At 37.5% G+C, this 54,565-nt stretch overlaps 1 protein-coding gene across 1 annotated transcript; it reads right to left on the reverse strand.

The window, feature by feature from the left end:
• Positions 1–17,079: 17,079 nt before the first annotated feature.
• Positions 17,080–42,405, reverse strand: nrtn (neurturin). Its single transcript, XM_036586676.1, has 3 exons — positions 41,309–42,405; positions 24,909–25,200; positions 17,080–17,510 (listed from the first exon to the last, which is right to left on the reverse strand). Exons 2-3 carry the CDS (start codon positions 25,171–25,173, stop codon positions 17,080–17,082), a joined length of 696 nt encoding a protein of 231 aa, XP_036442569.1. The 5' UTR covers positions 25,174–25,200; positions 41,309–42,405.
• Positions 42,406–54,565: the final 12,160 nt, after the last annotated feature.

A 54,565-nucleotide genomic window follows, 5' to 3' on the forward strand; every position in this document is an offset into this window, starting at 1 on the left:
AAAGGGAAAACTTGCATAAATGTGCTATAGACGTTTCTATATAGAACCTTTTTGAAAAGGATTCATAGCACACAAAGGGGTTCTGTTATTGTTACAAGCTTGACATCGTAACAATAGAAGAACTCTTTTGGGTGCTATATATAACCATTTTCAAAAAGGTTCTATATAGATTATCTAAAGCACATTCTCCATTATTCTGAAGTTCTTGGAGTGTTCATAGTGTTCATAGTCCTATATAGAACCATTTTCTTTACTGAAGAACCATCTTTTGTAAGAGTGTAGAGCAAAGATTTTTCCTTTTTATCTACTTCCTTTTTTCAGGAATCACTACTTGACAGCTGCACATCCTTTCAGACTCAGTGTTGAGTTGTCTTACAGTGGAAGGACGGACAGAAACACCAGTGGATTTTTCAGATTTAAAGCAAGAGTGGAGCTTCATCTATCAAAGATAAAAGCTTTAAGGGCTGTTTATCTGAGGGGGACAGTTTTGGTGGTCTACCTGGTTTTGCATTGTTGTTAGAAGCCCCATTTTCTCTATAACTTTTAATCACTTTTTGAAATTTCTGTCTTATTTTCCTTTAAATATTTCCTTCTTTATACAAGTGAATTATCTTATATCTAATGTTCTCAGAAATATCTCCTTTAGATGAGGAAGAAATTTGTGAGGCAGGGTAGTTGCGAATGTTAGTGTCTTTGGAGGGGAACATAATGCCAGTGACTCTTTTGGAAACAGCTTTTGATGGAAGGACAGAGCTGTAACAGTGATTGGAAGGATGGAAGAGTTAAAGTGGCAGTTTGGTAAACTTAAAGTGACAAAAGTAAAGAGTGGACAAAGTAAATACTGATAGATTTGACATTATATTTAGTTGTCAAAGGATTCTGTATAATTTTCTGTTAAATATATGTTCCTTGCTTTCTGACACTAAAAATGAATAACCTGAAAACTAAATACATGAAAGCATGGTCTCTGTAATAATAATAGTAATTATTATTATTGTAGTAGTAGTAATAATAATAATAATAATAATAATAATAATAATAATAATACCTTTTATTTTCAGTAGCATTCAACAGTTTGTAATCGCTGTTTAAAAGTTTGTAATCAATGTTTTCAATAATATAATCCAGTTTGGTTGCTGAAACAATGCAGCCTTGTTAGTCATCCAATCAATGCAATGTTAATCATATTCAAGTTTTAAATGATCGCCAGGACACTCGGAAGCTGTAAATAAAAACGTAACACCTTATTTTGAGTGATCCTTTTTCATACGAAACAAACACTCAACAGACTCTCAGTAACATGTCAAAGACATGAGGGTTGGGATTAGGTTTTGGTTTGAGGTTATGGTTAGGGTTAGGATTAGGGGCAGGGTTAGGGTCAGGTTTTGGGTAAGGTTGGGTAAGGTTAGGTTTTGCGTAATGGAAGTAACATATTAACAATACATCTACTTAATGTATTAACAGAACATCTTCAAGATATTTACTTCATGCTTCACTACTGCTGCTTCACTGATATGTTGTTGATGTGTTACTGATAAACTGTTCAGAGTTTATTAATCATTTACAAAGGACCACTCTAAATAAAGTGTTACCAATAAAAAAATTATGTTAGATGTGTCCAGAATGAAGGAGCACTACAAGATTCTAAGATGACTGAGAAAGCTGTACTTCGTCAAGAATTAAGCTAGAATTAAATTATTATCTAGATTCCATCCTGTTTCAGAAGTGGAAATCAAAGCTGAAAGTAGATGATTTCACAAAAAATGAATGTAAAGACAGAAGTACAGTATATTATGCATCATTTAACTCACTACCTATTCACAGAATTATTGAAATATTGAATAAAAACCTTTTAAAAATACCTTTTGGCAAGAAGTTTGTAATATTTAAATCTATATTGTGTAATTTATAGTTCGAAAACTAATAACATGGCGAGTGATTCCAAACTTTTGAATGGTAGTGTTTAAAGTACTTTAAAATAACAGTAGCTAAACAATAGCAAAAAATGCCATAGACTCTCTATGTAAGATACTATTCACAGTTCACTCAGTCTACCTATACGTACTAGTCTATCTATTGTACTGGGAAGAGTCACAAGAAGACATTCAAACAAATATCACGTTCTTGTTTTAAACTGCACAACCAACATAACTACTTCCATGTTGAACAAGACAGACGATGGCAGCCGGAGGTGCAAACAATCCAGCTAGATTCTCAGCTCTGTGGACCCTCATGAGCGTTGAAAAGCACTTTCATGTGTGTGGCACAAGCAGCGGTGTTATTTCAGCCCATCCAAGATCAACATGGAATTTCCAGTGAGAGACATTATGATCGTGCTTCGGTTGCAGATGGATTTTGACAATTCCAAGCAGTTCATGGGTATTTTAAGAAGTTAACGTGGCAGCTCTGTTCAAGCCAGAAAACAATCTAAGAAATAACTTACACTTGCCCTATAGCACCGTATAAACAAGGACGATTTGTCTTTGTGGAACTGTCTCTCAGCTTGAATTCTCTGCTACAATTTGAGCAGCTTTGAAAATGCTGGATCTGGTTCACTAAGACTAAGTGCAGCTCTTGCTTAACCACCTTGTGCTGCTCACCTTTGGAAGAGATGTAGTAAAAGCATTTGCTTTAACTCTGCATCAATGTTTCATTGACTGGGAATCATGTTGGCACCTCCGAGTCCATCGTCCATGCTGAACAGCTTTGGCTGGGTGGTCTTTGAGGGCTTTCCTCCATGGACAGCCTCAGCCCCATACAGAGTTTCAGTTGGATTTAGGCCTGTGCTTTGAAATAGCCACTCTGAGAGCTCAGGCTATTCTGCTGCTGATTTGCTTGAGTACTTTGAATCATTGATCCGTTTTTAGTGTTTTAGCATTTTGACAGAAGCCTCTCATTGACTCTTCTCTGTGGAATCCATGCCATTTCAAAAGGCTAAAGCCTAAAATTAGGTGAAAAAGAACACCTGCAGTTAGAGTTACCATGCTGTCATATATCTAATGACTTGTAAGTCATTATAAAAAAGAAACAGAAAGAAGTTCACATAACATCGGAAACCGAATTTTCCTTGCTTTGTTAAAAACAGTTTGATATTAACGCTTCAAAACATACAGTTCACTGCCCAGTTCATACTGTTCAGATAATGCTGCAAAACAGCCTGTTTGAAATTGTCTGTTTTCATGATGTCACAAAAACCAACTCATTTACATATATCTGCCTATTCAATCTACAGCAGTTTAGCTTCGCCCACTGATGCTGAAGTTATAAGGAGTGTTTCAGGCCACACTGGCTTTTGAACAAGGCACAGGTTGTAAAATAGCCATGTAATAATGAATTATGAATGTTTTCAGTATATATAAACCCACATAAACGTCATGAGAGGACCTCAGGGAACAACATAAAATATGTTGCAATACATCTTTTAGAGAAATACTGATAATGATAACTGTGACGAGGAAAATAAAGCACTAGAATTGAATGTAATGGCATAAGTCATCCTGTGATCACAGTACAAGTAATGTGTTGCAACATATTTGATTTATATAGTCTTCATTTTTGGCTCTGTTGCATTTAATACACAATCTGTAATCTTTTGAGCCTGAATGTGGCTTTGTTTAAAGAATATTTAACAAAAATCTGACCACTATTTCAGAATACCATTCTTAGCAAAGTGATGTGTCTTTCTAAACAGAATAAAGACAAAAAATAGGTAGAAATACGTTCTGATATGAGGGAACTAAAAGGTATGGACCATTCTACCAAACTGCGTTCCCACAGTGAAAAAACTCTCTTTAATAAAACAATTAAGTAATTAAGTATTCAGATCTTTATTCATATTTACAGGGATTGTGTTATTATCTATTTAAATGCAAGGCATTAATTGAGATAGTAATGCACTAAATTATATAAAATCATTTATAGGGTACTTTATACTAGTCTGTCCTGAACACTAATCCCTCAATTTTAACTTGTAAAAATAATACTTACATTTTAAAGTTCTTATTTCACATTTAGGTTTGATTTCTTTAGTTAGATTTATCATGAATTTAATTAAAAAAATAAAAAAGTACTGTCACACATTTTCATATCACTTTCAAAGCACAAAGATCCACAGGCAGAGCCTTAATTTGGATTTTATTTTATGATGTGATACTGCATCCTTGTCCCTCTTGACCACATGTTCAGCAGTTAAATCCCACTGTTTTGAAGTAAATGTGTCCCAAAGTTTGAAAATCAGTATGTAATAAGAATTGTCACTCCTGAAACATTTTTTTCTTTAAGTAACCTTTTTTTCTGTTTTAATGAAACATATTCTGACTTTGTTTCTACAGCTGTTTAAAGCTGTGTTTTCTAGTTATGGATTTGCCGGCCTTTTTGAGCTTTGCTCAAAATGACCTAAAATTGTCATTACTGAAACAGTCACTATTGAAACGTGGTAAAATTTCAGCATTGTTACAGCTGTTTTATCAGTGACAAATTTGTTGTTCAGTCATTTATTTTAATAGAATAGACATAGTTTGATACACACACACACATAAATACTTATATACATTGTGTGTAAATTTTGTGATGATCGAACCAAAAGAAATGCCTCAAAGTTACTTGGTAAAAAAGTTTGGTTACACTGACTTACATTAAGAGTATGTTTCGCCTGTAAGATTACCATTTCAGAGATACGAGGTTTTGCTCCGACAGCTGCAATATATATGTGTATACACAAACATATGTATCAGTAGAAGCACTCTTAAAATGGCACATATCTTACACTTTTCTTGTATTTTATTGTTTCCCTGAAGTCCTCTTACAACATTTTTTCAAACATTTTTTAAAATCCTTTTTATCCCTTACAGCAAGTTCACACCAGTCGCGCTTCTGACAGAACAGAAACACTTCCATTGCACTCTGTGTTCAGTAGACTTGCGTCTGATGTTGCAGTCGTCTGATTTATAAATTTTTATGCACAGGGCCTATTTCTTTCATTTACACGTGAGAGAAGCTTAAACTCTGTAGTCATCCAGTCAGATCACACGTGCCCACTTTCTACAACATTATAAACTATCTTTTGAATAATAATTTACCAAAATGGGCTGATGGGATCTTTTTGGCCTACTGGATGCAGAGCAGCAGCAGAGCACTGTCTTAACTGTGTGTGTATTCTACCGTTAAGAAGCTTTTATCTGACACGAACAGTGGTAAAAACCTGTAATTGTGATTTCATTGCAAAAAAACAGATGTGCTGATTGTGCTGTCAGCTTTTAAACTTGTTGCAAAACTTTAATTGGATAGGAAAAGAGGAAAAAGAGCTGATATCCCCGCCTGAAGTGTTTACGTGACAGAGTCGGAGGCTGTGTGGATTGGACACACAGTCGCTCGCGTTTCACTTATGCTACGCTGACGTGTCGCATCTGGTGTGAATTCAGTGTTAGAAACAGGCTGTTTTTGTTAGTGCACCTTTAAGGGTGATATATGGAAAAGATCTCTGCTCTGATTGGCTGCCATTCAAAAAGGCTAAAATGAATGAGGCAAACAGACTGAAATACTCAGGGATTTTGGGAAGAAGAGACTTCAGCCACTCTTTTCTGAGGTCGGGATTGTTTTGAAGGCTATGCAGTAATGAATGTGACATCACAACCATGATGAAGATGGGGTGTTTTGGCAGCTTAGCTTTCCTATAGGGACTGTATGGAGTGCGGAGTGAATGGTACATTTTGAAACTAAGTGCTTATGTAGTACATCAACCTCTTCAAAGCAAAGAAAAAATGGGTTTTTCCGTTAAATGGGTCCTTCATTAATTTGAACTATATCATGTATTATAGACACTGCTGCTCTTTAAGAAAGCTGCTTTTGGGCTCCATATTCTTGCCACAAGATCTTGGTATTGGCTTTGGTTTTAGCATTGATCTCTTATGCTTATGACCAGGAACATTTTGCACCAATTTGTTACCACACCACATGTTTTTCTTTATTGAGGGGAAATTTGGGGCTAAAGTGTGCCATTCCATTTTAAAAAAAGGAAGAAAGAAAGAAAAATATCAGTATTCCACCTGTATTTTTGATTCGGTTGAGGTCGCTGTGGGTATGTTTAGAGAACACATACCTGCCCTAAGCTGAGGCTGACTCAAAATGAATAGTCTGACCGCAAATATGAAACATTTTAGTGCGTGTGGTGCATCAGGTGGACGTTTCGAAAATAGTTGAGCTCCCATCAAAGAGGCAAAGGTTAATAGAAGCCACTGATTAAAGCTGTAGGTTCATTGCTTCATTATAACCTTCATTGAATTAGAAACCTGAGTGTTTTACGGTACATATCAGATAACTGTGCATTTCAGAGATTTCCAAACACGCCCGCACGGGCTATTCCCAGCACAATGAGGATGTCAGAAAACACACTCTTATATTTTTGCTCTTTCCAAATGTTTATGAATTCTGATAGCTAAAATGAACCTTGTATATGCGAAGATAACCATGACTTAAAAGGATAATAAATACATTTGCGAGCGGTGGCCACAGCCCAACCACACTTTGGGTTTCCACTCCACCTCTATGTAAGCAAATGTGGTGAGCAGCGAAAACAGTGTTGTGCATGAGTCACCTAAGTGTCCAAAGTGGTAACTCTAATTACCAACCTCCATCATTATGTTTGCAGTGTAACCATGGCAGTGGTTCAACTCCTGCAGCAGCCTTTTACAATTTGGAGCCGTTCAGACCAAACTGTGACTCATTAGAGAAAGTTATCGTGTTGGGTAACATATGGAATTTCGTGCGCTCGCCAGCTATATGCAATAAAATCTTTTAATCTGTTCATGGACTGCCAGAATCGTGCATGTGTAACGCAGCGTACGTGACAGAGAAAGTCCTTTGACATTGTGCTCTCATTGATGTTTTAAGAGCATGATCAGAGATTTGGCTCTAGTGTTGGAAGACTGCACCGATGGTTTCCCATGTCCTTCTGCAGTAAAGAGCAGGTGGATAGAGTAGCTTTTATGCATAGTCAAGTAAAAGTATTGTTACTTCCCAGAAATAACAACTACTCAGCTAAAATGAAGCAATTAGTCCAGGAATGCTCTGCGTTACAGTGATTGCACCTCAATTTAGGGATGTTGTTGAGCACAACTTGGTCATAAAACTCAGTATTATAAAATATATAGTAATGTTAAATATACAATTGATTGTTAATAAAAATCACAATAAACTGTGCTTCCACCAAGCAGTGTAGTTTGTTAATAGTGGACTGTGGTTGCCAAGGAAATAAACAGCACAATGTTTTTTTTTTTGTTTGTTTAAATAATTTGGCACATTAATACAGAATCCAGTTAATGCATGTGTGGTCACAAGTGTGTGTATATTGAGAATTACACAATGGCTTTGATTTAGTCTATCAGATTTGAACCATAACCATCCTTCACATAGTCAAACTTCTTTCATCATCAGAGTAGAAATTTTCTATTAGTAGCCCTCTTTTGGGATGCTTTTGGTGTAAACCAAAATGCTAAAGTGCTCTCTCTCTATGTCTGTGTGTGTATATATATATATATATATATATATATATATATATATATATATATATATACACGCAGAACCTCTTATCTCCGAAATGGTAACTTTACAAGAGAAGGAAAAAACATACTTTACTTTTAATGTAAGTCAGTGGAACCAGACTATTTTCTAAGTAGTGTTGGCCCATTTCTTTTTGTCCATTCATCATTTATACCCAATGTAAAGGATAACAGGTATTTTCAAATTACATAAAAACTGAAAAATGACAAAAACGGAGATACAAGGTTTTGTTTCCACATCAGCGATATAAATGTATGTATATACAGGACTGTGCAAAAGTCAGAGACCACCTTCATTTAATTCCCAGGCAAAAAAGCCATTGAGTAGTTGTTATTTTTTTAATATCAGGAAAAGACAGCATAAAATTGCATAGAAGTCACAGCAACTAAACATAAAATCAAAACTTCAGTATTTAATGTGTCCAATGTTTGTCTTTATTACAGCTTCCATTCTTTTCAGGAGACATGCTTTCAGTTTTTAAAGAAACCTGCAGGGATATTTCTCCACACCTCCAAAGTTCAGTCTTAGAAGTTGGTGGCATTTTCTGGTTCTCACAATCCAAGTAATCCCACACACATTCAGTGATATTGAGGTTTAGTGAGGTTTAGTATAGTTCATTGTTCTGAGAACACCAACAGCCTCTTATTTTGATTTGAATATGTTCTGTTTTTTCAGTATGGGCTTCTTTACAGCTACACATCCTTTCAGACTCATAGTGTTGAGTTGTCTTCTCACAGTGGAAGGATGGACAGAAACACCTGTGGATTTTTCAGATCTGAAGCAAGAGTGGAGCTTGATTTTCTCCTCTCAAAGATAAACGCTTTAAGGGCTGTTAATGGTGGTCTACCAGGTCTTTCACAGTTGTTAAGGCAACTGATTTTCTCTGCAACTTCCAAGAATTTTGTCCCATTTTGGAAACTCCTGTTTTTTTCCACATATTTTATCTGGTTTTCTCCTTCTTCATGCAAGCAGATCAAGTATAATCATTTAGAAATATTCAGCTTTACATAGAACTGAGTTAATGGAGTTCCTCCTCACTTCTGATAAAGATCATTGAATCCATTGTGGTTTACCTTTTTTTCTTACATCACTTGATTGAATTCCAGTCAGTAATGGTTTCACAAAGTACGTACCCTTTGGACTGTGTTCCTCAGCATCATACACGCTTGTTTTCCTAGATGTATCTGGAATGCCCATATGGTGGTGATACCATTTCTATTGTGATATTGACTCACTTTCAGGCCTCCAAAAATTCACTTATTCTTTTTGATTGTTTTTCGTGGTTATCATGGTTCACAGTTAGTTTTTCATGGTTTTCATCTTTTTCTGAGTCTTTAAACTGTGGATTAGCCAAACAGTTCTTGCCCCTTAATCCCATAAGTGATGCTTTCTACCACACCAAATACTAAAAGAGTATGTCTGAGGTGATGCGATGATTACGAAACATGGAATGTACACGCACCCTGAATAGGTTGCTTGTAATTAGCAGGAGCAGCTGACCAGAGTTCAACATCCTGCTGTTCTTTTTTCAGGAAATGAAGGTTGCAGCCGTGTTTAGTCTTTCTAGGTTCACCGTAGCGTCGTGTTGTCTTGTTGAGAGGCCAACAATATTCATACCTCATAATGACTGAACACAGCGAAAATAAACCTGCGAGGACAGTGGGAGACAGTGATAGATGGTGTTTGTGTAGTGGAGATAACATGATACATACACAAGTCAGAGTGGTTTACCGGCAAAACTGACTTGTATCATTTCCCCGAAAGCAGAAGGTGAAGTGTGTGCAGCTGGCACTAAGAGTGAGTAAGGTCATGTCTGGTGGCAAGTGATCGCATGAATGAATCTCATTTCAAAGTCAAAGAGGCCTGCACAGGTCTGTTTTCCATGCCTTGTAGAGGATACCAAAAGGAACCAGTTACAAACTAATTGGTGAGCGGATGTAACACAAATACTTGTAGCTCATTTACATACATTTGACAGATGTTTTAATTCTTTAAACATTCTTCAACTCTGTAAGGTTATTTTGATCAGTTTTGGTACAATTAAAAGACCCTCCATGGTCCAAAGGAGTCTTCTTTTACGGTAGAGGCCAACATCATAGGAGTTGTTTCAGATTGCCGCATCACATATCCAAACATCACCTACTGACAAAACCAGATCACCCTTCATTCATTGAGTTTCCAGTCAAAATGGCTGTTAAGTACAAGTTATTATTTTTTTAGGAGATATTTATGAGAAGATTACATATAAGATAATCCACTTGCACAAGGAAAGTGCAAGTCAAACGAAAATAACTGAAAAACAGGGGTTTCCCTGTTCAAAATGTAAAGAGAAAATTGGGCCCCTGTCAACCGTGCAAGACCTAGTAGACCACCTGCACTGTCCCCTTCAGATAAACAGCACTTAAAGCTTTCATCTATGAGGAGAAAATCAAGCTCCACTTTTGCTTCAGATCTGAAAAAATCAGTAACACTTTACTTGAAAGTGGGTGTCTGTATAACACATTCATAACATCTTACATAAACAATTTATAACATGTTTATGAACGTTTAAGTTAACATTTATAAAATGTACGTTTTGCTTGATATATAGGTATGCACTACTGTGTCATTTAACTGAGGTACATTTTTCAAAATAAACAAAAAGTTGCACTAAAACACTGAAACTGGACATCTAAGAAGCAGAAAGTGTGACCAACGTCTAAGACTGAACTTTGAAGGTGTGGAAAAATGTCCGTGCGGATTTCTTTGAAAAACTGAAAGCAAATCTTCTGAAAAGAATGGCAGCTGTAACACACTAAAAACGGAAAAAAAATTATATTTAGTCATTGAGGTTTCTGTGAACATTTCTGTCAAATGTTTTCTGTTTTTTCCTGACACTTAAAAAAATGTATAACTCAAACTTAATGGCTGTTATGATTGAAAATTCAATAAATGAAGGGTGGTCTCTGACTTCTTTGTACAATACTGCACATGTACAGTGTCAAACAACATGCAAGAATAGCACAATTTCCACAAAGCTAAATGGAATTTTAATTTCTCAATTTCTTTCATTCATTCTTACTGGCAACTGCAGTAGAAGGTGAAATTAGTGGTACCCAACAATTAAAATGAGTTTAAATGCCATTATATCATAATACACTGATCTATCTTATGTGAGTGAATTCTAGCAGGTTGTTTTTTAGGCTTTTTTTTAGCCATCTGTGCTGCTGACAGCTCTGACTGAGCCAGCCACGCTCCACGAGGAGCAGAAGAAACAGAGCATTACACTCCACATGTTTATGCATCACGCCATGGAGGGAGCCTGTCTCCTGGAACCGGGCCACACGAAGAAAGAGAAAACAAAGCGCTCCCACCCTGCAGGCTCAGCCTGCCAGCCACCAGCACTACACACCTCTGCACATGAGCGCCTCTCAAAAACCGCTGACGGATGCGGCCATGTACGGAATTGTATATTGGTTCTGAGGAGGTTGAGTGAATCAGTAAGTTGCTTTTCCTTTGAAAATGTGCAGGTGTTTAGTGTTAAGCATGTGTGTGGTGCTGTTGGACTAAGCAGCACTGTGTGAGTCTCACTGGCTCAGTGTATTGCCGTAATAGTACAATATCCGGAGCACATACTGAAAATGTACAATACGTTAAGATGTATTTCAGAATGCATTGCTTAATCATATACAATTCAGTTTCACCGCTTGAGGCAGCATGATTATCATCGCTGTCAGGGCAAAACCTTTTTTGTGCCTAACAAACGCACCAATAAAAATGATATAAAACTACTTAGAATCAAATCTTATCTTATCATACATTTAAAGGGCCCATATCTCTTATTTTTCTTGTCTTATCTTTTGTTTCCCTCTGTGGTCCACCTATAACATTTGTGTGGTTTGATGTAGTTTCATGTACCAAAAACAGTCATAAATCATTTTTACATAGCCATTTTCCAACCTCTCCTTTATGCTGTAGTATTAAACCGGTGTGCCTTTAGGAGTGATATATGTTAAAGATCTCTGTTCTGATTGGCCACCTTGAACTGCAGAAAGCAGTCTGAAACACTCCTTATAACTTCAGTGTGAATGGGCAAAGCCAAACTGCTGTAGGCTGTATAGGCAAATATATGTCAATAAGTTGTTTTCATGACATCACAAAAACAGCAGCTAAATTTCCATACATGGACTGTATGGACTTCGGACTAAATGGTACATTTTGAAATTTCAACAATATTTACTTTGATGAAAATGAGGAAAAGTCAGTCTTCCATGCTATGGGCCCTTTAAATTTGACCACATTTTTTTCTTCTTGCCATTTTGGATATACAAGGTTTACTTCTGACACCAATGTTGCACATGCTTCAGAAAAAAAATGACAATTTGTTTTAAAGCTTGTACAGTTTATTAAACAGTCATAATAATATAATGAATATAATACATGAGATTCTTTTTTGGCACCAATACATTCAATAAATAAATGCTCCTGTTTTGTCAGTGATGCTATCTAAATAAATAAACCATAACTTACTCTTTAATAAATATAGATAATCCTTTACACAGATGCATTGCATCAACTTTTATTGTAGTTGGTCAACAGGGTCCAACAATGCCAGAAAATAATGGCTGTATTTGAAAGGGTTAAAGGGGCAGGGAGGGGAGGCTTTGGTATATATGTATATATATATATATAATATATATATATTATATATATATATATATATATATATATATATATATATACATTTGTATATATATATATATGTTCAAAAAAATAAAGTATTAGCGTATGTAATGTTCCAGTCCGTCCTGGAAGTTAACAGGTCTAGCTTACTGATTCTAGGATTTTGCCGTGCCACTTCTGTATTTTAGCATGCTAAACTGTTCCTGCTTTTATCAATGCATGCACAAACAGCATATATTAAGTCCTTTTTTAATGCGCAGCCCTTTTACAGTTCATTTTTAGTATAATCTGTGACTAACCATGTTACATCCTGAAAGATCCAGCCCCGGTCTTGTGTGCTTGGCCTTCGATCCGTGCTCTTTAATCACTCTCTTACTCTAATTAATTGATTGGGCTTAACTTAAGAGGTCACTCAACCGTTCCTTGATTAGAGTTCTGAAAAAATTCCTTTGCTGTAAATCTGTTTCTGGGCCATCGCATGCCAGTGAGCCAGCAAATTCTTGTTAACGTACAGAATTATTCTCTCATTTATTTGATTAAATTTGCATTTGATTTAATTTTTTAAACAGCTCATTTTACACATGTACCTGTGTAAGACCCCTTTTGTAACTGTTTGATTCCTAATGTGCTTTTGTGCCTCTGAACTCCTTTCAGCTTAAAGGGGAATTGCACAGATTTTACTAAATGTCTGCCTAATTAAAGGGGCGTCTTTGGACTTTTTTAAGATTTCTGCATTTCAATCACTGAGATGTAATTAACATTGGTCATTCAGAGATGTTTGATAGATAATGCTGCATTGTAGAAAAACTTAGTGACTTGGATTCCTTTAAAGTGGTGGTGATAGTAACCAGGGGTCATGATGTCTATGACTCAAATATAGCCATATATTTGCTGTCTGAAACCACCAGCAAACCTACATGTGACATGAGTTTTATATGTAATGTAAATGGTAAAATAGTGATAAATCTGAAAAAAAGAGTTTTCTTTGGGGACTGTTTTGTCTGCATGCACCTCTCCACCATGGACTAGGTTAAAATATGTTTTTAGCCAAAATTTTGTCTAGGATCTATTATAAAACAATGTTTCTGGCACCAGACAGTGTAATCATAACCATTTCGTGTAATACCTTTCTGTGAGGGACCTTTGAGAGGCATTAAATACTTTGGACGTCTGGTTCCTATCACCACCACTGTGAACAATTCTGACTGTAAGTTTCTCAAGAACAGAGCATTGCACATCAAACTACTCTGAATGACTTTATTTATATTTTAATTATTTACTTATGCAGAAATTTTGGAAAAAAATGTGTGGAATTCCTTTTTTAACCTGTTGAGATATGAACTTCAAAAGTCATTGACAATGGTTTGATGTGAAATGTTACATTGTAGAGAAATTTACCAATTCAGATGTCTTTACAGTGGAACCAGGGGTCATGATGTCACAAATATAGCCATTTCATTTACTATCCAGACTCACCACCTGTCCTACATATGTCCTCTGAGTTTTATATGAAATGGTAATGATCTGAAAAAGTACGTTTTGGGTACTATTTTGCCTGACAACATCCTGCATGCACCTCTCTGCCATGAATAGCTGTTTAAAAATACATTTTAGGCCTTATTCTTAATGATGTAATTAATGATGTAATAATTGGACTGCAGTAAGTGCGTTTCAGACCCAGAGACGAGTGCTAGTTACAGGCTCTACATGTAGGCTGGAGCTTTAAATGATTTTAAGGAAGCTTCTTGACCATACAAAACATCTTATTAAGTTCCACAGAAGACTGTAACTGAGGGCATTTACCTCCCCTAAACACAGAGTATGTTTCTGCCCATATAGGAGGACCTGCTGTTCTGTCCGCTTCAGCATTCAGTGTTTTTGGCCAAGTCTGTTAGAAAGGCGCTAAGTGGATTAGAGTAGTCTGTTATAGGATTTACACAAATGGAATGGATTTGTTGAGGCTAACTCAGGCACAATCCTCCTGTGACATTCCTAGCACCTGCTCCTCCACTGATTTCGCAGCCAAATACAACAACTTAGTTATAATGCAGTTGAATTCTCTGTGTCCGAATTGTATTCTGGGATTATTGCTTGCAGCAGTGTTGCTATGTGCCTTCTTTTATCAATGCATATCAATGGAAAAGATTAGACATCGTTATTGATGAGCTAGAGGTGATTATTATGCGAGTTAGCTTTTTTAGTGTTGGGTCAAGCATTTTGAAAGCCACAGTCTATTCTCTCCCTCAGTCTTTTCACTTCAGCAGAGATTGTCTGTATTTCTAGACCTCTGTCAGTCTGTTATCTCCTGTGAGGGCCGTTTTGGTCAATGCGCTAAAGCAGCTCGATGTCTATTTGATGAGAAAAGGAGATGTCTTTTGTATTCTGCTTTCTATTAGGGCTGGAAAAAGCACGGCTCATAGTTCCCTCAGAAGAGCAATTTAGCTGTGGTGAGGCCGAGCACAGCTGTACGACTCTTTTAAAGCGCGTATACGTTAAACTGACTTTGCTCAGACGTGACAGCATGGTGTCAGAGTTTCTAGAGAAAGCGTAGCATACCTGAAGAGACATGCAAGGACACAGACTCTTACATTAAACTAGACATGGTAAGTTCATCTCCAGCAGAAGAAGCCTTCAGTCTACTGTAACAGACCAGTATTGCAATATTGGCCTTTGTGTTTGCAGTGTGGCCCACACTGGAGTGGATCGGATGACCACTCTTTGGTTGTAGTGGTTACTCTTTGGTTGATTGGATTGGCTTCCTGCATATCCTAAATGGTAGCCAGGCCTTTACAAAGAGGTAATGTATCTGGCTATGTGTTCTCTCACCCATTGATGAAAAGCATTACATTTTATCTATGAATTTGATCACTTTGGATGGGAGCTTTGCATGTCAAATGGCCTTTCCCTAATGGGTGTGCTGTGCACGTGAAGTGGTCTTTAAATGTGATCTGCAGACATACGGAAAAGTTTGAACAACCCTGGTCTGAAAACATGTTTTGCTGATTTTCTAAGTGAAAAAATAAGCTAAGCCATAATATACAGGGAACAAACTTAAATATTATGTTTTTTCTACTTAGTGCACAGTTTGTATTATTTGCCAAGTTTAACATATGCTTAACATATGAGCTTTAACTTTTGCACAGGCCACGTGTTATGTTTCATTTTTTTAATTGCTGTTGTCGGACCAAAACATTGTATCTCCAAAATGGTTACTTTACAGGAGAAGGAAAAAACATACTTTAAATGTAAGTCAGTGGAACCAGAAATGTTTCCAAGTAATTTTGGGCTGTTTCTTTTAGTCCATTCATCACAAAATTTACACACAATATAAAGGAAAGTAGGTATTTTCAAATTATGTCAAAAACTGAAAAACAACAAAAACGGAGATACAAGGTATTCGTCCGACAGCAGCGATATATTGAATTTGACCAGGGGTGCCCAAAATTTTGCACACGACTGTATTTGAAATTTTATGTATTGTTAGTAAAGGTGATTCTTTACATTTACATTGTGGTAGACGGTCAACAGAAAACCAGATGTTTCATTGTTGTCCATGGATCAGCAATTTAAAATTGTGCCACTGCCAGCAGCAAAAGCAGAATGTTTCATCAAGAGTTAAACTTTACCTACTTCTGTCATCAACCGCAGCAGAAGAAAACATTTGGGATTTGCTCTGGATTTGCGAGATGCTCTTATCCAGAGTTACTTACAATTTTTAACCAGGTTTCAGAGGTAGGTGAATGTAGCATTAGGAGTCCAGCCCAAGGAAACTCGCTGTTGTAGCAGGGTGTGCTTCCCCAGATGGGGCATTGAACCCTGGTCTGCCTCGTGGAGGGCAGTGGTTTTAGCCACTATGATTTACCACTGTGCTAAACATAGTGTTGATTTTTTTGGGAGACATGGACACCAATGGACGTTGTTATCCATGTGCACCCTCTATTATACAGCAAAATATAAAGAGTTCAGAACATCCTCATCACTTTTTTCCACCTTAAACAATCAACATTGTTCAAGCTCTTTTCTGACAATCATTCATTTTCTTTGGTAATGCTGGTATGTTTCCATGGCTGCATGCGCTATGAACATGTAAACACAGCATAAGAACTGCAGCTATTCCATATCCATATCTACGGTAGGTCTAACTATATGTATATATACTCTTTTTGCTGCTTAACTACTAATGGGTACTGTTTCTCTAGATCTTCAATCTGGGCTGTTCGCCCTGAGGTGCTGATGTGTCTGGGTGCTGCTGTTTTTACGTCTCAGTGATGTTAAGGTTAGCATGTGGTTACGGGAATGTGGTATCAAGCCTGCACTTACGGGCATCCTTTACACAAACAAACAATTTGTGGGAGAATGCATCTCCATACTTGTAGAGAGAGTGTAGGCTGATCATAGCTCTCGAGCATGACTGATTTAGGGATGTACTGCAGCCACGAACCTAACATTCACTAAATATTTCAAGCTAGTCCAAAAAGCTAGATCAACAGCAGCTTCTGACAAAAGCTCTGGAGTGTTCCATACTGGAGTATCTCTTTTTCCATATGTTTTCCATTTTTGATGTTATCCTAGTTGTGGTGTGCCGTGATTAGCTGAGTAGCGAATGTGATGGTTCACGAAAAGCTCATTATTTATGCAGTGTAATGACTGATTCCATTTTAGAACAGTGTCCAGGAAAGGCAATGAAACATAACAGAAACTTTACCCTCTATAGCCATACTTATTTTATGCCAGTTATGGCCTACATCTTCTTCTACCTTCTTCTTTTTTACAGCTCATCAATCACATCAAAGAACATGGAGTTGTCCCCTCCACAACATGAGTGTCACTTCCCCGCCATTGTAGCGTCTGCTATAAGGATCATATGCAGCCGCACTGACTTGCAGAAACCTCATGGATGGTGTGGTATCGGCTCTGGTTGTCTAGGAAGGAGATGTCCTTGTCGTAGGCGGTTGGCCGGCAGCAGGGTCTGTTTCTGGCCTTCTTGAGGTCCTCCTTGATTAGCTTGTTCTTGCTCTTGCTCAAGAACGCCAGCGTTATGTCATAGTTGCGGCGGCTGGCTGCGCACCTTCCACTGCAGTAGCGGAAAAGGAAGGTTTCGTCGCTGATGTAGCCCAGTCCCAGCTGGCTGACTGTCACCTCTTCTTCCTGCAGCGAGCACACTTTGCTGCCATTCTTAGCCCGTTTAGTCCTTTTGCCCTGCTTGGCGTCCCTCTGCGCTTTGCGCTCCACCAGTGTGGCGATGATCTGCTTCAGCTCGCCCTCTGTAAAGCTCTGGAACATGTGCATGACTGGACACAGCACAGAAAGACAAATTGTTAATTTCATAAGCAAGTGGAAAGCTAGCTAATGGTGCTTTTAAATGATCCTTGTAAACTCGTAAACCAATGAATTTCCAAGTTTACCACAAGGATGTTCCAGCTGAATGGCTGACAAAGTCATAAATGTAATAAGCCATGAGAGGCCCTGCGCTACAGTGGTTTTACCACAGATAAGGGTTGTTGTGACAAACTTGTGACAATAATACAGAATTCAGTTTATGCATGTGGGTACATGTGTATACATTGGTAATTTCATAAACAAGTAGAAGACTTGCTAATGGTGCTTTTAAATGATCCCTGTAAACTTGTAAACTCATGAATTTGGAAGTTTATCACAAGGACGTTCTAGCTGAATGGCTGTCAAAGTCTTAAACATAATAAGCCATGAGAGGCTGTGCGTTACAGTGGTTTTACCATGGATAAGGATTGTTGTTAGATGCACTGTGAAGTTTTTAAAATAATAAAGAATTCGGTTCATGTGTGAGGGTATATGTGTATGCATTGGATATTTTACAGTGGCTTCAAACATGGCTCAGCCAATCACATTTTAGAACCTGGGGATATATTATAGAAACATAACTGAATTTAGGACAGTAGCTATGACAGAATCTTATTTTCAGATAGGAAAAAAAGTATTACAGAATGTAATCCTATGTTGCCAGAATTTCCCAAATACTGTCCTACTATATGTTTTAATGCTGCAATTGTGATATTTCCAACTCCTAAGTAGGAAGATACCATTTGAACTGCTACCCAGCTTGTAATTACCACTTGAAAAAGTTAAAGTTTCTCAAGACCTCCAACACCTCCAAGTGGCAACAAAGCAGCACCTATAGAACAATGAGTTAATTGCATGTTTTAAGTTTTTTAGACTTTTAAGTTTCCTTTCGCGTATGCTGTATGTCTGCTGTTTGTGTATGATGTTGCTAAATGCAGGGGGATACCTGCACAATTGAAGCTTAAGTAAGCATCCACTTTTTAAATAAATGATGCTCTAACCAAACGACCAAACAGCCTACAGTGCTAGAGATGGCATGTGGAGCAGGCAGGATTGGTGCGGCTCCCCCCACATCTGTGATTTTGAAGAACAAGAGCCCCCCCAGAGGAAAATAGACCACTTCCCTCTTCTCAATCAGTCACTGATTGTTGAATAAAAAGTACAAAAAAGAACAAGCTGATTATTGGTCATTATAAAACAGATTCTAAAATCTGATTGGCTGAGTCATGTTTAAAGTTGTTGTAAAATACTCAATGTACACACACCTCTGACCACTTCACAACAACTAAATTCTGTGATACTGCGCCACATCACGATAAAACCTTGTGCTGTGAATGTAATAATTTTTGACATGCTGTTCGCATGGACCACCGAGTGTACTGATAACGTAAGCACCCGTTTTTGTTTAAACTGAGGGACAACATATTTTCTTAACTAGAAATGGTCATTTAGCTAGCAGGCTAAAAGATAGCAAACATGCTAAACATGCTTTTATATCACTGTAAAATGGTGATGGTTGTATTAACTCCACACACCCTGTCTCGTCTCCAGGCTTTTTATTTTATTATTCAGTTTTAAAACATTCGGTTATGAAAAGGTACAAATATGTACTTTTCACCTGGGGGGAAAAAAAAAAAAACTTGTAATGTACACATTTGGACCTTCAAACCACTGTTGTACATTTGAGGGTACTTTTACATTGTTTGTACCTTGATCAGTGAAAAATGTACCTGCATAAAACAAGAAAAGTGCAAACCTTATGGCATTTTTATATGTATTTCCCCCAACATGTTAAACTAGTCTCTAATCTATAAATAGAAATTGTACACTACAGTTTACAGAAAATGCCATATTTAAGTTTGTTCCCTGTACTTTCAAAGTGAAAACTTATTTTCACTTTGACTGGGGGTCTTACAACTTTATATATGCATTGTTCATGTAAAAAAAAATGTACTACTTGCCCACCTTGACCACCTGAACATAAATTAATGGTAATTACACTTTATCTGACCATAAGTTAAATGAATCTGCAGTCAGAATAAATCGTGGGTCCTTCAGTACCCCTGTTCTGTGTGTTTGCCCTGACATGCCCTTTACATGCATAATGAGACTGACCTACTGCTAACCTAGACCAAAAAAAGCTTCTGATCTGATATTAAGCATTGTTTGGTTGTTCCTTATCCTCTGTAAGATCATCCAGTAATAGCACGGGTTAATGACGGATACTTCTCTTCATCCTGGCATTGCGGAGGATTTGTAAAGATAGGTGCTGGTATGGAGTTTGTGCTATATATATAACAGCTGTGGAGGTTGGCACTATCAGCAAACTGATACGGTTCTTTACAGTGGATCAGAGGGAGAAACACGACAGAAGTAACATTAAAGGGCCCATATTCCATTATTTTCTTCTATGTTATTTTTTGTCTCCCTGAGTTCCACTTCTTTGTGTTTGTATGGTTTTATGCACCAAAAAGCAGTCATAGTTATTTTTTACACCCTTTTTATCTCTTATCTGTTGTTTTAAGACTGTTATATGAAAATGTAAATCTGTTCAGATTTGCTGCTCTATGCCTTATTCAGAAAGCAGCATGGAAACACTCCTTATAGCTTCAGTGTGAATGGGCGGGGCTAAACTGCCACAGGCTGAACAAGCACAAACTTTTTTCTCATGATATGGGCCCCTTAAGCTTTGTCAGATGTTGAAAGTATGTTGTTACTGTCACAACAAAACATCTCTGAAATACCAACTATGGAAGATGGAAAAATGTTTTTATCTTATGTATGTGTTAATAAGACTTCACAATCATTTTGGGCCATTTCTGTTAGTCCCTTTTATATTGTTCATAAAATGTAAAGAATGGCTGGTGTTTTCAAAAGGTGTCAATTAAAAAAAGGAACAAGTTATGAGGTTTTCATTTGACAGCGACAACATGATCAGTAACACTTGGCCTACTACATGACTTTGACTGTACATTGACATGCCATGAACATGCCATAGCAGATGTTATATGCTGTCATGACCACTTATGTCCACTGATGTAACAATGGCGTGTTACTATTACCATACGGATGTCATAATGTTTGATGTCATGGCAGCTAACTAATGTGCGCTTTAACCTGGTACATTTAAGCAGTAGAACTCTTGAGGTCCTGTGTCATCACAAATAACATCACGGCTCTGATAAGGTCGCCGTGGATCGTTACAGCTGTGATATTATTGGTGATAACACCGACTTTGAGTGTCCTGCTGCTTTTGTACAAAATAAAATAAAAAAGAAAAGCAAAAAGCCCTGGATATTATGTCAGGTTTACTGTAACATCTGCAGTTCCATCTACAAAACAGGGCATCCTTTTTTTGTTATGGACAGCGTGGAAAAATCAGTTTTGTGTCAGACATTCACTGGATATTTCACTTTCTCTCCTTGATTTCTCATGATATAAACATTCAAAAAAAGGTCAGTACTACATTTTCTCACTCCTGAAACACAGAGAACAAACTAAAACGAGATATATTTCACAATGTTGTTAAATCTCGCTGAACATGTTTTGGAAAGGCAGGTTACCTATGTTTAGTAATTAAACAGTACATAAAATATTTCACGTGTTTAGCTAAAATAAGGCAATATCACATCATCATCATCATCTTTCAAATGAAGCCACTTACTTTACTGTGTGATTTGATATGATTTTGCTCTCATTTTAGCTAAAAACATGGGAAATAAAAATAAAAGCTTGCGTCCGAACTGTTATGCCAGAAACATACTTCATGCAAGTACACAAATGCGACGCTTCGGTCTTTTGAGAAAACCTCTCAAAAGCACATGAACGCAAATGACAGCACTCTGCATTGCAAACACACTGCCCTTCTTTACAAAGTCAACATGTGTTCTTATGTTACTGTGCCAAGTAAAGCACTCAGTACTCAAGGGGGTGACAGAGGAAAAATCAGAACAGGAGCTAATGTCATCCCAACATCCACAACTACTAAATATGTGTGTGTGTGTATATATATGTATATATATGTGTGTGTCACGACACAATTCATAACGCAGTGTAAGCACTAGCTGCATTCTAAACATTATAGCAAAGAGTGCTATGTATATATACTTGTACCACCAACATGTTTTCTCCTGGTTGACTATCAGAGGAGCATTTGGAAAAGTTTCTCGCAAAAAAGGTTTGCTTGCATGAACACATATATGATACACCATCACCTCTTTGTTCTGATAGAAGAAGTAAAGCAGCTTAAACTCCTCTACTGTCCACATGTTTAGCTGTTGTGGATGCTGGACTGACAGTAGATCCCGTTCTGATTTGTCCCCTTTCACCCCTTTAAGCACTGACTGGTTTAACATCCACAGGTACTTAGGAAAGCACATTGAGTTTATACAGAATGACTGTGTGTTTGCAGTGCATTGGCTGGGCGCTGTCATTTGAGTTAGGGTACTTGTGTTGAATATGTTTCTGGCCCTATGCTCAGTGAAATTCAACATTTTTGAAATATATTTGATTGTAGTTTGTTTGCTGTTTTCCCAGAAGTAAAAAATCATTTTGGACATTTGTTTCAGGGGAAATTGAGTCTTTGAGAAAGTCAAAGATCCAACGAAATGTCTGGTACAAAATCAACTTTACTGCACTGTCATGGAAAGCCATAAAAAGGACTCAATCTCAGGTTTAGCTCAGCTTTCTCAATACTTCAGTGCCTGCCAGATTAGCCTGAACGTCGTCTTGTTCCAATCAGTCTGTAAAGCATTTCATCTTGTTGGTTGGATTGTATTCTGTTCATCTCTGGCTAATTCCAGTTTGTTTAGTTGTTCTCCTGTTACAGTAGAAATGTATGGTTAGCTGCATACCAGTCGTTACTTAGCAACCAGTGGTCAGTGGAATGATGCAGTTGTCACAAATAACAGCACAGGTGGAAACTGATGGTGCCGTCAGACATGAAACGTTATGGTATCTGTCATAACAATTACTGATAATGGTAACATTACCCTGTTATTTTACTGAACAAAATCTGTCGTGACTACTCATGACATCATATGATCAGCTATGCCATGTTTATGGCATGATTGTCAGTGTTATGTAGCAGAGTTCAAGTAAAGTGTAATTGTATTTTCAACTGAACAAATGAAGACAGATCTTTATGTAATACAGATTTGCAGGCAAATTTCTCTTTTTTTCAGCGTGAATCTAATATCACGGCATTTAGTGTTTGTGTTGTGCTGAGTGCCAGAGTCTATGGACAGGTGGCCAAAGAGCACACTGAGCCACTGCTGACCCACTTAGCCCAAGTAATTCTCTGATCCCTCCTCTACCTCAGGGGACACTGTTTTCAATTGGATTGTCATAAATTCGTCTCAGCTGCGTGAGTGTGTGGGCTCCTGAGTCTGTGTGTGCACTCATTTTCCATATCACCTCATTACTGGAAGTCAGCAGTGAATGAACAGCAGGAGATGCATTAGCAGGATTTGTTCAGTCTCTAAAACTATTCATATGGAAAATCAGTTTACATTTCATATTCATTGACTTGCAAATTCTGCTTACAGAAGAAGAAACATAATTGTAATTATACAATGCTTCCTATACAATTATACAGTGCATTCTTCAAACCACTTACATTATTGTATTGACTGGACCCAATGTGGAAAACGCTATTGAGGAAAGAGGGAACAATGCTTATGCATGCTAATATGGTGCTTAAAGAGGAACTCCACCAATTTTTGCATTGCATAATGAAATGGTTGAAATGTAAGCAAAGTCATTCAGAGTGGTTTAATGTGAAAGGCTCCGTTCTAGAGAAACTCGCAGAGTAAGAATTGTTCACAGTGGTGGTGATCTGAAGAGCGTAATGGCTCTTCACAGGAACTTATTACATGATTTGGTTATGAATATCCTGCCTGCTCTGACCCGTGGTTCCTATCTCCACCACTGTAAAGAAATCAGAGTAAATTTCTGTACAATAAATCATTTCACATCAAACCACTCTGAATGCCTTTGTTTACATCTCAATGATTAAATCATACAGAAATTATGATCCCCTTTAAGCATTATAACCCTCTAGATAGATAGATAGGTAGAGAGATACATTGAACTGCAGTCATTCATGCAAACTGTGCATAGCCCTGCCCCCCTGCCTACTAACTCCTCGCTCATGAGGCGTGAACTTTAAAAGAGACAGTGAAATAATTTTGCCAACAAGCTGGAGACAAAATACACAATGAGAGTTCAGTGATGAAGAGATAGAGCAGTCAATGAAGTTCCTTCTTGCACTCCAACGAATATAAGTTTGTGAAACAATAAGGCCTGAAACGTGTTTCACATGTTGCTACATTCTAAAATGGGTCACAAAAATGTGTCACAATTCATAATGCAATGAAAACACAGGCTACATTCTTCTACACTGTGTTACAGCAAGCAGCGCTATAACAACGGTCAAGCCTGGACAAACTGTTCTGCACCACTAGTGTGCTTTCTCTCAGTCAACTGTCACAGCAGATGAACAGTTGGATGAGTATTTGCAAAAATGGTTTGCATAAAAATGTTCAGGGTACATCACCTACAAAATAGAGTGTATAGAACTGGTAGCATCTCACACTGCTCTCCTGTCCACATGTTTAGTAGTTGTGGCTGCTGGAATGATGCTAAATCCCATTCTGATTTTTCCCTTACTGCCCCCTTGAGTGTTTTACCAGCCACAGTAGCGTATGAACACACATTGAGTTTGAACAGAAGCATGGTGCATTCACAATGCGTTCGCATTCTTATGTAGTGTATGTTTCTGGCCTATCACAGACTGCATGCACAGATTGCGTACGCATCACAGCATATTTTGTGGTCTTGAGTGTTTAAACAGTGTTATTCTGATAGAAAATGTGCTTTCAGAACCTGTTCAGCACATTTCCGCTCACTTTTAGTGCTATTCTCCCACAGTTTGGGTGGCCCTCCCTCAGATGGATGAGGAGGATAATGCATTTTGCATTTCAGCACCATGCATTGTGGATTTTGCACCAGTTTCAGAAGAATCTATCTGATTTGCACCTAAACCTGTCACGAAACCGACATTGGGCCTGTAGTGTTGCTGGCTTAACGAAACCTCATATCTTTTCAATGATAACTTTAAAGGACAAAATGGTAACTTAACAGAAAGAAAACATTCTTAAGTTTAATGTACGTTAATGCAACCAGTTTCTTCTTCAAGTAATTTTGGACATTTAGGTTGGTATATTCAAATATCACAAAATGGACAGCTGGTGTTTACAAATGGTGTAAAAGGATAAAAAAAAAATGGAAAAAAGGTTATAAGATTTAGGATTTTAAATATAGCATAGTACATTATTCAAGCTGAGGCATTGACAGAAAAGATGACTTACATTCAGAGATGACCGAGTTGGCACCATTCGCCGATCTGACCCTCCGAAACTTCCCACCAGTCCATGAAGAGGAGTCGTTTGAGGACATAGAAGATGTGGGTGATGCTGTTGATGATAGCGGTGATGATGATGATGAAGAAAAAGACGAAAGCTTGAAGTGAAGAGGAACAGGTGCTTTCAGGGGAAGCAGGATTCTAGAGAGGAAGACGGACAGTGCAGCACCACAGAGCGTCAAGGCGATGGCGGCACACTTCCATAACTTCATCTTAAAATGAGTAAGAGCATTGGCACTCTGCAAAAGAGAATAAAGGGTTCATAATGTAATGTTGCACAACAAGCTCTCTGTACCCTGGAATCTCTACATATATATACCACCTGTAGCTTTGATTTGGTCATTCTTTCATGCTGCATCAAATTGGCTTTGAATAGCCATGAAAATGGACTTGTGAGGGCATTAGGTCACAGATTATTCATGTGCGTGTTCGTCATACAGGTAAATTACCATCTGATATCAATTACTGTCTATGATCTAAACCCATTGTCTGACGCACAGACAATTCACTTTGACTTTCCCTTTACTTTGTGTTTCTGGCAGATGAAGGACTGACCTGTCCAGGCTCCGCCCACTTAAGTGTTCTTATGTAGCTACTGTTGCAAGGTTGGACACGCTTTACAGAATGTTGGCCAAAGTCCTGTTGAATCTAATGATAAATTGTAGTGCAGTAACTTAAGTTTTTGTCAAAATATGTACAATTAGAGTCTTATTCATTTAAAATAACATTTATTTTGTATGCATATGAAGGCCATAATTTTGGTACAGATTGAGGTAACATTTTATTTGGAGTGAAGTTCAAAATTGAACAGGCTACTTTAATTATTATAATGCTTGGTGTAAAAAGCTTTAGCTGATGGGGTATCAGATATACAGACTATAGATGATTAAATCTGATGGAAAAGATGATATGTTGAAAAATAGAACTATAAAGTTATTTATGAATTTACTTTATAACCTGTTTTGGATACTTTGGTAAATCATTTTATTTATTTAACACTCTATAATTTCTTGTATTCTGTCATACTTTTGGTTCAGCAACAATTTCCACTGAGAAATAAATTTAACAGTAGCGTTAAGAAAAGCAATATAATGTTTCGATGGTTAATTTTCAAATTCAGGTTTCTTGTACCATTATTTAACCGCTTACCAAGCGATGGGCCTGCCAGTGCGCCCAAAGTTTTATTACACACTTCAGAAACCTAAAAAAGCTCCATTAGTTTGCATTGAAGTCCTTGTAGGTAATGAATAATAAGCTTTAGTATGTAATAAGCCTGGAATGTTAAGGGGTTAAATTTATTTATCGCTGAAACAGAAATATTATTCTTAAATTAGTTGATCAGTCCAGAAAAAAGTCAAGAGACTAAGTGATTTTACAGATGCTTGTTAGTTGCATCCTTAGACTCTAATTAATGTATGAACAGCACCACTACTATGGCCTTTTTACCAAAGTTCTGCTTGTCTTTGCAACAGTTGCTATGAACATAGATAGTGCAGTATGAAATTCCTTGCCTGTGGCACATACCATACAAGTTCCACATGCGCTCTAGAATTTAACCCCACTGTGAGAAAGACTTCCTGCAGACAGGTTCATCATTCAGCAATTTCATTCACAGATGTTATCACAAGTGGTTTTGCCATCCGCAAATATTTTGCTCCTCTTCTAAGCTCGTTCCGGGGTCGCCGAGCGCTCACAGGTGTGGATTCTTAGAGGGGATGCCATGTCCTCTGCCCCCTTCTCTGTGTTCACAGAGGTTTTGGTCATAGTCAGTCCCAGCATGTTCTTATTTATTGCTTTCTTAGTTTGATTCAGCAAAGATGTATCTGGAAATCTAAGAGAGGCTCTGCATAAAGTATTATGGTACTATTCTGGTTATGGGATCCTCTTTTGGCAGCTTGTCAGCACACATGAAAAGCATATTAGTGCTCTTCTTTGAGTCGTCTCCCCAGTCAGGTTACTCTGTTGTTCCACAGTCTTACGGGGGTTGTTTTGTTTTTGAATGGGACGTTTGTAGATTTATGGGCTCTTTTCCTAAATGGGCCTGTTGTGTTGGACAACTATTTTTCAAATGCACTCCTGAAATGACCTGACAAAGCTTTATATCTTTGAGATAGTAACTTTTTAGGAGAAGAGAAATTGTAATTTTGCGTCCATTTATCATGAAATGGTCACACGGTGTAAAGGGAGATTCCAAAAAGAACCCGTGTTGATTAACTTTCAGCTTTTGATATGACAGCAATAATGTGACATTATTGAACATCCACTGCTCTGTTGAACAGTCAGTTTCTTTCAAGTCAATACTGCTATATTAATATTTTAATATCACACTTCAAAGGCATCCCTCTCACATAATTGGAATGTTCTCTCTATCTCTTCTTTTGTCCGAACCAAAGAGAGCAACAGAATGCAAAACAGTTCTGCAGACAAGGAAAGAGTAATCCGGCAGTGGATGAGAACTTCTCCAGACGTAGAGTCTCTCAGACTGCTTTGCCAGACTGTATTAGAACATACTGGCTTCAATTAGGATTTGGTTGCTGACCAGAAGAATATGGAAAGTGGAAAACGAAGACCAGGGAGATGACCAAGATATGAGTTTCCTAGCTATACTTAAGAAGGATAAATGTTTTTATGTCAATGCTTTGTAGCTGTTAGAGGTCTGCTACCAGATTGAGCCAGACGGGGGCTGACAAAATATCTGGTTTCTGCCGAGTTTGGAATAAATTTTTCACATACAACATTGGGCTTGATTTGTTTTCAAATGGGCAATTTTTTATGTAGTAATTTGTTTTTATTGGTAGGAATGTAGGTCTCTCTCTCTCCCTCCCTCTCTATCTCTCTCTATACAGTATTGTAAACTTTATGTCAGGGTTGCCCAAATGTCTTGTCTTGGGGGGCCAAAGTGCAATGTTTGTGTTGGGCTGAGGGCCAAAAAGACATACTTTAAAAAAGTAGTGATGGCTGAGTACTGAATATACTGTCCTAAATGTATTTAGTAAGTATTACATTACAATGCATAAAAAGTAATATATTCTGAATACATTTAGAGGACATATTGATAAGACAGATGGTAAAAACTCTGCTCTTTATTTAATTCACACTGTTTCTCTGTTACTGGTGGCAGTTTCTGCTTTGAAAGAAGTGGCAAAATTCCCAATATTTCGGCTCTCATCACTTGCTTTGGTCCACTGCTGCTCCCACAGTTTGACAGGTGTCTCATTAACCAGACAAACAATTCTTTATATCCCAATGACAAAATCTAGCAAGTGTGACTCTGAAGTGGGTCGCTGTGATTTTCTGTTAATGGCATTGTAATGAAATGCATGCACAAGTCCAACAACACCGATGCTGAGCTAATCACTAGTCAAGATGTTCACGATTGAGGAGTTCCGTTCCATCATCCCTCCAAAAAACTTCAGAAACACTGAAATTAATACCTGATCATCAGATTGATTTATCATTCTACTCAGGCTTTAGCAGAGCTCAGTAACGCTGAGATTATAACTGATCATCACATTGATTTATCAGTGTACTCTGCTTTAGCAGAGCTCAGTAACACTGAGATTAATATCTGATCATCACATTGATTTATCAGTCTACTCAGGCTTTAGCAGAGCTCAGTAACGCTGAGATTATAACTGATCATCACATTGATTTATCAGTCTACTCTGCTTTAGCAGAGCTCAGTAACACTGAGATTAATAACTGGTCATCACATTGATTTATCAGTCTGCTCAGGCTTTAGGAGAGCTCAGTAACACTGAGATTAATAGGTGATCATTGGTTTATCAGTCTGCTCAGGCTTCAGTGTCTGTAAAGTAAGAAAGTTGTTTTTACACACTGTGGTTTTAAAATATATAATAAACAAGCACCACAGGTGTTTCTTTTAAAGATGGTATGGCTCCCGAGTGGCGCAACCGTCTAAGCGTTGGCCCTACCATCAGGAGATCGCGAGTTTGATCCCTGGTGATGCTACAGCCATCCGTAGCCGGGAGTCCGAGAGAGCACAATTGGCCTCGCTCTCTCTGGGTGGGTAGGATGGCCCCTCCCTCTCCCCCCATCACTCAACGCGATGCTAGTCAGCGCAGGTGTCTGTTAGCTGACGTAACAGATCTGGCGGTTGGCGCTTTCCTCCGAGCGCGTTCAGCTGTCCAGTGACGTTGCGTGAGCGGCAGTTCGAAAAGAAGCGGTGGCTGGTTTCACAGGTCTCGGAGGAAGCCTGTGCTAGCCTTCACCCTCCTAGCGTTGATAGCATCGTGTGATTGGGGGAGTCCTAACTAGCGGGTGGAATTGGAAACGACAAAATTAGGGAGATAATTGGGTAAAAAAAAAAAAAAAGATGGTATATATTTTTATAGCCAGCCAGAATTGCTGTCACATAAAACCAAATGCAGAGTAAAAGCTAAATCAGTGCTTGAAGCTCCTCACTTGCTGCTACTTGTTTGTGTTTACTGTTATCACTAGATTCCTGTGCGGAATTGTGTGACCACACAAGCTAAAAAGAACTCTGCCTACTTTCACAGTTCTGTTGTGTGATGGGAAATGGACACCAAGGTGTGGAAGGTTTTGGGTTCAGATTTGTTCCCGCACTGTGCTGTGCTATACAACCAAGCCTCGCTAAACAGTCTCACTTTTCCTTGCTGTTTGCCACGGATGAGATAAAAAGAGAGCTCACTAAAGGAACTGTTTAAAATTCCAAATGAGTCAACGACATCTTCATTATGGAAACATCATTACATCAGATAAAAAGCATGCTGGTCATTTGCAGCGTAGAGCTTGCAATAGTATTTCAAACTGTGATAGCAGGAGGAACAACATGTCATCGCATCAGCGACACTTTGACTGTAGATGAAGCCAATCTAAGCGAGTTCGGGTTAGGCTTCAGGTTTCAGATTTAGCAGTACCAATCAGGCCTAGTCGAGTCGTGACTCAAGTCGGGTTTGCGCTTCAGTTTCATGCTTGCGCAGACTTATAATAGTAGCTGTATGAATAGTGAATAGTGTTCAAGTCTGTTAAAACAGCTGCGGAGATCATTCCGCTTTTCCAAATTCTGTGAAGGTTTTACACAACCTGTCATCTATTGAACTTGAACATCTGAAATACTGCTGGGATTTTTTTTTTTATTAATTTAAAACAGCACTGGAACTTTTTTTTATCTCCGTCGCTGCCTCAAATGTAACCTTAGAGAATTGTAAAAGTTTCTTTCAAAGTTTTAGGAGGTGCACTTTGGAGCTTAGCGCCCCTGATGCCTTGAAGAAAGTGTCACAGCTGAGAAGCACTCATGTGCTGTGAAGTGAATTAGTCATTAGGAGGCATCAGTGGGATGAGCGTCCTGAACCAAGGTCAGAGCCATACTTGAATAGGAAAAGGTCCTGTTCCAGGTGGGCCTAATTCCCATGCTCATAAAGCAACTGCAGTCGGACATTAAAACCCCCCATGCTTTCATTATGCTTTCCTAATGCTCATTAGAACTGTAACTCATCTACATTTTAGTGCCCTTTGGAGAGGAAATTTATCTCTCCTCATGGTGACATTTATCTTTGTTGAGCTGACGAACCCTCCCTAATTTTCTCCACCGTCATACATTCCACAATAATAAAGCATTTTTCAGATGCTGTTCCAGCATGAATGACAGATGATGACAGATACAGAATTTCAAACTCTTTGAAAATCTTTTCAAGCATCAGTCTAGTGCTTACATGAGAATGGAGCAAATTTAGCTTTAGCTTTGCGACTTTTCAGTGTTTGATGTTGCAGATTAAATGTATCAGGAAACCAGCTTAGAGTGCTTATAAACACAAGAAAGTCCATTCACCTCTAAATTATCGATGTTCATCTTAAATCTCTCTTTGCCTTTTTGTTAGCCACTAGCTAGGCGAGGATGTCTGCATTGCTATGGTGACCAGCAGCCTGCACGCCAACCTAAGGTTGAATTAGCAATTGTACATAATATAAGTCCAGCGTTTAAGACTGTTTATTCTTAAAACGTGTGTTAGAACGACCAGCAGAGCTTTATTTTACTGCAAAGGAGGATTTTTTTTTCACCTAAAAGTCTAATTCTGCTGTGGAGCCCCAGCAGGGCAGAGGAGTCACATGTTGCTGAATCCTGATTTCAGTACTGTGCAAAAGTCAGAGACCCCTCTTCATTGATTTAATTTCCAGTCAAAACAGCCTTTAAGTGTGAGTTATTCTTTTTTCAGCATCAAGAAAAAAGCAGAAAACATATATTTAACATATATTTAGCGTGGTTAATCTTTGCAGACTTGATCTCTGGTTTTCAAAAAATGAATAATTTTCCCCACCTCCAAAGTTCAGTCTTGGAAGTTGGTTACATTTTCTGCTTCTCATGATCCAGGTAATCCCAGACACATTCAGTGATGTTGGGGTCTGGACTCTGAGGTGGTCAGCCCATCATTCTGAGAAGATTTTCAAATGTAGCAGCACTTTATTTGGACAGCTCGCTGTAGATGCTTATCTTGCATATCTTGCATTTAACTCGCATTCAGTTCACTAAATATCTGGTCAATTCACCTTCATTTTTTCCAGATCCTAACCCTGGCTCTAATCCTTATCCTATCTCTTACCTCAACCCAAAACCTAAACCTAACCCTCACCTTGGGCCTAAACCTAACCATGGTACTAGTGCTAATCCCAACCCCAGCTGTGCTGAGAATCAACTGAGTTTCAAAAGATATAATAATCTATAGATAATCTATTGGGGGTGACCCAAATAACAGGGGACCACACATTTCCATCTTCATTGTCTATTTTCTTTCCTCAGTGAGGTCTTCTTGACAGTTGCACATCCTTTCAGACTCATAGCACTTAGTTGTCTTCTCACAGTGGAAGATGGACAGAAACAGCTGTGGATTTTTTCAGAACTCAATCAAGAGTGGAGCTTGATTTTCTCCTCTCTCTCAAAGATGAAAGCTTTAAGTGCTGTTTATCTGATGGAGACAGTTTTGGTGGTCTTGAACCTAAATGGCCTTTCAAATAACTTGTACTTAAATAGTCATTTTGACAGAATATTAAACAATTGACTTTTGCACAGTACTGTATATTTCTCATTAATGGCACGTTAGCATGAACATGGGTAAAGAACCCATTTGAAAAACATAATGCTCAGCCGCTGGCAGCGGTTTCTAATCAAGGAAACCAGTAAACCACTTTTCAACATGACATTCATCAGTACTGTGGTCAGTACATACAGGGTATGACAGTATGTTTTCATATAGATTATAAAAGATGGAGAATATGGGCTATTTAAAGCTGGACAGATTTGCAGTACAGTTTGAATCATTACAATATATGTGAGACGTTTTCTTTTCTGTGTATAGGCCAGAAATAACATTTTCAAATATACTGACTTTGCTATGATGACTGGCAACATATATTTGATTGTAAAATGTTGGAAAACATTTTTATCCCTTAAAATTCATAGGTGATCTCTGCCTATTACAACCATTGAAAAGCAGCATTTTATATCTACGCTATGGGAATGCTCTGTTCACAGTGGCGTCTATGTTTGTGTAGCTGTTGGTTTGTGACTGACTGCTCATTCAGTCTTGTATAAACACTATCTGACTAATAGGTCTACCTCTTCATTTCCAGTGTAAAGCCTTTGTTTCAGTGGCTTATGAACTTGACACTGTGAAAAGGCTAGGCAGGATATTCTCGACATAAATTGTTCCATTAAGTGCCTTGTCCCCTTATTAGGAAACAATGCAATTGTTCACAGGAGGCCTTCGAAAACTGCCCCCCTGCCATCCTACCTATATGTGTGCTTCCCGTTACAACAGAATCTTGAAGAACTTCGTTCGTATTTCTGGAACATTCAAAACAAGACCAAAAATAAATTGTCTGGTCAAGTGGCTTCTCAACAATAATAAAATGGGCACAGTGGCGCCTTAGAACCTGTCCGTTTCTCATGCTGGCGACACAAGTGGAAATTTGCTGCATGTTATCCGTCTGACTGCACTACAGTGGCATTTGTCCAATCCTATTCTTTATACCATGAAACTGTCCTCCCACTAATTTAGCGAGTAAGAAGTCAATAGTTTCCCTCATTACATTCCATTACAGTCCTTACTATGTTAATACAAGTGTATATGTTCATTCAGGTGCAACATAAAAGGATATATGCTGTTGTAAGCTTTAGGGGATTAGGGTTAAGACTATCCAATTTACTGCGTCAGTCACATAGACTGTCAGTTTCTGGCAAATTCTCACAGCGAGGGTGTGAGGCCGAGGCCACTACAAGTGTTTCAAACTTTTTAACAATACCTCTTTTATGTGGAACAATTTTCACTGCATCCATATAAAATTCATATTAGTAACTTTCTGCCTCCAAAATCTAAAAATGTCAGGTGGTGCAACCATCCGACTTAGGTATGTTGATTGAGTGAACTATCAAAAAAGGTCATTTAATTATATAAAATACAAAATAAAATAGTTTGGCATGATTTTATGTCTGAAACTTTAAAATAAAAACCATGTTGCAAAATAAGGCAACTTAAAAAGAACTCAAACATACTGAAAAACTCATCCCACAGATGCCTCCTCTTCCTCATGTCAGGTGGCTATATATATATATATATATATATATATATATAGTTATGTGAAACAGTAAGTACACCCCATGAAGAATTTTTACTTTTTCAACATGGACATACAGCTACAGTCTTCATTTAAACAACATTGATAGATAACAGTGATATGCAGTTTTTGTATGTGGAAAAAATAAGTACACCCCTACATATATCACTACTTCAAACGTGTCAAATTGAAGTAATCATTAGGACGCCATTAGAGAATATCTTGGAGGAACTTGGCTTATTTGATCAGATATCTGGTCTGGTTTGCTCTTTGTTTTTGGAGTGTGTGGTATCATCATGCCTAGATCAGTAGAGCTCTCTGAGTCCTTCAGAAAGAAGGTTGTAGATGCCTGTGGGTCTGTAAGGAGTTTAAGAAGATTTCCAAAAATTAGTCATTCCACTGTCTGGAAGATCATCTACAAGTGGAGAAGATTTAAAACTATTGCCCACTTGTCTATGCCACCCCATCTCAGTTACTTTCTTAAATAAATTATTGCAAAGTCAATTTGCATTTTTTGTTGTTACATAATATTTTTCTTTACATGTTGTTTAACTGAAGATCTAATATTGTTATTTATATATAAACATACCCATACTTTTGTATATGACTGTGTTATATACAAACACCAAAAAACCTGCAATAGGCAAACATCATGTAGGTTCACCATGGGAATTCCACCAATTCTTTTAAATTTCTGCATAATATATTGTTAAATATAAAGTATCATGAATGTTAATATGTAAACAAAATCATTCACAGTGGTTGTACAGAAACTTTCTTTAAGAACTGTTCACACAGGTGCTAATAGGAACCAGACATCTGAAGCATTTGATGCCTTTAGACGCTACTACACAGAAACAATGTATATTAGTTTTGAGAGAAGGATTTGGCCTTAAATGCCTTTGGTTTTAATTAATTCATGGTGTATGGGTACAGGATGTTGTTAGGCAACATAGTCCCCAACGAAAACTTTTTTTTTTCAGATTTACAAATATTTTACCATTATTATTACCAATTTGCCATTACATTACCTTTAAAAACACATGTAGGTTTACTGTTCATGTTGAGTAGTATATAAAATGGCTATATTTGTGTTGTAGACACGGCAACCCCTGGCACCTTTCACCGCCACCGTAAAGAAATGTGTCAGTAAATTTCACTACAGTTAACCATTTTAAATCAAACCGCTCTTAATGACTTTGTTTACATCTCAAGAACTGATAAATTATGCAAAAATGATAAAAAAAATGGGTGTATTCTTATCTTTTTTCCCCAATCAAGACCAGCAATGATCTCATACATGCCACTGTATCCAGAAAAAATGAAGTAGGCCTACGTCTCATTGTTCTGTCAGTATTCGTGAGCAGTTATTCTATCCCCCAGCTTGTCAAGCTTTTAACTTTGATGACGTCTTATTACTCACAGACAAATGATTACACTCAAAACGTTTTTCTGATACTACCTCACCTTCAATCATGAATAATAAACGTCACCGTGGGTCAAACCATCACAGTGAGTTTTCAGAGATCCTGTGCTCAGGCGAACATGTTGTAATGCTTAGCTTGAGTGACAGCATAATCCTTTCATTTGACAGCCAGCTATCCGGGTCCGCCCCTACGAAGTAATCAGTGTAAAAGGTGAATAATATCCTACTTACTCCCTCTCTTACTCTTCTAAAGCTTCCTCAAAACACATAATCTTCAGTTCTCATCTCCACTATTGAGCAATAGGCACTGCTGGAGAAGGAACTTTTTTCAAAGCTCAAAAAGTTGCCCTAAATAAAATTGTTTGATGATCGAGTAGATTAGTTTGATGACAGTTTCCCCCTTTTCCCCAAACGTAATAGATTAGTCAAGACATGTTTGGTGTCTTGAGGTTTGCTTCATTAGTTTTACACTGAAACTACAAGGCTAATGTAGCTAACCAGCCATGAAAGCAATTAGCATTGAGGAAAGTGCATGCGCTTGCCTCAAACCGCATTGATGTGTTAAGTAATCTCAAATAGACTTGTTTATGTGGTTTCTGGCACTGTAAGACACGTTGCTATCTATATAAATGGACAAAAGTGTGTTGAATAGCTAAAAATAGTAGTAGCTGCCATCTTGAAACCAGAGTTTTGTTCATACTTTTGTCCAGTTTTATAGATAACAGTGTCATGCTGTGTCAGAAATCATATAACCGCATGAGCGAGTCTATTTAAGATCACTTAAGTCGATAACTCAGTGTGGTTTGAGGCAAGTAAATGCAGTTTCCTCAGTACTAATTGCTTCCATTGCTTGTTAGCTACATTAGTCTTGTAGCTCCAGTGCAAAACTGAAGAAGCAAACATCTTGGCTGATCAACTACTGAGTTATCCCATCAAATGCTTATGTGGGAATAGATAATAATTTCTTCACAAACAGTTTTGGCAAGAATGGGGAAGGAATTATGGTCTCAAGGTAACACTTATGAGAATTCCTGCAGCTTTCAGTCAGCCTCTGTGCTAGTTTCTCTGCAAGCTTAGCTGAGACTAATGCTGTCCATATTGGGACGCTCCAAAAGACTCCTTTACACAAAACCTATACACTTAAAAAAGATGGTTCTTCAAGGGTTCTTTAGTAAAGAGAATGGTTCTATTTAGAACCATGAGTTCTATATAGAACTCTTTAGTGCTTAAATGGTTCTCTGCCTGGTGAAATGGTTCCCCAGACTGATGAAAAATGGCTTTTTTGAAAATGGTTCTATATAGAACCAAAAAAGGGTTCTGCTACTGTTACAATGTCAAGCCTGTAACAATGAAATAACCCTATTTGGTGCTCTATAGAACCCTCCTATACACTCTTTAAAAAGATGGTTTTTCGAGGGTTCTTTAGGTAAGAAAATGGTTATATAAAAAACCGGGAACATTCACAGAACCCTTTGCATGATTAAAGGGTTCTTTGCACCATGAAATGGTTCTTCGGATTGATATGGTTCTATATAGCACCAAAAGAGTTCTTCTATTGTTACACTCTTTACAAAGTTGGCTCTTCAAGAGTTCTTTAGTAATGACAGTGGTTCCGTATAGAACCATGAACACTCAAACCTATTGCATGCTTAAAGGGTTCTTTGTTTGGGGAAAAGTTTCTTCAGATTGATAAAGAATGTGTTATACACACTTAAAAAGTTGGTTTGTTTAGTAAAGAAAATGGTTCTATATAGAACCATGACAACTCGAAGAACCTTTCTTAGGATCAAAGGGTTCTTTGCATGGTGAAAATGTTCTACAGATTCTTTTTGAAAAGAGTCCTTTGTATATAGCACCAAAAAGGGTTCTTTTATTGTTACATGCTTGACATAGTAACAATAGCAGAACCCTTTTTGGTGCCATATATAACCTTTTTCAAAAGGGTTCTATGTAGAACCATCTACAGCACTCTGCAATCTGAAGAACACTTTCACAATGTAAAGAACTCTTTAATCACGTGAATGCGTTCTTTGCGTTTTTCATGGTTCTATATAGAACCATTTTCTTATAGAACCCTTGAAAAAACAGCTTTTTAACGTGTATATGTGTATATGTGTATATGAGGGTTCTATATAGCACCAAAAAGAGTTCTTCTATTGTTACAATCTTGACATTGAAGCAATAGCAGAACCCTTTTTGGTGCTATATGGAACTGTTTTTAAAAAGTCACATATAACACATTCTCCATCAATCTGAAGAACCATTTCACCACGCAAAGAACCCTTTAAGCATGAAATGGTTCCATATAGAACTCATGGTTCTAAATAGAACGAGTCCCTTTACTAAAGAACCCTTGAAGAACCATCTTTTCTAGGTGTGCACTCAGGGTATCTTAGCCAGCGCTGGCGCTGTGTTCCAGTACGCAGCTGTTTATCATGCTGTTCCGTGTCTATTACTAACCGACAACTGTATAGAAATGGCTGAAAAAACACAGATGTCTCCCAAATGAAAGGCGCCACTCCCAGTGTTTATGGGCCATATGATGAATGGTTCTGTTCAGAACTTTGTTTATTTTTTTGTGCCTTTCCAATTACTATATTGCATGTTTATGTCTAGCTTTTTGTCAGGGCATCTGCTTTTGCACACTCAGGTTAAATGGAGAGTGTCTTCATCACATACTGCAAATATATTAAACATTTATGGGCCACGCATAGACAGCATGCTGTGTGCCATATGCCTTTATTTGATGCATTCAGCACCACATGAATGAGAAGTGTTAGGTGCTATATTTTTTACGATTGACTTGAATGATGTATTAAAGGGATAGTTTGTAAATACAAGTGCTCTGATAACAACATGGGGCAAAATGCATGTATAATAAAGGTTTTTAAATGGCTCATGGCTTGGAGCCCTTCAAGGGGGAAAAACATTGGTATAGAACCTTTAGTTTATGTGCAGGTCTTTAAACTTTAAAGAGAAATTCCAACACTTTAAAAAATGTTCTGTATAATTCAATCATTAAGATGTAAACACAGTAATTCAGAGTGGTTTGATGTGAAACGTGCTGGTCAAGAGAAACCGACCAAGACAGAATTGTTCACAGCAGTGGTGGCAGGAGCCAGACGTCCGAAAGTTACCTCTAATGACTCTAAAAGCTCCCTCACATAAAGTTATTACATAAAATGGTTATGAATGTGCTGCCTGATGCCTGAGATATTGGCTTATGATAGATTTTGGCCTACATATTATTTTTTTAAACCAATTTATGGTGGAAATGTTCATGTAGGGCACTCAAAAGCAAAAAGGTATGCCAAAATGTATTTTTTAAAAAATTTATAAGATGCATGTAGGTACACAGGTCATTCTAGATGATAAATAAAATGGATTATATATGTATTTATATGTTGGATATGTTTAGATTGCGACCTCTGGTTCCTATTACCATCACTGTGGAGAAATCTAAGTTTATACATTTCTCATAAGTGACTCTGTTTACATCTCAACAGTTGAATTATACAGAAATGTTTAAAAAGTCATTCTCATTTTAAAAAGGCTCTTCCATTAAGAGAACCAAAAGTGTTTCTTCTATGGAATCACTCACACCTTTACCTTTAGGAGATCCAGTTATCCAAATAGCTGGCTGTAAGCATCTAACCACTGTGTTGAGGTTTTAACTGTTTACAAGAGCATTATAGAGCGCCAATCACAATCTAACCTCATAAATAGTTGCACGAGAATGCCTTAACAAGTACACGTTGCTACTACTAGATAACGTATTATGTTGCTTTATCTTTCATGCTATGACGCATCATATTGTATTATAGTAATTAACCGTACAGTTGGCGTCATATGCAGCCTGGTTGCTTTACGAAACCTTTTGTTGATCCACCAATAGAGCACATTCTTTTGTTGAGCAGATGTATATCTTGCTGCAGATGTTCATCATGCTGACATCGGTGAGGTGGGGAGGTTTCAAAGGAGAGAAAGTGAACTTGGTCTCAGCTCCCAATGCCTCCATCAAAAGTCTTTGTTCTGCCAGGAGGAACCGCTCAGAACTTGGCCATAGTGCCTGTGTAGCCTTTATTCATTCTCCTTAACTGAATAGCACCATAACTCTTCCTCCTGAAAGAGCGGAGGAGGCCTTAAGCTGCTCTTTTCTAATGGGATATCCGCGCTGAATGTTCTAGCACTCAAAGTTCTTTAAGGCCAAGGCTCTGTCCTTAAACATCCATTATAAGGAATTCAGTTTGTTATAAATGTAAATAAATAATAAAGTGAGGCAATGCCCACTTCTATTCAGGCTTATTCTATACTGTTTCTGAATTTTTCTTTTATTGTGCTTTATTTTAGTTGCCTTTATTGTGCTGTATCTGTATTGTAATCTTATATTAGAGTAGCAGAGACAATAATTTCCTCAAGTTGCTGCATATTCACATCTTATTTTCTTACGTCGCACCAAATCACTACATTTGGATGGAGTAAAATGTATCTAATGTTACATAATTATGTTGTTACCATATTATTACATTATTACAACAGATTATTGCAACAGAAACATGTCAAAATCTATCAATATCTGTATAAATAATCATCTCTCCTATGTATATAGATAGTATATATCCTTGTGAATAATCTTGCTGCGGCAGTTATAATGTTCAACACAACAGTTGCCTTTATTGTGCAACCTGTCATGTAATCTTATATTAAAGTAGCAGAAAGCATAATTTCCTCAAGCTGCTGCATATTCACATCATATTTTCTTACGTGGCACTGAATCAATCACTACATTTGGATGGGGGAAAATGTATCTAATGTTACATAATTATGTTGTTATCATATTATTACATTATTACAATAGATTATTACATTATTATAACAACAATTTCTCTCCTATGTATAGATAATGTATATATACTTGTAAATAGTCTTTCTGGGGTAGTTAAAATGTTCAACACACATTTTTTGTAATAGCCCAAACAGGAGCATGACTGTTCCCAGCAGGTTTCGCATGGGTGGACTTCAGTTATGCTTCCTATACACCGCATGTTCCTCTCGCCTTCAACAGAAATAGACTGTGTGAGAGAGAGAGCATGGCAGCGGCTGCTGATATCTTTATCTACTGTCATTTAGATAACAGCACTTACAGAACAGCACTGTTCCCGCACTGAGAACAGATGGAAATCCATTATGATATTTAGAATGGTGTTAGCTTTATCGTGCATGTTTCAGTCTTTAGGAATCATATAGCAAAAGACAACATTAGGCTTCATGATTGTGATTGAATTCATAGGATTTTAAATTGGCTGCTTCCCTGTGTGTCAGTTGTTGAAAGTCATGAAAGTCAATCATTCATCATGAAATTTTGGTTTTGAAAGTTGAAGGTTTTGTTCCGACATATTGAGCAAGTTTGATTCCTGATTAACATGTTTATATGTGAATATACTTTTTAAATGAAATGATGACAAGGTTAGTGATAAAGAACCGTAAGGAAGTACTTTGTATTCTTCCAAAGAACGTAAGAGATTAAGATCTTTTTTCCAGAAATTCACATGCATTTCCTTTTATCAGATAAAAAATGGTAAATTGTTATGAAATACAGTGCAAAACCAACAACCCAAAATGTACTCATTTGTAGTATGCACTCTTAAAAAAGGTGCCCCCAAATGATGCCTTGGAAGAACCACTTTTGGCCAAGATATTTTAAATGTTTTAAACAATTTCTCTTCCTTTAAACTGTAAAAACATCTCATTTACAAAAAAGCTACTGTACTGTTAGAAAGAAAGGTTCTGTGCAGGTACATTTTTCATTGATCAAGGTACAAACAATGTAAATATACCCTCAAAGGTACAACCGTGGTCCAGTTGTGTACCTTAAATAAGTTTTTCCCAGGTGAAAAGTACATATTTGTACCTTTAATAACCTAATGTTTCAAAACGGAACAGTGAAATGAAAAAAGATAAAAAGCCTGGAGACGAGACGGGGGGTGTGGAGTCAGTACAGCTCAAAAATATCATTTCAGTGGATTATGGTACAATTATGTTCCCTGACTAAAGGTACAGAGATGTACCCTTGAGGGTACCACCCCGGTGACAAGGGATACTACTCCAGTGACAGTTTCATACCTTTTTTCTGAGAGTGTAAAGAACCTAGAAATGTTCTTTAGGGACCCAAAAGTGCAAAGAACCCTTTTTCGCACCTTTATTTTTAGACTTTCTAATAATATTCCCATTGTACCCATGATCTGATGTTTTTCAGCACATGCCCATCTTGGAGTGACATATTGGCACTTAAGCCGCAGCTTAGATGACAAAAGAGGATGTGTCCTTACCGTTTGCCCGGCTTATCCAGACTTGTCAGCGTGTCTACGTTTTCAGTTGACCTCTGGGTAAAAATGGCATTGATCGATACTCCAGCCCTTTCACTCAGGGACAGGTGAAAGAGAGCGCGCTTGGCTTCTTGTTATCTTTTCACGGTTGTGTCCAGCGGTCTACGGCGCAAGACTAGCCCCCGAAAGTGCTGCATTCTTTTAGCTTCAGAGGACCATCAGACGTCCAGGGGCTTAGGGTGTGTAAGAAAGCTCCCCAAATCCCCATCTTGCTGTTAGGGAGTTGTGCAATAAGTCAAGCAGGCATTTAAATCAACAACGTCTTCCTCTGAGCAAAAATACTACTAAAAAAAAAAGTGTTTCACGCAGATGTTTTGCTTTTAAAAAGTGGAAAACTAGGAATTTCAGATAGTTAAGAAGTTATAAGAGCAACTATTTTGACAGTCCAATGCTCAAAGAGTGCTAATTGTCTGGCAATTATTAGAGAAAAGTAGTTTAAAGAAGTTTTAAAGCACTACAGCTTGTCATTTCTCACCAGTCCACTCGTGTCCCATGAAATGTAATGCGGAGAGATGGCAATGTGGCTTGGGAAAGTTGTTTATTCCGTGAAAATTCCTCTGCAGTGATTCACTAAAGTGAGGGAAAGCTGATGGCAGCACACTTGTGTCTCTTCAACAGATCTCTAACGAGAAATTCCCAAGTTAGCAACCTTCTATCAGACTCCAAGAATCCTCTTCTCGGATACAACCAGGAACGAGTTCTTCAGCACTTTCTGAAGGAGTCCCTCAGAGACAAGTCTCCAGGTATGTGATCCCAGCCTTGATTACACAAGCAAAGCTCCGAGCGTCTTCTTTGGGCTGGGACCAGAATGCTACCTTCTCCTTTTGATCCCGTCTGCTCAGTGGATTAAGCCACTGCTGCTTGGTGCCCAACAAACGAAACACTTTCCACAACAGCTCGTAGTCATTTCCGTCTACAGCAAGACCAGACCAGTTTCTCTCAAACTGAATGGAACTGGTGAGCAAAAGCGAGTCTCCAGCTGTCTTAGCGCTGAAGTGCTGGTGCAGAGGGATGGTTGAGGAGGAGAGATGGGAGGAGGGGGGGGCTATGGGGAGTGTTGTGAGAGAGATCGCTGCACTTTACTCTTCCTTTACCTCCCTCCTCCTTCACACACATATGCAGGACTGATAAGCCCCACCTCCAGACAAGTGGATAAGAAAAGGTTAATTACAGTAGAATCTGTTGGAAATGCATGTCACTTAATGTCTTAATATCTTGCTAAGTTTTCTGGTCATTTTCTATAGTAATTTTTTCATTATTACATTAACCCTTAGAAATCACAGCTGATCACAAAACATAGGGTTAAGATTCCATATTAACCCCTTAAAATCCCAGACTTGTTACATACCAAGGCTTATTATTCAGTTACTACAGGGACCTTAATGCAAACTGGTTGAGCTATTCTTAGGTTATAGAAGTGTGTAATAAAACATTGGGCCCACTTTTAAGGGGTCAACACAAGGGGTTAATGTCTGTATCTGAAATTTCAAATGTTCTTTGGTCTGTGTGTTCTCTGAGCTTGCCTGAGCACAAATCCAAAGAATTTTTTTCAAATATTCTAATTATAAGGCTAAAAGAATTGTTTTTATTACTTATAAAGTCATATTAAATGTGGTTGCCTGACTACAAATTTTTAAAAGAACACTGGAAATCTGAACGTGAATAAAAGTACAAAAATGATAGGTAATCAAAAAAAAAAAACAAGCTCTGTGCCATCATACTAAGTTAGTTGTTGGACATGAATGAGTTAGTTATGAGCATTTGTTGTTTGTCGAGAAATTCGGCCAAAAACTGCAAGTTCTAAACTTGTAGTCCATGCCATGTCTGTGTAGAACAGAAGAGGAAGAATCCCACTGATGTGTCATTTTTTGTGACGAAGGCCTGAAGAGGCTGCAACATTTCGACACATTTTTATACACATTGGCAGGTGGCAATAAAGACTTTTTATATTTTTCTTAAGCCGGTGTGCCGGGAATTTATTTGTTCTGGGATTCATTTTGTACATGACTTGTGGATGCAGATGGATTATCTTGTTGCTTCACTTTTGTGACCTCTGAGGTTCTTTTTTTCAAAATTTTTGCTTTTTTTTCAGAAGAGGAGATATTTTATGATCTGAATTTGATGAAACATGATTCATCTGTATACAAACAGTCCAATGCTATTTTTTTTGTCATAGACTGACATCGAAAAACCCTGTTAATCTGTTAATAGAGAGTGTAAATACAGGGACGGCTCTAGCCCCAGCACCCCCGCTCCCATTTTCCTAGGCACTTCCCGCAACCTGCACATCCTAAACAGTTTAAAAATAATACTGGAGAATTTTTTTTAAAACAACTCTTATTATGTTACATAAAAAGCTGATGTACTGTAAAATTAGAGGTTAACTAATGACAGTGACTACCCCAAGTTGTCTACATTCAGTTTATAACTGGCTAATTTGTGTTTTACTGATGATTGGATGCTAATGAATGCCTGTTTGGGCTTCCAAGTAACAATTTGAGCTACAGTTAAAACATCTGAGCTGTCTCCATCCAGACCGAGTACTTTTTGTTGTCCAAGTCAAAGCCAAAACAAATGGCATAATAATGATAACACTGCAGTCATGCAGTCAATCAATCAATCAATCAATCAATAAATCTGATCTTTGTCTTTTAGCTTTTTCTCCTCATGTCCTGTTCTTTTTTCTTGGCTCCTGATGTGTACATTCTTTTTGAAACATGGTTAAGCTGTCATTTTTTTGTCCCTCACTCGAGCATCTTAGACAACATAATGGTTCAGTAATAACCTTAAGTATTTATAAAATGCATTTTATCCCCATTATTTTAACATATCATTTTTTGTATATAATGGTCATTACAATATCAAGACCCTATTCAGGAATAAATTTAAGTAAAGCTTCTTCTTGTCTCATGTGTTTGTACGTCATCCATTCTGCACTGCATTGTGCTGAATGTAGCATTGGCAGTCTTCCCTGACCTGGGCTGTTTGCCCAAAGCTCTAGAATCAATAGGCTTTCATAGGGAAATGTGACAGTGAACTACCCTTGATGCATACATTTCACTTTACACATACCCTTTTGAAATGCTGAGCCACTGTTAGCAAACATAATCAATCAGCTCTTTCACTTTTCAAATTTGTGGTACTGACATTGTTGAAAACCTTAAAAAATGTATATTCAGTGCATATCAGTCCTGCTTATATAAAAATTTTGTAACTCGTATGGATACCATTTTAAAAGAACTAAAAAATCTGCAATAATGCCAGAAATGGGTAGAGTAGCTTAAACTCATATTCAAGTACTGTTACTTCAAAGACTCAAATAAAAGCACCTTTCCAAAAAAAATTAATAAAAAAAACATTTAAGTGTTATACATCTTTTTAAATATTCTTATTTAAAAAGTACAACTGTATGAAGCACAGTGGTCACTGGCAACATAAACCCACTTCCAAAAATGTTGAGAGTAGATGAAATGCAAATAAATACAGAAAGCAGTGATTTATGAATCTACTTTGACCTGTAGTTGAACCAAAAACAGTACAAAAATCAGATATTTATTTTTTTATCTTACCAACTTCATTGTTTTTTGTAAATATACACTCATTCTGATATTGATGCCTGCAACAGATTCCAAAAAAGTTGGGACAGGTGCAGTTTAACACTAGAACGTTGTGGAATGTTCCAAAAAAGAGTTCTTAATCATGTAATCATGCTTGGATATGAAAGGAGCATCCAGGAATGGAAAAGTCCTTTATAAGCGAGGATGTGTTGAGGCTTGCCACTTTGCCAAAAATGCAATAGCAAAAAATCCAGTAGTTTAAAAATACCATTCTTCAGCCAGGGATTGCAAGGCTTTCAGGTATTTGACCTTCTACAGTGCATAATACCATTAAAAGATTCAGGGAATCTGGAGAAATCACTGCATGCAAACACAGTTAATGCCCATGACCTTCAACCCTTCAGACAGCACTGCATTAAAAATGCCATGTTTCTGAATGAATATCACCCCATGGGTTCAGAAATACTTTAAAAAACCATTCCGAATAAACATCATCCTTCACTTAATCCACAAATGCCAGTTAAGCCTGTACAATGCACAGTGGAAGCCATTTGTCAAAAATGTCCAGAAAAGCTTATTAGTGGGTAACCTGCACATGTCTGAAAGCGCCATTAATGCTGAACACATTTTAGAGCAACAGATACTGGTTTTTGGAGGTTGTCTTTTTCAGAGACACTCCACTCCATGACAACACCAAACCACATTCAGCATGTTACAACAACATTGCTGCAAAACCAGAGAGTGCGGGTGCCTGCAGTCCAGACCTGTCTCCCAGTGAAAACGTGTCTTATTAAGCCCAAAATGTGACAGCTAAGAAGATTTGTATAACAGAAAAAAATTGCTTTCAAAACTGCATCAGTCCCCAAATGTTTATTAAGGGCTGCTGAAAGGAAAGGTGATGTAACATTGTGGTAAACATGCTCCTGTCCCAATTTTTTGCAATGTGTTGCAGGCATCAAATTTAGAATGCGCATATATTTACAAAAACCAATAAAGTAAAATATCAAATATTGTGTTTTTGTACTGTTTTCAATTGAAAATACATCAAACATACATACATACATACATCATCTAAACTGCTTATCCTTCTGGGTCGCGGTGGGGTGCTGGAGCCTATCCCAGCCGTCATTGGGCGAAAGGCAGGATACACCCCGGACAGGTCGCCAGTCCATCGCAGGGCAAAATACATCAAACAGAATTTACTAATCAATGCTTTCTGTTTGTAATGGCATTTCACATACCGGCCCAACTTTTTTTGGAGTTAAGGTTGTATATCAATTTAACTAAATATTTAGGAGAAAGTTCAAGCACAAATGCGTTAATTAAAGGAGTCATTTTGAGTAATAATCAAATAACAATAAGAAAATTCTGAATATTGAATACACTGTCCTAAATATATTCAGTAATGTATTCCGTTACAATGCAAGTAAACCTTGATAAGGCAGATGAGAATATATATATATATATATATATGTTGTTCATTCATACTATTCCTTGCTGCTCCTGGTTGGCAGTTTTCATAAAAAAAATCCTTATAATTAAAAAAAAAAAAATCATAATATAAAAAAATCACCTCAGGCTTTAGCAGAGCTCAGTAACATTGAGATTAATATCTGATCATCATATTGATTTATCAGTCTACTCAGGCTTCAGCAGAGCTCAGTAACACTGAGATTAATATCTGATCATCACATTGATTTATCAGTCTACTCAGGCTTTAGCAGAGCTCAGTAACACTGAGATTAATAACTGATCATCACATTGATTTATCAGTCTACTCAGGCTTTAGCAGGAACTTCAGCGTTTGTAAAGAAACTGTTAATTTAGAATTCAACTAATGAGCATGTTGTTTTAGAATCGTATCGTGCACTGATTCTAAAATAGTTCATACACAAGCATTGATGTTTCTTTTAAACACTGCATGTTTTTATTTAGCAGGTAAGTATTCTAAAAGTGTTCTCCTAAAAATGTTAAAAGTAACTGTATTCTGAATACTACCTTTACAAAATGTCTTAATTTCTGCTTTCTGAATACATATTCCAGATACTTGTATTCTATTAGATCTCTACCCTGAGGACAAGTTAGTCCCTTCAGTTCCACTGGCGAACAGACTGTTAGTATTTGCTGTATGTAATTATGAATGATCAAACAGGTTCCTCCCAACAAGAGATGAAGGAGAGTATCAGTATCTTATCAGTAAGAGATTAAGGACAACATCTAAGAATGTTTCTTGTAATATGTAATATTTATACTTTTTCTCCTTGTTTAAAAAGACATGCTTGGGAAGAACATGGTTGATCTCTGTTTTATATCTGTCATATATCTGTAACAATAGTACTACTCAAAAACTGTTTGCCTGGCTTAGCCAGACATTTCTGACTAGCTGTTATAAAATCAAATTCAAGACTCAAATGACATAACATGATATCGTTCTGTGTGCTTTTCTTCAAGGTGATGATCCAAACACCAGCCTCTAAGTTCATTTAACATGGTCCAACAGTGGGCAGCATTAAAGCATTAGCAAAGGATATAAGTTTACTCTTCAAGGTGGAGTTAGCGGAGTGGTTTGTGACAGCTCGGGGATCATGTTTGCAGGGTGTGGTTTTGGGCATATGTTATTGTATACAGTTTCAGGAGTGAGCTTTGTAACAATCTGACCCTTGACACACTTAAAGAACCTCACATGAAATAGAGTGTCAGAAATTGTACACACATTTTAAATGATACTTTACAGAAGGACCCTGAAATCTAATAAAAAGCTAAAGTAATTTGTGTTTTTTGTTTTTTTATTGTTGAGAATGCAGAGTATTTTTAACTGACATGCAAGTTAAATGACCTAACTTCTCTAAAAAAGTAGAATTCCTTTAAGTTAGCAGTCCTAAAGTGAAAAAAGCATCGATTCAAGTTAATTTAGAACTTGTTGCTTCAGTAGTGGGCCGTAGTGTCAATCTAGAACTCGATCAAAAGTTAAAACACGTTATTCTTACATTTCGTCTGAGAAGATTTGCATACTGTGGCCCGAGCTGAAATGTTCAAGATCATTCAAATCAGTATAAACTGATGCATTCAGCTCTTTTTTCAGAGGTTGTTTTAAGGTGAATGCACATGAAAGGGAGGTAATCATTATCCTATTGGCCAAGCTTGACCAAACAAGTCTGGATCTTTGTCATCCATCCTCATTCTATAGCGGAACAACATATTTGTTTGGTTTCCATAGAGATTAAGTCAGGAGGATGACAAAACACTGGGGCATGGCTTTGAGCCAGGTATAAGGTTTGATTTTTTTCTTCTTGTGATAATCACATTGAAAACAACGCTTCGGCTGTTTGACAGCTGCGAGAGTTCATGAGCCTGTATGCTCTACCGTAGTGGTACTCTAAAGGGAGATCCTATAACCTGAACATATGTTCAAATAAGGCCTTATAATACAGTTAAGCAGGCTGTAGTGCTGACTGGTTTTGTTACATTTAAAAGCTAGCAAAAGCTAATTTTATGCTCGTGCAAGCAAGAAGACAGCAGTAAGGCCCAACAAACCCGCTGTCTCTGGCTGCTTTGCGAGCCTGTGTTAACAAGGATCTAATTTAGCCTCACTGGGGTGCTATGAAAATTCTCATTTTGTGTGGTCTGCTTCAGCACACACCAAACATAAACCCAGCACCCAGGCTGAAACATCTCTCCTGGCATGGCATTCGATGCTGAAGGCTTTACTTATTTTCTGCGAATGAGAAAGCTTTGTAACATGACGGATGAAAACAGCAATCCAAACATTCATTGTGAGGCAAGAAAATCCCAGTAAAAGGCAGCTGCAAATGGAAAAATGGTGATTTCTACTTCAGTCACTTGATCCCCCCCCTTTTTAGTTTATACATTCATTATTAAGGTCAAGAGACTGAATAAGGACAAACTGTTCCCTATGCAAAGTCTGACTGGGGTTCTAGCCAAAAAACGGAGGATCAGGTAAGGGGTTGTATAGCAAACTGTTGCCCTCAAATCACGGTGACTATAAACAGTTCTGAGAGCAAGACTCTGCAGCTGTGCTTGGCTGGGAAACTGAAGCCTTACATCTGCAGGGTGTTGGGTTTGGTGTGCTATTGAGATAGCACTCACCAGCACAGCTGAATAATGCTGGTGGAATTATTCTGAGAGGACAAATAAGGAGGTGAAGTCATTCGTGGGCACATACAACCATGATGGCTCACACTTAGAGATCAAAAGAGAAAGGTTTCCCATTAGGTTCTTCTGGATTTACCCCTAATTTAACATGGCATTAACATGTGTTTTTTTTTTTCGACTAAGGGGTTGCAATATAAGGATATTTATCGTTATTGTGAGAAATTATGATACTTTACATCACAATGTGCTTTTCTGACTGTATTGTGGATCTCATCAGTACTTAAAAATCACTAACTAACTGCATGTCTCATTACAAAGAGCAGAATTCGGGCTGGTTAAGTAGATTTTTGCAAAACACTGAATGAAAATCATAGTTCTCATAGTTTACGATATTTTCTGCAAATACAGTCCTATAGGTGGGATTCGAACACAACAACCAACTTTAGTTCCACCAGTTTATTAAATCTGTTCCACAATGTACAGAAAATACCCCAAAATGCAGCCAAAACAATGTGATCTTGGCAAAATATGTTTGTGATCATCAATATTACGTCAAACCTGCCACTGATCTTTACCAGCCACACAAGCATTTTTGCTGTGAGTGTATTTCAGGAGCCTGAACTAAATATACAACTGTGGTGTATTTCACTTGGGAAAAAAAAGTGTTGGGAAAACATGCTGCTTCATCAGCTGTGCTGGACACTCCTGGCTTAAATTAAGTTTACCTAATTTGCCCTGTTGGTATTTTATGGTCTGTGGTGTGCCACAGATACACAGCATGCAGCGGGCTAACTTTTAACTCAGTTAGCTGAATGCAAACAGCCACGAGAGCCTCCAGCTCCACCTTAGCCTTGCCATGAGTATTTTATGTTAATGTTGCCTCAGTAGGCATTATTAAAGCTGTGCTGTGTAAGATTTGGTGATTTGGAGACCCCTCTGGTGGAAAGGTGTAATTGCACACAACGTTCAGAAGAACATTTTGTAATGAGGATTGTGTTTCAGGCTCTTCTCCGAGTGGATGAATCCAATGAAGTGTGTTAAAGGAGCATTCAAAGAGAACTCAGCCAAAATGTGGTAAGTGATGTCTTCAGAAGATGTAAGCGAATTATCTGCTCATCATATCTTCATCAGTATACTGTTGATTTAGAATTTGAGACCTAAACATCGAGCCAGACCTTCTTTTGGAGACTTGTTTCTATATAGCACCTTTTTGAAAAGGGTTCTATATAGCACCAAAAAAAGTTCTACTATGGTTACAATGTCAAGCTTGTAACAACAGATGAACTCTTTTTGGTGCTAGATTGAACCCTTTTGAAAAAGGTGTTATATAGAACCATCTACAGCATATTTTCCATCAATCTGAACAACCTTTCATTATGCAAAGAACACTTTAAACGTGCAAAGTGTTCTTTGAGTGTTTTTGGTTCTGGAACCATTTTCCTTACTAAGGAACCATCATTTTTAAGTGTTCATTATAAAGAAATGCCGCAGGATCCATGATCTGATCTTGTTCATTTGTTACATAGCCTGCTGATTTTCCACACTGCTTTGCTGATTATCTACGTAACAGTCACAGTATAGGACTGCAGCTATGTGCATGCTAAAAACCCCTTCTGGCCGTCTGTTGGAGAAAATCAGAACCTACTTGTGAAAGGGTTAAATGTGCCACCATCACTGGTTCTTTTTTCTCTGCTCCAACTTATCAGGCATCAGAAAGAACTAAATATCCTTCTTATTGTGTGTTGTGAAAGTGTCTTAAAGAATCGTGATGATATATTTTTGCCACATTGTTCACCTCTGTGTGTGACCTGCATTCATTTTTTTCTCTCAGATTTTCTTTCCCAAAAAAACAGAAAAATAAACCATCTGCAATTGCTTAACAAAACAACAACCTAGGATGTAGACCATCACCTTCAACTGTCAAATATAATCCCAAACCTCATCTTGGCCCCTGTAATCACCTTAACCACAAAGATGAAGTTTTGGAAATCTAATCATAATGCACTGTTCTCGGTTTCAACAGAAGAACCAAAGCAGAATGTTGCATTGTGAATCTGCAAGCTTCTGGTGCTCATCCATTCTGATTAGCCACGTTCTTATTAGTATTACTTAGATTTCTTTCTTTTATTTTTGTGAACACAAACTAATGTCTATTAGCTATATACATAACTGACATCAAAGAATCTATTTACTAGAATGTTTAATATAAATGATTAGAAAAGATATTATGTATTTCTGCAGACATATTGTGATGTCATTAGAGAAGGCTATATATATTTTATTATTGTGAGGTCATTAGAGCAGACTACAGATATTTTTGTTATTGTGATGTCATTAAAGAAGGCTACATATACTTTGTTATTGTGATGTCATTAGAGAAGGCTACAGATATTTTTGTTATTGTGATGTCATTAGAGAAGGCTACATATATTTTGTTATTGGGATGTCATTAGAGAAGGCTACATATATTTTGTTATTGGGATGTCATTAGAGAAGGCTACAGATATTTTTGTTATTGTGATGTCATTAGAGAAGGCTACATATGTTTTTTGTTATTGTGATGTCATTAGAGAAGGCTACAGATATTTTTGTTATTGTGATGTCATTAGAGAAGGCTACAGATATTTTTGTTATTGTGATGTCATTAGAGAAGGCTACATATATTTTGTTATTGTGATGTCATTAGAGAAGGCTACAGATATTTTGTTATTGTGATGTCATTAGAAAAGGCTACATATATCTTGTTATTGTGATGTCATAAGAGAAGGCTACAGATATTTTGCTACTATGATGTCATAAGAAAAGGAGTTATTGTGATGTCGTAAGAGAAAGTTACAGATACTTTATTATTGTGAAACCATAAGAGAAGGCCATTATTTCGCCATGTCGCCCACCCCAGTGTGTGACTGGAAATAATTAAGTTTTTTCTTTAAAAATAAACAAAACATGCAATTACTTAACAAAACAACAACCTAGGAAGTAGACTGTCACCTTCAACAGTCAAATATCATCTCAAGCTTCGGCTCGGCCTCTGTAATCACCTTCACCACAAAGATGAAGCTCTGGGACTCTACCTATAATGTACTGTTCTTGATGTCAACAAGAGAACCAAAGCAGAAAATTGCACTGTGAACTTGCAAGCATCTGTTGATGGGTCTATTTTTGTTTTGGTTTCAAAATATTGGTGGGCAAATGAGGCTTGGAACCCAGTATAAGCCTGTGTGTGAATCGCAGCCAATGAACTGAATCAATCTGGCTTCAAAATAAAGATCTTACTGTTCTCTTTCAAAGTCATGTTTGGCCTTTAGTTTGGATGCTACTGACAGATCTGGAAAAGTTTAGAATCTCTAACAATATTAACATTTTCTATTATTTTTATACAAGTTATCTGCCTTGAGATTTGATCTGTACATGATGAAATGTGATGAATTTCTTTGGAATGGAATTTAATTGTATTAAAACTTAATTCCTAATACTATGAAGCTTTTTCAGTCCTTTTAGAATCGTTCCTACTGATTAAGCTGTGAAGTTGCAGAGGACGGACATATTAGAATAATTTTATACACTTGTCTGCAACCACATATAATTCTATGTATATATTTACAGTGGTCAGCCTAAAATAGACCCTAAATCTGCACTTCCTAAAGACCACACCCCTAAATATCAAGATAGTACTGAATGTTTGTGGAAGAAAGAAGCTTTGTATGAATTCCAGCTTTGTATAGTGGCCAAGACTGTGTAAAAATAGTTTACTGCTACAGCAATAATCTGAATTTAGTTGTATTTAGGTCAAGTTCAAGATAAAAGTCCTCTAAATTCTAAAAGATTTTATTGGGTGCATGTTAAGTGTCTCTAGAGCTTGTGAGGCCTGCCTCTGTAAAGCCTAGAATAAATCAAAGCCTTACAAGTTCACAAGAACAGTGAACTATAAATTGTTGATAAAGCTCACAATGTTGACCATAAACGTGATCGAAGGGGCTTTATCATGCATGTGACCTGATGGAAAAAAAAGAAAGCAAGAGAAGCACAGCTGGAGGGGATTACTTTCTCTCCAATTCTTTATGGAACGGTCCCAAAATGGGACAAAAACAAAACAAAAAAAAAAACCTTCTTTTTCAAAAACATTGAGATTAAAATCTGGGTTGATATGCCAGTCTTAAGAACAAACAAGTTAGTCAATTGACAGATGGGAATTCTGCTAAAGAAAGCGTGTAATAGATGCTCCTAAATTGGCTGGAGTATAAACTCATCACAAGAAGCCAAGTTAGCTGTACAAATGCTGTTCAAAATCATACATCAGCTGAAACCTAATGAATCTTTAGCGAGCCTTTTTAAGACAGAAAAATGTGGAAATAATATAAATACTGTAGAGGGTGAAGATAAACTGAAAGCGACCATCTGCTATGCTTAGGGACAATTTTTACCATATCCAATCTCTTGTTAGTTGACAAATATTGTGCGATTTATGTTTTGTTGCTGCATTCATAGTAGCCTAATGTTTATCTATGCGGCGAGGCTCAATTTGGCATTTTCAAAGTAAGCACTCGCTAATGCTGCCAGATTCACAGGCAGTGATTATATTAGGATTCAAAGCTGAGGCTTGTTCTGGGAATGCAGTGCTAGCCTTTTCCTTACTGAATGCTTTCGAGATAAGAAAAACATAATCTTTACTTTTGTTTTGTTTTTGAAATACTAAACTGAGGTATCTTTTCTTTAACATGGGAATTAGCGTAGGAAAGATGCCTGCTCTTGCAGTGCGCTGGCAGTAAATTCCTAGGCTTCACTCTAAGGGCGCTCATAAATCAATTAAGGAAAATGAAGGCCTGAAAGTGCGTAACTCTGTCATCTCCCTTCTTCAAATGACACGCTGCCGTGGGGACGCGGCGCTGTAAAGGGAGTCTTCCTGCACGTCTACAAAAAATTCCATCTCCTGTGCAAAGAGCCTTTCAGAAAGCATATTATCACCCGCGAGGGCTGCACGCTGTCTACTTTCAGCTCTTTTTTTGCTGACTTTGCATCTCAGGGTGCTTGTGTATGTGTGACAGGATGTGTGTGTGTGCGTGTGTGCGTATGACTGTGCTCAGATGTGTGTGGGTTAGTGTGTATGTGCGAGCCGACAAATTTGAGAAGTTTGGCTGAAGTGTATTGGATTCCCTACACTCAGCACTGTGTAAATTATTCAGCGGTGGGATTTTCTTGGTTTGGAAGTTTATTAGTTTAAGCCGCACTGCATGTGGGGGGGATATCGGTCCCTTTCATTTGCCACTACTTGTGGAAAAAAATATCTCCAGGCTAAGCTTTATTTAAGCTTTCAAACTTATTAACAATGACATATATGAAAAGCTATACTAGTATGTATAATACGGATTACTATTGAAATCATAAATAGATGAAAACTCATATGTAAACGTTTTAATATGCATAAACAAACCTGATCTAGTTTATTTAATCTTCCATTGAACTACACTGAAAGGAGGATGCTACATTAGATCACTGCCATACTGGATAATTCTCATTCCTTATTTGCATA

Source organism: Colossoma macropomum, unplaced genomic scaffold, assembly GCF_904425465.1.
Source record: "Colossoma macropomum unplaced genomic scaffold, Colossoma_macropomum, whole genome shotgun sequence".
Classification (NCBI taxonomy): domain Eukaryota; kingdom Metazoa; phylum Chordata; class Actinopteri; order Characiformes; family Serrasalmidae; genus Colossoma; species Colossoma macropomum.

Coding starts and splice junctions, on each gene's coding strand:
- nrtn (XM_036586676.1), bottom strand. CDS start 25,173: ATGAAGTTATGGAAGTGTGCCGCCATCGCCTTGACGCTCTGTGGTGCT. Junction 17,511..24,908: donor CAACTCGGTCATCTCTGAAT/GTAAGTCATCTT, acceptor TGCTGTGTCCAG/TCATGCACATGTTCCAGAGC.